Source organism: Amblyomma americanum, chromosome 1, assembly GCF_052857255.1.
Source record: "Amblyomma americanum isolate KBUSLIRL-KWMA chromosome 1, ASM5285725v1, whole genome shotgun sequence".
NCBI classification, from domain to species: domain Eukaryota; kingdom Metazoa; phylum Arthropoda; class Arachnida; order Ixodida; family Ixodidae; genus Amblyomma; species Amblyomma americanum.
In genome coordinates, this window is record NC_135497.1 from 425,282,536 (window position 1) to 425,354,624 (window position 72,089).

The 72,089-nt window shown below is 48.3% G+C and overlaps 1 protein-coding gene across 1 annotated transcript; it reads right to left on the reverse strand.

Moving 5' to 3' along the window:
- Positions 1-8,808: 8,808 nt before the first annotated feature.
- Positions 8,809-54,800, reverse strand: LOC144124782 (cytoglobin-1-like). Its single transcript, XM_077657661.1, has 2 exons — positions 54,272-54,800; positions 8,809-9,183 (listed from the first exon to the last, which is right to left on the reverse strand). The coding sequence occupies exons 1-2, from the start codon at positions 54,731-54,733 to the stop codon at positions 8,809-8,811; spliced, it is 837 nt and encodes a 278-aa protein (XP_077513787.1). The 5' UTR covers positions 54,734-54,800.
- Positions 54,801-72,089: the final 17,289 nt, after the last annotated feature.

Here is a 72,089-nt window from a genome sequence, read left to right on the forward strand (position 1 = left end):
GATTCGTAGTCGGTTCACCATGCACGGGGCTATTCAGCTGGATGTCTCGACGGAAGAGCAGGTTGACAAGCTCCTGCAGAGCTCTCATATTTTTGGCATCAATGTTAACGTGTGGTTGCCCCAGTCCTGCGTGAAGAAAAGATGTGTATTTAGGGTGTACCAAAGTGGTATTCAGAATGCGACCTACTTGATTATCTGAAACCACAAGGTGTACTGCACGTGAAACGACTTGTGCATCGTGTGGAGTCTCCAGGAACAGAATGGACTGCGAAACCTACCAACTCTATCTTGTTGACATTCGCTCCCAACTCAGAGCATTCCGAAAAAATTGATCTGTGATTCACAAAACACGCAGTCGCAGATTTCATTGAAGCTTCTCCACGGTGTTTTAGATGCCAACGGTTTGGGCACGTGGCCCAAGTTTGCACAAATGATCGACGCTGTTAGCGGTGCGGAGGCGATCACGACTTTAAAACCTGCAAGGCCGATTTCGCTTGCGCCAATTGCGGTGGTGATCATCCAGCGAGTTTCGGAGGCTGCCCCTTCCGTGTGAGCGCTATGCACCGTCGAATATCCTTTATTGCTGGTCCCAAAACCGAACCGACAGAGACGCCTGTACCAGGATTAGACGAGTTCCCAGTGTAGGAGTCTAATGTTGCTGCGTTACCCAACAACGTCCCTAAGAGACCTGAGTCCAGCAAGACGCCAAGGTCCAGTGCGCGCAAGTCGGTTGTTCAACCTGCAGCAAAAAGTTCCCATGTTCCTGAGCGGCCGCATCACAGCCAGACTCGATGGCAAGGGGGACTCTCATATGCACAAATGACAAAAAACCAGATACTGCGGCCAAGAGTGTCACCCCGTCGGCATCTTTTGTCGATGTTGTAAGTGAGTGCGTTGCACAAAATAAGGAGTTCAAAAATCAAGGTATGTCTGACCTTCTTCATGTTTTGTTTGGGCCCTGCGTTCAAATGTTCCAGCCATGGCTCCTGGTAACCTGAAGAACTTCCAACAGCTAGTGCTTTCTTTTGAGTTCCTAATTAGCACCTTCGCAGCGAACTTCCTTGCGATCTAATATGAAGAAGGTTAAACCTCGTGGTTCTCATATGCTCCGAAAAGTGCCGTTTATATTGCAGTGGAACTGCGCTGGGATTTTAAGTCGATTAGCTGAAATAAAACTATTCTTGAAAGAGACTTGTGTTCCAGTATTGGCCCTGTCAGAAGCTCGCCTGCCAAGCGGGAGATGTTTGACCGGATATGTCGCCCATAAAAACTGCAGCATGAAGACATTTCCTGCAGGAAGTGCCGCGCCTTACATAAGAAGTGAAATTCCACATGTTTCTCTAAAGGTTGCCGATCTTTGCACGGATGACATTGATGTAGCGGCTGTGAGAATACAGCTCGGCTCTCAAATCCTTACTCTTGCATCCGTGTACATGTCCCCGCGGAAAAAGGTAGCATTGGATTTGTTTCTACAGCAGCTCTGCGACCGCTGCCCAGCTCCTCGAATCATCTGCGGTGATTTCAACGCCCATCATGCCTTCTGGGGCGACAGGAACACGGATTCCCGTGGACGCAAACTCGTAGACGTTATTGACAGTTTGGACCTGTGTGTTGCCAATGATGGAAGCCCCACTTTCTTCCGGCCTCCAGCCTCAGTGACAGCTATAGACCTGAAATTGAATTCACCTGAGGTCCACGTGAGGTGGTCAACAGCGCCTGGCCGCATGGGAAGTGATCACCATCCGATTTTTTTGTTTGTTGCCGACTTTCGTATGCATTGTCCTAAAATTAGCAATGTGGTCAACTCGGACAAGTACAGAGAGCACTTAGAACGTGTTTCTTGTAATGTTGACAAAATGATTTCTAGTACGCTAGCAGAAACTACGGCGGTGAAGTTACCTGATCATTTTCCGGCCCCTGATTTAAAACTCGGGAACGTTTGCGCAACGAGAAGGGCGGAGCGCCAACTCTTGCGGAAGAAGGACGACAGGCAACTGAAGACGACCTTCAATAGGCTGAATTCTGCTATTAGACGGCCCACGAACAAGCTGTACAGGTCGCAATGGGCCTCATTCTGCGCTTGTTTGACTGTGTTCTCCCCGATGACGAGAATATGGCGAGTTATTGGTAGCCTTGCTGGAGAATCTCGCCCTTCGAAGCCTTTTGAAGCTCTTGCAATACGCAAGGAAAATTTTATTGCGTGCTTGGCAGAGGATTTTGCAGACGCACTCGTACGCGGTGATTCTGGAATAGATATATATACATCAGCTGCTTCCTCCATGTCTATCATGAACGTCCCGTTCAGGCTTCGTGAGATTCAGACTGCGCTAAGTGGCCTGCGGCGCCGGTGTGCACCAGGTCCCGACGGCATCACCAATCAAATGCTGAACAATCTGCCCTTGCAACTCAGAAAGGAGCTCCTCAACTTCATCAATCGAGTTTGGGAGACTGGCGATGATCCTTCGTCATGAAAGGTGGAACATGTGGCTCCAGTACTGAAGCCTGGCAAAGACATGACAGACCCTGCCTCGTATCGCCCTGTTTCATTGACCTCTTGTGTAGCTAAGTTGATAGAGAAGCTGGTAAATGAACGCTTATCGTGGTGTCTTGAGGACATCAAGGCCCTGCCATCTTGTATGACAGGATTCCGCCGAGGTCTTAGTGTCGAAGATAGCGTCTTATATTTCGTGATTCACATTGAATACTAGAGAGCTGTATTTGGATTACTGGCTACCAACACAAGCGATTAGACCTGATAGCTCGACAGGCTCTACTTTCGGCACAAGCCTACCTTCAAGGCGTGGAATTGTGTCTGTCAGTGGAAAAATCCGGCTTTGTTCTGTTTCCATTTGTAGGAAGACGTCAAGCGCGGTTGAAGATAGACTTCGGTCACTCTTGCATCCGTCAACTCAACCACACGCGTTTCCTGGGCGTCAATCTTCACTCCCGTCTACAGTGGCGAAAAGCTGTAGACGCGAGTGTTTCATCTATGTCTTCGCGTCTTAATGTGATCCGTAGAATTGCATGTGAGCAATGGGGAAACCATCCTTCTTCAATGGTCAAACTTCATGAAGCGCTGGTGGTCAGTCGCATAATGTATCAATTACCTTTAATTTCCCCCTCGGCATCACAACTTGAACTTCTCGAAGTTGTCCACAGCCTAAGAAGAGCCATTGGAATTCCTCAGGCGGCTGCGAATAAGGCAGTACTTCATGAGTCTCTATCGAAACCTCTTAGCCTTATAGCTTCTCAGAGACTACTAATGCATCTTGGCCGCCTAGGAGAGACGGTAGCTGTGCGATCCCTTTTCCAGCGGCTCTGCAAGAGATATGAGTCGAAGGCTTACATGGCACTCAATACTCTTAATTCTTTAGGCCTGAATGTCCGAACACAAAGGAAACAGTTGCAACCTCCCTGGTCTCTTCCGACCCTCGACAGTGAGGTAACAAACTCCCATGTGAGCGCAAAGCACAGCTCTCCTTTGGCAGCAACGCGTTCGATTGTACTTGAACACTTGGAAACAGAGTATGCCCACCATCTTCAAATTTTCACGGATGGTTCTGTGGACAAGATCAAACAAGTTAGCGCAGCGGCTTTTTACAATCCTCCTTGGACTGTAAGTGTCCCGTACGCTTTACTGCTGTTGTATCCTCCACAATGGCTGAAAGTGTTGCTATTGAGGCGGCTTTACGGAAGTTAGGGTCTTGTCCGGCTCAACCTGTTGCCATCCTGACTCAAAATCTGCCCTTCAGTGGTTAGAGCGCGGATTCCCTACTGACGCCTTGTCTATAAACTCTCTGCGCTTGGTGCAGAATCTGCACAGCAGAGGCTTTACTCTTCATTTCCAATGGGTGCCCTCTCACATAGGCGTCAATGGTAATGAGGTGGCAGGCAATCTCGCCCATAAAGCTCTCTCAAGGATTCCATCAAAAAAGTACCTCAAGATAGAAAACGTCTCTACAGGAAAACGATACTCGCTCATTTCAGTACCCTGTGGATTGCGCCTCACAAGCCGTGTGTGACCAAGGGACAAAGAAGATACCAGGAGACCCTGCTACATCGAATTCGCACGGCCTCTGCTCGCACTCCTGCCTGGATGCATAAGACGGGCATAGCATAGTCTCCTCTCTGTTATTTATGTGGTGTGTGCGGCGATATCGAACATAATATTATGTGCTGCCCAGAGTACAACGCGGAAAGGTATGTTATGTTCGCTTCCTTCAAGAACACAAAACAGGAACCCGTTACAGTACAATTCAGGACATTGTGCACCCGATTGGAAACCAGACATGCAGAAGGGAGGCTGCATGCCTTCTTTTAACATTTCTGCAGGACACGGATCTTGTTTCTAAATGATGACAGCAGGAACGAACTATGTCCTACTGTGATATAATGTGTGGGTAGACGGTGTCTTCCGGAGCGGGCTACTTATACTGTGAGTGAATGTGTGTTTGGATTGTGGCACTGCAATGGCCTATGTTCTACTGCGACTGAACATGCGCATATATATAGATCGTGACTTCTGGAGTAGACTGTGATGTGGACTGTGTGGATTGATAGCGTGCATATATGGGAGATAATTGTGGGCATAGACTGCGGGGGAGAATGTGTGCTATTATAAGAGACTGCACATAGCGGGGTAGATGCGACAGGCTTTAGAACATTGTTAATATAAAAGGGACGCTACGGTGGAGCAACTGCCGGCAGACAAAGCAACGTTAACCCCACCTGTAGCATTCAACACCTCAACTCATCTCAATAGATTTATGGGCCAACGCCGATGCACGAAGAGAACCTAGGTGATGGTCTATTGCTGGGGAAAAGGCGTCTCTGCCCGTATGTTCTGCGACGTACAGAAGATTGCAAAGGGAGCGCTTGCATATTTGTTACTTACAACCAAGTAACAAGCCATGGTCTGTGGAGGTGCCTTTCCGCCGTCAAGAATTGGATTTGAAGTTGCTGCTTCGCTCTTGAACTGACATACAGTATATATGGCAGGCATTTCACCATTCTAAATCTGAGCAAGCAGTCGCTCGCCGACCTCATACACGCTTACGCTTGCTTCAGCAGAGGCGCCTTCTATCTTGATAACCAAAATTATGATGCGCGCTTGTTCAACGAGTGCTTCACAGTATCAATAATTTAGCGGTTATTAAGGCTTAAATTCAAGGAACCGTAACGTGCTCAGCAGTGTGGAGCGAAAAGGCCCGAAAACGAGGAATTTGCGCAGGAGTGCGAGCTGTGCACATTCGAACGCCTTCTTCAGCGCGAGAGAAATCCTGCGCGCCTGTCAGCGCCTATCAACAAGGGCAATGGCTGGTTCTCATGCGCGCTATCATGCACTGCATCAAGGCCGTGGACTGTGCTTCTACACAAATATTTTTACTGCCTTCAGCGTGAAGGAACAAAGCGTCACTACCAGAGTCAAGCATGTTTCGGACGCCTGGAATAACTCAGCGACGCACTGTAGCGTATAAACCTGGCCAATTCTTTTGCAGTATCGAGCAACCAAAGACCTACGGGCTTGTCAGCGCCTTACCTAGGCGTAGAAAGGCAAAACAAGCAAGAGTAACCTCATGCGTTGCAGATTCACCTCATCTCTCTCGTTTCGCCGCTCTGCGCCGTGATAAGGCACTGACAAGCCGGTAAGCCGATGGTCGCGCTGCTAAAGAATTGGCTATGTGTACATATTAAATAGACAGTAGCAAGCGCCCCCACATGCATTCGAAGAACTAGGGAGAGATGGCCTATTGCTATAGGGTAAGTCGTCATTCTGTACGACGCCAAAGCAGCTGTCAGTTTGACTTTGTAGTGAAAAATATAGCTTTTGTGGTGCATATAGTGTATACAAGCTATATTGCCCGTTTTATTTCTTCTCGCTAGAAAGCTTCAACTAATCAGTGATATTTCTCAGTGGGAGTTGGCAACATTGCGAATAAAGGACATTGACTACAATACCAAAATATGTGTGGGGGAAAAATTCTATAACCATGATAATGACACAAGCATATTGTGAATGTTTCGTGAAAAAGAGGGAAAATTTTTATAGAGCTTAATGGCAGTTTAGGTATCACGGATAGAGTAGCCCTTGAGCAATAGTAGTGAAAGGAGGTTTACTTCTACTCTTCTGAGCGGAATATACGCTGATTTTTGTTGCGTTGCAGAGCATAATCTGGTTGAAAAATTTGCCCAGCAAGCTTAGCTCCGCTTTTGCCATAGACTTGTCCTCATCGACGCATTGCAATTTGCTTCACTTTCCATTGAAAGATTTCGTAAGAAATTGTTTCAGCTAGCGCACTAAAGAGAAATTGTTAAATGTGTACTTTTATTCCTGCAATAGCACGTCTTCCACCAGCCCATTTCTGATAAGTGAAAAAAAGACGGCTGCTGGATCCTTATCTTCGACGCATAATGAAAGTTTTGCTTTTCGGAAGCGGGTGTTAGCTGCACGGGCATTGCTTGCGTCTGCTCAGTGTTATAGTAACGTGGTATCGTAACGTGTCTCGTGCAGCCAGCGGCCCAGGTTTGCCTCAGTGTCTGCACTGCGCCGCACGGATCTCTACCTGCGCCATGGTGGTCCCGCCGCAAGCACCATTTTCTCAGGCAACGACAACGTGCACCTCAAAGCTGGAGGTGCACTGGCATTGAGGACGTTGGGACGCCGCACGCGCAGCTTCGCCAGGGGATTGCGGCTGTGCTGATGCTCCGCAAACCCCGCTGCGCCCTTTCGGAGGCAAACCCAGTTTCGAACACTCAGCCTGCAAAGGAGGTTTGTGTTTCACTCCCAAGTTAAGAGTCCGACTCACAACTCGTACGCTCTAACCACCGTCAAGTTCAAAACTAAGCGATCCTTCGTCACAAGCATTTCAGAGTAGCACTGCGGTCCTGGGCAAATCCGGTTTTTCCGGCTGTCCGACTTTGTGAGAGAAATAGATTTCGTGACAAAAAGGGAAAACACGGAGTAGCTCTTGCGTGATTCCGTTCCCCCGAAGGGACAGCACAATGGATGCGTGCTCTAAAAAGCATCCTAGTTGAAACGGGATGATTACAACAGACTGAACATCTTTTCGTTTCTTTTGAACACTTTTCCCCAGCCTTAAGGTGCAGGTCGCTGCGTGTTTTAAGGCACCCTGATCATCTTTCATTGAATAGGGCACTTCCTAGAATTTCCTAGATCTCTTCCTGGCTCTAGTCCTTCCCAATTCTATGGCCGCTCAAGTGCAATCTATTTCCAATTGAATGTGTTCACTTGGTACTCCCTTTCTTTTAGACACAAGGTTTAAACTTCTTAAGCCGCCTCGGTGCCTCAGTGGCTATGGCGGTCGGCTGCTGACCTGAAAGACACCGGTTCGATCCCGATCGCGGCGGCCAAATTTTGATGGAGGCCAATTCCGGAGGCCAGTGTTCTGTGTGATGTCAGTGCAGGTTAAGGAACTCCAGGTGGTCGATATTTATAGGAGCCGTTCACTATGGCATCCCTCAACCTGAGTCGCATTTTGACGTTAAAACCCCATAAACTATAAAAAATAAACTTCTTGAACATCTTTTCCTAGTTTCTTGCCGACTTCTTGGTAAGAGTTCATTCTTTTCCTGCTCTCTGGTTCAGGGCACTCCTGTTTAGCAGTCCACCGGGTTTAACCTCTCTTCCTCAGCCTTTAGTCAGTAAGTGAGTCAGTCAGTCCGTCACGCTGCCCGGACTGCCCGGCCTGCCCCCGGCCTGCCCCCGGCCTGCCTGGCCTGGCTGGCCTGCCTGGCTGACTGACTGAAGCCTGCTTTCTGGTAGGCTGTCCACCTGCTCACCGGGCTTTGGGCGACATGCCCAGGTGTGTAGAAAAATATGCACACCTGCTCATTATTATAACGCACAGCAGAGGTTCCTTTTGGGCAATGCGATATGGAGAGCTGACGTTTTTACAAATTAAAAGACGGTGCAGGTACTCTATAAAAAGGCAGGATACCGAGTTCAGCCGACTCTGCTATCGGGACTTTGGCAAGCTGGCGGTTTACCAGGATAGATAATACAAGTGTCATTTCGCTCTCAATCATTTCAGGTGATCGGCTTACGTGACTAACCTTCATAAATACTTTTTCGTCAATCCCACGTCCAGTAAACGTTTCATGCCTGTGGTAAGGACTCAGGTATTTAGTCGAGGTCTACTGATTCACGGCTGGAATCCGGACATCGCATGAAGCAGTACCATATAATATCTACGAGGTACCTCTGCGCGTGCTGTTCCTGCCAAGAAGGCAGCCGCAAAATTTATGCTCATATCCTCCTTGATATATAGTCTAAGTGTGCCACTGAACATAACTGCGAGATTTAATAACGCTTCATATGGTGCATCTTGAGCAGCTCTGAATTCTGAGCGCCACCAGTCTGGTAGCGGGAGCACCAAATATCCAAGAGATTTTAGCATGCGCAAGAAAGGTTAGCAATTCTCTTTTATAATCCATTCAGGATATCGGGAACTGTTACTAAGTGCACTGCAAAGATTTAAGAAGTCCAAACGCTATATGCGCGTAATATTTATTGCAAACAACAGATGCGCCTATGCTTTTGCGAAAATAGTTCGAGGAAAAGAACAAGTACACAATCACGGTATCAAGGCGCAGCATAAAACAGAACATGCTCACTACAGCATTTGCAAACAATTTTTGCGTAAAGACCCAAAGCACGAACCTACAATGCTACCGAATAGCGTTAGCAGGGAGATATCAATGTATATTGTAGTTAAGCGCCAAAGGTCTATCGGCGCCGCAGTGGTGATAATCACACTCATATCATGCGCTGAAGCCCCATGCCCTTTTTCAAGGCTTGTGTTTCCTAAGGATGCCCTTCTCCTTGCGCGGGGCTTTCTCTCTGGTGCCTTTGTTGTCATAGGCTGCGCTTCTCTCCTGCATTAACACAGCGTCGGCGTCCACACCTCGCTCCTCGGTTCCCGACATGTCCCTGATAGGGCCAGCGCTTAGCTTGCGGATAATGCGCGGAGGTCTCTTCCGGCTGTCGGCCGCAGGCCTGCTGCCGTCTGCCACTGGCTTTGTCGATGACGTCAGCATCGCCTCGTCCAACATAGTCGTGGTGCGGCTGTGATATTCGGATGCCGACGTAGAGGAACTCGAGGACTTTTCGGCGCGCTCCGCGGCAGCCTTGTCGTACACGTCGTTGATGATGGCCACCATGCACTGCACTCAAGTCGGCGTAAGAAAAGAAGGCATGAGCAGGTGCAAAATGGTAGGGTATGTGTGGTTTCTTTCGTAAACCTGACACCGGCTATAAGAGACGTTGTACTGGAGCGCTCAAGATTAACTTATGACATTTGCAGGTATTTAAGAAGCACTGACACCACACAGGCCGCGGACTACCGTTGTTTATAGCCTCCATCAAAACGTTGATGCCGCGGCCAGGATTTATCCGCGCGATGTTAGGAGCAGCATCCCAACACTCTCCCACTCAGCCGCCGCGTCGGGTGCAGCTTTGCGAAGTATACAAAAAGTAGAGATGCCCTGTGGATTGCTTCTAAATAATAGAGTAGGGTCCTTGAAGCATCCTTATAATACCCACGTTTTGGAGCAACGAGGGGAAAAATTCACCCCCGCGCTGAAGAGATTTAGAAAGCTAGCAGTGCATAAGAAGCCACATTGCATGAACAAGAACAAAACTGATTGTCCTCTATAATTTTCACAAAAAGTGTAGATTGACACTGAAGTTGATTCAGTCTCTAACTGTACCACTTAAAGACTACACAGGGTATAGCGGACTATTTAAAGCAGTTAATCAAAAAGCTAGGCCATTGAAAAAGCTTTTGTAGCCGTAACTATGCGAAATGTGAACAGCCGGCTAGCTCATAAAAACCTCGTCTAGTTTGCAAAAGACCAACATGAGAACTTTACACTGCGGCAGAAAAGGATGACCATAGGATGACCACATACACATTTCATCAGGATTCTCAACAGGTTGTACCTTGCACCCCATAGGCATCCCCTGGTCCCTCACACAGCGCGGCTTTTAACTCTGTATCTTTCCTTGACACTAACATAAAAAGCCTTCTTCCTAAACGCGATGCTCTCACCAGTCTCATTGATACCACTCAATGCAATGTCGTTTTCCAAACTGAAACTTTGCTTATTGAACTAATAGATTACAAAGAATGGCAGATCATATTCCCGGCTTCAATATTTCTCGGCGCGATCGCGGAGGCAAACGAGGCGGCGGCGTGCTGATAGGCATCCGCCGTAACATTCAATGCTTCGATTTAACAATTGACTCACCTCTTGAAATATTGTTCTGCTCCACCGCCTCTTTTCCGCCGATTTTAATCTGCAGTGTTTACCGTGCTCCAGGCAGCGACGCTTCGTTCGTTCCACTATTACATGAGGCTATTAAAAGTGTAACTTCGAAAATTCCGCATGCTACTGTCTTAGTATAAGTCAATTTTAACTTCCCTGCGATATACTGGTCTTGCCCTTCTGAGATCGCATCAAATTTCATCAGTATGCCTTTTTATGACACATGTCAAACATTTGCTTTAACCCAACTACTCTCTTCCCCAACAAGTGAAAATGCACAATCATCTAGCATACTTGATCTGATACTAATCTCTTATCCAGAGAACCTGTTATCTCTTTCATATCTTTCAGGGTTGAGTGATCATTTTATATTCCTCGCCAGGTTTCTCAGCCACATAACAAAACCAAAAAAAGCAACCAAAACACTCCCTTTATATGATAAAAGCGATTACAGCAGCATAAACCGTGAACTTGAGAATTACTTTGCTTAATTTCTTATTGATTTTGAGCAAAGATCTACTGAGACTACCGGCTTCTCTTTAAAAATAAAATGAGTTACCTCATCCAGCGGCAAATTCCTACAATTACTGTGAGTGAGCGTGTTTCCACACATCGGTTCATTAATACACTAAAACGCCTCAATAACAAGAAGGAAAGGCTTTTTCGGGCTGCCAGAAGAAATAATAGCCTTATCACGTGGAAGAAATATTACGAAGCCGAAAAGGTTTATAACGCCCAAGTTTTTAAATCGAAGCAATCAATTTTTAACACCACGCTTTCTGGAATGTTGCGCACAAACCCTCGTCAATTTTGTAAATGCATTATTCCTTACCATAGCAACACATTAACACTTCGCCCGATCATAACAGTGCAGTTGCCGAGCAGGATGGTGCCGAAGTGTTTAACCAAGCCTTTAGTTCTGTAGTTACTCGCGAACCAGACGGGGATCTACCTGATTTTCCATCTTTTGGATTCACTGTGATGCCCGATATATCACTCGAACCTCATGGTATTGTTAAAACAAATCGATTCTTTGAAACTAACCTCATCAGCAGGTATTGATGACATTTGTGTTAAAGTACTAAAAAACACAAACCATATCCCAAGTGTCCTCTTCACTCATATCTTTCAGCAATCCCTTTCGGCAGGCATTGTACCGCCCGACTGGAAAGTGGGTAAAGTCATTCCAGTACCGAAAAAGGGCCTTCATCTTCTCGTCACAATTACAGTCCGATATCTATTACTAGCGTTCCATCAAAACTAATGGTGCATGCAATCTTCTCTGACATCATAAAATTTCTATTCTCTCTTAAGTTCTTTCACGCGAACGAGCACGGATTCATAAAGGGTCTCTCTTGTGACACTCAATTAGCTCTTTTTATAATGACCTAAGCGCTAAACTTGATCTCAACATTCTAGTGGACAACCTGTTTATAGACTTTGAAAAAGCCTTTGACAAGGTTCCACACAAGCGGCTTTTTTTTGAAACTCTCACAAGATAATCCCAATTCCCATATTTTTGCCTGGATTGTAAGGCTAAAGAAGAAGATGCGTCGGATGATTTGAAAAGACGAAGACGAGGTGACAGTGTTCTCGAGAGTTTTTGCCAGCGCTACGCTTGTGTGTCTTTTGCCGATCTGATCCCAGACTGCTGCCGTTGCCGTTCCCGTCGCCCCAGTACCTCGTAACAAACCCCCCGTTACATTTGGTGGAGGTGCTGGGTCTTGCCATCATCCGTCAGCCGCTAACCTCATTGAAATTTCCGTCGACGGCGTTTCTGTCATGGCGCTTGTCGACACTGGTGCTGCCGTTTCCGTCATGGACGCAAAGCTGTGTAGTTCTTTAAGAAAAGTAAGGACGCCAATTGCTGGACTCTCACTGCGCACCGCCAGCGCTCAGAACATCCAGCCGTCAGCAGCGTGTACCGCTCGCGTTGTAATCCAGGGGACCATTTATGCCGTCGAATTCGTCGTACTGCCCTGCTGTTCTCATGCTGTTATCCTGGGCTGGGATTTCCTATCGCGCCATGCTGCTATCATCGATTGTGCTCGAGCTGAAGTCGAGTTCTCTCACCTGCCCGAAGCTGTCTTGGACACTGCCCCTCCTGGTGCCTGTGTTAAGGCCCTACTTGCCGAAGACATTGACCTGCCTCCCTGCTCTTCAGTCCTCGTACCCCTCTCTTGCGGCCCTCTTCGCGACGACACTGTCCTCTTCACTCCGTCCCCTATCTTTCTGCACCGCAAGTGTCTGCCTCTGCCATACGCTGTACTGACTATGTCCGCTGGCCTCTCCGTACTGTTCGTGTCTAACCCATTCTCGTTCCCCAACGCCTTGCGCCTAGGTGAATGTCTCGGCACGGTACAACCATTCGCGTCTCTGCTCATCCGCGAAGAGACGGACGACGCGCCGCACCTCTCCATAGCCGCACTCAGCCCACCTATTGCTGCGCCCGATCCCTCCTCAACCGAAGCATTCCTTCGCTCCATCGACGACAACCTTCCAGCGCCGCAAAGGGCACAGCTTCTCACTTTACTTAATCAGTTTCGCTCATCATTTGACTCACATCAAAGTTCCTTGGGCCAAACTTCCACTGTCACCCATGCCATCGACACAGGTGACCACGCACCGCTGCGACAACGTCCCTATCGTGTGTCTGTCGCCGAGCGCCAAGTTATTGAAGACCAAGTCGACAAGATGCTCCAGAGCGGCGTCATTCAGCCCTCAAGCAGCCCATGGGCGTCGCCTGTGGTGCTCGTCAAAAAGAAGGATGGCTCCATACGCTTCTGTGTAGATTACCGCCGCCTTAATAAGATTACGCGCAAAGATGTCTATCCCCTCCCGCGCATAGACGACGCTCTGGACTCTTTGCAAGGGGCCGAACTCTTTTCATCTCTTGATTTGCGTTCCGGGTACTGGCAAGTTCCGATGAAAGAAGCCGATCGCCCCAAAACCGCCTTTGTGACACCGGATGGCTTGTATGAATTTACGGTGATGCCCTTCGGGCTTTGTAACGCCCCTGCGACTTTTGAGAGGATGATGGACACCATTTTGCGCGGACTTAAGTGGAAGACATGCCTTTGCTACCTCGACGACATTGTGGTCTTTTCCCCGGACTTTGACACCCACCTCTCCCGTTTGAAGCACGTCTTGACCTGCCTCTCTGACGCCGGCCTGCAGCTGAACTTAAAAAAATGCCGTTTTGCCGCTCGTCAATTAACCATCTTAGGTCATGTTGTCTCTAAGCAGGGCGTCAGTCCCGACCCAGCGAAACTTCGTGCTGTGGTTGACTTTCCCAAACCTACCTCCATCAAAGACCTGCGCAGCTTCCTGGGTTTGTGCTCATATTTCCGCCGGTTTATTCGCAACTTTGCGTCCATTGCTGCGCCTTTGACTCAACTGCTGTCTGGAAGTGCGGATTTATCACTGTGGTCTCCAGCGTGCGACGACGCATACACCACCTTGCGCCGTCTCCTCACGGCGCCGCCCATTCTGCGCCATTTCGACTCGGCCGCTCCTACCGAAGTGCACACGAACGCCAGCGGTGTTGGCCTCGGCGCTGTCCTCGCCCAACGAAAACCTGGCTTTGACGAATACGTCGTTGCTTATGCTAGCCGCACACTCACACCAGCAGAACGCAACTACTCCGTAACTGAAAAAGAGTGTTTGGCGATTGTATGGGCCCTCGCGAAGTTTCGACCGTACATTTATGGGCGCCCTTTTGACGTTGTGACCGACCACCATGCGCTCTGTTGGCTTTGCAACCTGAAAGACCCCTCCGGCCGCCTCGCTAGGTGGGCCCTTCGCTTGCAAGAATATGATATCCGCGTCGTGTATCGCACCGGCCGCAAGCATCAAGACGCCGATGCACTGTCACGCTGCCCCCTTCCAGCCGAGATCGCCAGCCTTTCCACCTCCGACGCTTCTCTGCCCTTGCTTCGCCTCAGCGACATGCCTTCAGCGCAACGCATGGATCCCTGGATCGCTTCCCTTCTCGACTTTCTCGCCAACCCGACGGCTGCTTCACCGTCACGTGCGCTCCGCCGCCAAGCTGCCCATTTTGCGATCCGTGACACCCTACTTTATCGCCGTAACTACAACTCCGAAGGTCGCAAGTGGCTGCTCGTTATTCCACGTCACTTACGCTCGGAGATATGCGCATACTTCCATGCTGCCCCCCACAGCGGTCACGCGGGCGTTTTCAAGACCTACACCCGCATACGGCTGCGCTACTACTGGCGCGGAATGTACACCTTTATCATGAAGTACGTGCGCGCATGCATTCCCTGCCAACGTCGCAAGACACCTCCCCATCGTTCTGCTGCTGAGCTGCAGCCGTTACCATGCCCTCCACGCCCGTTCGACCGCGTTGGCATTGATTTATACGGTCCGCTTCCATACACTGCAGACGGCAACCGTTGGGCTATAGTAGCGGTCGATCACCTTACACGATATGCCGAAACTGCTGCCCTTCCGGCTGCCACAGCGACGGACGTCGCCTCCTTCATTTTGCACCGATTCATCCTTCGCCACGGTGCACCTCGTGAACTGCTCAGTGACCGAGGCCGCGTGTTCTTATCTGAGGTGGTGAAGGCGCTTCTCAAAGAGTGCAACACGATTCACCGAACTACCACCGCCTATCATCCGCAGACCAATGGCCTCACTGAGCGATTTAACCGCACACTCGGAGACATGCTCTCCAAGTACGTCGCTTCTGACCACACGAATTGGGATCTCGTCCTTCCGTACGTTACTTATGCGTACAATACCGCTACGCAGTCTACCACCGGATTCTCTCCTTTCTTCCTACTTTACGGCCGCCAACCCTCTGCTACTATCGACACTATCCTCCCTTACCGCCCTGATGAATCCGAATATGGGCCTGTTTCCGACGCCGCGCAACACGCCGAAGCCTGCCGCCAAATTGCCCGGTCACTCACCACTGACACCCAGCATCGCCAGCGCTCCCGCCTCGACCAAGACCAAACCCCACCGAACTACACTTCTGGTGCACTTGTGTGGCTCTGGATCCCTTCAGGAACTCCCGGTCTCTCCTCCAAATTTCTTGCGAAGTACCATGGTCCCTACCGTGTGCTGGAGCGCACCTCTCCGGTTAATTATATCGTGGAACCCCTCACGCCGTCTCCTGATCTCCGCCGCCGAGGACGGGAGACCGTTCATGTCCAGCGCCTCAAGCCCTACTACGACCCCGCCGTCTGGCCATCATCCTAAGTCGCCAGGATGGCTCCTCTTGTCCCCGGGGTGATTGTAAGGCTAAAGAAGAAGATGCGTCGGATGATTTGAAAAGACGAAGACGAGATGACAGTGTTCTCGAGAGTTTTTGCCAGCGCTACGCTTGTGTGTCTTTTGCCGATCTGATCCCAGACTGCTGCCGTTGCCGTTCCCGTCGCCCCAGTACCTCGTAACAAACCCCCCGTTACAGGATTCGTAACTTTCTAACTAACCGGCAACAGTTTGTTTTTGCTAATAAATATTTTTTCTCCCGCTCCTCTGTTATTTCTGGAGTACACTAAGGCATGGTGCTTGGGCCCATCTTTTTCTTATTAATATAAACAACCTACCAAATGACATATGCTCTAACATACGCTTGTTCGCTTATGACTGCGTTGTTTACCGTCCTATACTCACTAACAATGATCACCAACTCCTTCAATCCGACATAGATTGCGTATTATCTTAGTGTCATAATTGGATAATGTCGTTTAACGTGAAAAACTTATCTCCTTTCCTTCTACAGACGTAACTCTGACCCATCTTCAAAGTACTTTATTGCTAACTCAGAAATCACCGCTGTAAAAGCTTACAAATACTTAGGTCTTCATTTGACACGTGATATTAGGTGGTCATACCATGACACACAATTCTGAAAGGAAGCTGATCGCGTCCTCGGGTATTTTCGGCGAAGGATACGTCCAGCACCATGATCGTTGAAATCACTAGCCTATCTAACAATTGCACGGACTAAATTTGAGTATGCATGCGCTATCTGGGACATAGATCAAAATAATCTTCTAATACGCTAGAAGCGATTAAAACGGCGCCTCTAGGTTCATCTTCTCTGCTTATTATCATGAAAGTGTCACCAAGTTAAAATGCAATGCTCATCAATTTTAACTAGCCCACGTCACATCGCAAGATTATGTCTGTATCACAAGTTCTATTATCATGTTCCCAAACGAGTCTGTTATCATCTCAGCCTACCGCATCTCAAGCCGAACTAACCATGAAAAGACCACCTGTCCTCCGCCTGCCCGCACGCACATCTGCTCGGCTGTCCTCATTTTTTGAACGCACCGGGAAGGACTGGAATGACTTACCCGGCCTTAGTGATGGATCAAACTGATTCATCACTATTCAAGTCATTTAGCCGCCACAGTGGCTGAATGGTCATGGCGCTCGGCTGCTGGCCCGAAAAACGCGGGTTCGATCCCGGCCGTGGCGGTCCAATTTCAATGGAGGCGAAATTTTAGAGGCCCGCGTACTGTGCGATGTCAGTGCAAGTTAAAGAACCCCAGGTGGTCGAAATTCCTGGAGCCCTTCACTACGGCATCTCTCATAGTCTGAGTCACTTTGGGACATTAAACCCCCATAAACCAAACTATTCAAGTCATCAGTTGAAGCAATATTATGCCCTGTTACCCAATCCCTCATGTAATACCCCTTCAATGGGGCCTCTGAAGAAGTTATAAATAAATAACTAAACAATACTGCCGCGTGAGTAAACGCCACAGAGGGAGTGCCCATACCGTGCCAATAACAGAAAACTCCGGAGTTCAAAGGCTCCCGACTTATTTAATTATCTACGCCACACATGCGACACAGGACACACCAAAGAACATAGCTTTAGAATAAAATAGAACATTGTTGCTTGAGCATATATAATAGATGCCTTGTTAAATACCACCCACATATAAATACTATCCTATTGTTGGCCTACGCAGCAGCAACCATATTTGGAATAGCTTAAGAGCATGCTTTGAGGCAGGGAATTCAATGCAAAGGGGCGCAAATATCAAACCTTACTTTAAAGTTGGGGATTTACTTAGGAATCATGTGCTGGTCAGGTAACATCAAATCTGTTCAAGGACATAGGTGAGATTGAGCTAAGAAACTACCCACTCTGTATACGCAAGGACTTAAGATACCGAGCGTACCATACGCTTGAAAGAACGCTAATATTATATTATTTAATAAGAAAGCACACGTCAAGGACTTGAAAAATTACCACCAAGCAGCTTACTGTCAGTTGCCTGCATAGTATTTACTAATGTAATCGCTAATAAGAGTCAGATAACCTTACACTTAAATCACCCACATCATCAGGCAGGCTTTCGTAAAAAATATTCCACAATGGATTATATTCACACTACCAATAATGGGACAGAGGAACGTGCAGACTATAACCAACCAATATATATAGCCCTCATTGATTACGCGAAAGCATTTGACTCGGTGGAAAACTGAGCAGTTATACAGGCATTGCGGAATCAGGGTGTAGAACAGACTTCTGAGAAAATGCTCGAAGATATCTATAACAAACCCACAGCTACCATAGTCCCTCACAATGTCAGCAATAAAAAATCCCATAAGAGAGTCAGGCAGGGCGACACACTCTCGCCAATGATATTCACCGCCTGTTTACAGGATGCATTCAGAGGCCTGGATTGGGAACTGTTAGGAATAAGAGTTAATGGAGAATACCTAAGTAATCTGCGAATAGCTAGTGACATTTGCTTGCTGAGTCACTCAGGAGATGAACTGTAAATCATGACCAATGATTTAGACAGGCAGAGCAGAACGACTGGTCTAAAGAATAACACAGAGAAAACTAAAGTGATGTTGAACTGTGTAGCAAAAGAACAGCAGTTTCCAATTTACAGCAAGGTGCCGGAAGTGGTAACTGAATGCGGCTACTTGGGCCAGGTAGTGACAGCTCATCGGGATCATGAGAGGGAAATAACTAGAAGAATAAGAATTGGGTAGAGCGCATATGGCAGACATCCTCAGGCCATGAATGGCAGTATACCAACATCCCTGAAGAGAATATAGAACAGCATTACCTTATCACTACTCACCTACAGGGCGGAAACGTGGAGGCGAACGAAAAGAGTTGAGCTTAGGTTGAGGGCAGCGCAGCGAGCTATGGAAAGAAAAATGATAGCTATAACGCTAAGAGAGTGAAAGCGGACAGAGTGGGTGAGGAAACAAACGCGGGTTAATGACATCCTGGTCGAAATCGAGTAAGAAACGGGCTTGGGCAAGGCATGTAAGGCGATGGCAAGACAACCACTGGTCGCTATGGGTAACCGAGTGGATTGTAAGAGGTGAGCGTGGTAGGGGGTGGCAGAGGGTTACCTGGGTGAACGAGATTAAGGAGTTTGCAGGTATTGGGTGGGCGCAGCTGGGAAAGGAAAGGGTTAATTGGAAAGACATGTGAGAGGCATTTGCCCTGCAGTGGGCGTAATCAGGCTGATGATGATGATGATGAATTCCTGAGTATTTCTTGTGCAGCTGGCGGCAACGTCGCTGCTCGGAAAGCATTAACGGCGCGATTTGCCTAACAGGTGAAAAATCCTGAGTGGGATTCGGTGAGAGTTGTGCGGCATTCCAAAACATGCTTGCAAGAGCGGTGTCGCAAAGTGGAGTCACGTTCGAACCGTCGTGGGAAGCAGACCACAACAGTCGGCATTTCTCAAAACAGGTCTGTGGTCTTCCTAACGGCGGGCGAGTGGTTGCTCCAGCCATCTTGGCCTACATCTCTTCTCGCGTCATCTATGACATCTGACTTCGTGATACAACATTGTCCCGTGAATCTTGAGATGCCCTGAGCTGTTTTCGTGAATCTGCACGCGGCGACCGCTTCAGTGGACTGTCTCCCTGCCAAGGCGCTGCTACCAAACTGAGGAGGCCACAACGAATGCCTCGCGCTCGGCAGCCTTCGCGCTCCGCTACTTAGTTCGGGTGCGAACATCTGTTTGCGCGTTGCGCCACGACCGGCATCACTTCTCCTGCCTTGCTTCTTGGCCCTCGGGAGGACCGTTGGATTCGTGCGCCATCTGTTAGACACGCTCCTCAGGACGCCGGTGATGCTAAATACCGTCAAATAGCTCCTTGTTGCGTTCAGAGAACAGTTATGCGCTCTGCGGCTTTAGGTGCTTGTGGTGGTTGGTGTATTCAGGAATAGCCGCAGGGAATGCTTTCAGTTCCTGGTTGGGAAGTTACTGATGTGTGCGGCCAGGGCGGCAGTCTATGCCGTTGCATTCACCGGCCCGGCACCTCGAATGCCGGTGACTGCTGTTGCTACCACTATATCCATATGGATAATACCTCTGCCTCTTGTGCCGTGAATATTTATCGCCGCGTCACTCTGGGCCCAGCGTGCGGTGTCCTTTGCCAACATACCTCGGTGCATTTTTTCATCTATATGCTGTCTTAATTCTTCCTTCATTCCTATGCCTCTCAGCATCGTAAATGTGTTACTGCAATGTGCGCTGTTGTTAAGTTAAACGGCTTCATGAGCACTGCAACAATATTTATGTATAATACCACTTCCACTGTTCCACAAAGCCTCCAAAACTGCAACAAGGTTCAAACGAATCTCCCGTGAAGCAGAGGAACTTACTGAAATTGAAAGGGAGCGTTCAGCACAGCTTTAAGGCAATGGCGCAATAGGGCATGAAGCATACAGCACGGCACAAGTAGACATGGCGGCAACGCCAAGATGAACAGCTTAAACCCATATGGGACACAACCTGGACCAGAGGGCGCTGCGGACGCCAGTGAACAGCGCCCTCTCCGAGCGATTCCTTCTAATTGATCGGACAGGACGACGAGCTTCGCCACTGACTTGTGTGCGTTGCCTAGCCCGCACGTGAAGAAACGAGTTTCGCGCGCGCGCACTCGTTCTTTCTGGCTCGCGCTTCGGCGCCCTTGAGAGAGGAGCTTGCTTCGCGCTATGCTCTCTCTGCTCGTGCATGGACCCCGTTGTGAGAGAAGAGCGCGCCCGCTCGAGGGTTTTCCGCACACTTTGACACTGCTACGAAAATTTTGCGCCCGCTTTCGTGGTTTAGAGAGGGAGCAGCTCGTGTGCGCGGCGTCAAGCAAACAGTCCAAAAGGGCGCTGTTTTCGTCACGCCCTAGCTTTGTGCCCAGAACGCGTAACCACGTGGTGTACGAAGTGAAAACTGAAGTTTAGCCTGCTTTCCAACGATGCTGCGGCACGAATGCGTTTCGCGTTTTTTTTCTTCGTGTCTTCAAATAGTGCTAGCTCGTCTCGATCTGCTTGCTTCCGCCGTGCGTGCTGGTGACATGTTTCTGCTACCTTTTTCTTTTCCCTTTGCGCGGTGTTTCAATGGATTTGGCGCTATGCTGCTCACCCCAGTGTCACAGATCAAATCGCGCCGAGTTTAGATTTGTGCGAAATACGAAAGCGTATTTCGCAATATAGGTGCGCATTAATGAATCCCATTCTGTTGAGCTTTGAGAGTGTTAGCATGGGTGTGCGGCTGATGCGACCAATATGGTAACGCATTGCCGTTCCTACCGGTGTCGCGCTTGCTTAGCCGCTTCTGCCACATGGTCGTATTTACAGCATATGGCTTATTTACCATACGGATATCTAAAAATCATACCTGTTATTACGTAGCTCTTCAGAAACGGCTTTGCGCACAATGTACGTACAGAATTAGGACGTTAAAACTCACAAACCGCTGGCACAACTCAGTTTTGATGCGCATCGACGGGGCACATAACACTATTGCGCGGCCGCCCGAGGTCAAGCTCAGTGTTGTTAGCGTTACCGAAAAAAAGTAACTAAATACGTTACTGGTTACGTTAAAGAAAGGAGCGCGTTACCGCCCTACGTTACCTACAAAAAATATAGCGCGTAATCGTTACCGTTACCGAAAAAAGTACCGTACATTACTTTGCCGTTACTTCATGGCCATAAATGTTAAGTTTTCGTCACCTTAAGAAATTACGATAACAATTTTATAAAGCTCACATTTCCCAAATAACAACAAGCCTAAACAACGGTTTTAGGCAATATCCGGATTTAACGAGAATATTTTGCACAAATGTGCAGTAGCTTAGCGATGTTATAGTAGCCTAAAGATGCCTGTAGAGTTACATGTGTTCGATTCTAACTGTGTATTACATGATGAAGCCATCTTATGAATGTGGCATTAAACACAAAATGACACTCCATCATCGATTCTAACTTCACGAAGTAAACATCGCTGAACTCTCAACAAACTTAGAGTAATTCTGAAAAATGTGATGTTCCAAAATGATCGGAATGCTTCCACTCTGTAGAAAGTTGTGTGTGTGTGAGTGGTTTGGGAAGGGGAGGTAGGTGAAGGCAAGTGTGTGAATGCGTGTTCGTGCAGGTGTTTTGTGCTTTATGGCTATTCCGTCTTTTTTTAGAAGAGTGCTTTGTCAAGGCCTGCTGTTTTCTGGCATGCATGCAAACCCCAACACGGGTTGTCGGGAGCACCTGTGCATTTTGTTTATTTACATCACTTTAGGTGCTCTGCGCTTTTTTTTCTAGAAAATGGGGCGGAGTGGGTCACAGCTGGAATAAAAAGTAACTAGTAACGTGGCACCTCCAATTACCGAAAAATGTTAACGTAAGTACGTTACCCGTTACAGTTCCGAATTGGTAACGACTACTTTACTAATTTGCCGAAAAACGTAGTGCGTTACCGGTAATGCCGTTACTTGTAACGCGTTACGCACAACAATGGTCTAGCTACAGTGTAATTTGCAGAGCCACACTGCTACTCGTGTGTACGACAAAGACACAAGGTTAGTTCACATGTGGAATCGTGTCTGCCATCTTCGCCTTCGCAGTTGTATGCGCTACCACTTTACATGGTGTCGGCCGAGTAAGTGCACATATATTAAGTGCCCGCCAGCGCTCTCTCCTGTCGCCGCCAGTGATGGATAAGTAGTACTATTTTTAATCAATACTGCAGCGCGCGATAATGCACCGGTACTTCGCATTGAACGATTCCTGCCATCTGGGTAATATCTGTTGACAGCACACACGTCAGTAAGCAAATGCGTCATTCCATAGAAGCCCACAAGTCAAGCAAGGCGCTTCCCCACTTTTATGCAACCACGGTGCCGCGTGCCACTTCGATTACCGCGTAAAAACTGCCCAGCGATGGACATAAACGGCGAACTGTGCAGTAGTCGTCAGGCTGTGCTCGCATCCGCAGCGTCCGCGAGGAGACGGGCACGAGGAGCATGCGGAGGGAGAAAGCGCGCGCAGCACGCGAACACGGCCAGTCAGAGCGCCCCGGCGCCGTCGTGCCCTATCGACGCTTCAGAATTCCGCCGCTACGGGAGGAGAACGGCGCTGTCGTCGCACGGCAAACTGTAGGTTGGGGTCCCTATTCCTCTTGTTTGTCCAGGCTCTGCTCGGCTTGCGGCCCAAGGTGACAGCGCTTGCTACGGAATGCCACGCACACAAGTCTTCTTGGCCTCCAGCGCACCGACTCTGGCATCAGCGACGCAGTGGCCCCTACTCGTTCTGGCAGATAACTATATTAACGGAAGCCCAAAGATGCCACTAACGGAACCGGCAAGCCAAGTGACATCGATACCATCGGCAAAAAAGACGCATCCTGGGGATCGGCTGGCAGTGGGCACGGCGGCAACGCCAAGATGAAGGGCTCCAACTCGTTCCTCTTGTTTTTCCCAGGGGCCCTATTCCGATATTCACATTCGCCTTCGGCGCCATGTTGCCTCTGAGTGGCTCTCAGAAGTGCCAGTCAGCGACAAGGCAGTGCAATGTGGGCGCCAATCATCGTCTTTTGCAGACGCACTTTTCGCGCTTACGTCAACTTGACGTGGCATTGAAAAAACATTTCAGCTGCGCTATTCTTGGTGCCTGGCTGGTAAATATATGTGATTGTGAACGGCAAAAAAGGTACATGTGGTACGTTTGAGAACACATGCGCTCGACATGCCAATTTGGAGAAAATAGATGCATACTGAGAATGGCCGCTTCCTGAAATCTGATTGGATGGAACAATGTCACGTGTAACACGTGATACGCAGCATTATGAAATGATGCCAAATCGACGTTTCATCATTTTTACAATGTGCCGCCATTGCTGAAAACGGCTGCAATTCGCCGCAATAAGTTCGTCCAGCCAAAGGCACCGAATTATCTAAATGAATGAATGCAGCGGTGATTTGCAGTTGCAGCGGTCGCCGCAGTTGAACAAGTATGTATTTGAAGCTAAAATTAAGCTTATAAAAGTATTGTTTTGTTTGCACAATGCAATGAAACGGCGTCGTAAGGGTGCATGTGAAATAAGCAAGGGATCACAGCGTTATTAGCGAGAGCTTAAATATACAGCCGCATAGGGGCGCTAACTGCTCTCCCGTTGGAAACCCTTCGCTTCCAGTGAGAAATCATCGGTCCATGCGGTTAATGTAGCCTGGTAATGGTTGCGTGGGCGGTGCGTTTTTATGGTTTTGATGAGCTTTGCTGATTGTTTCATTTATTCGTCGTTTGCGCAACCCTAAAACTGCGAGAGGAGAGCTTGTTTCGATAGCACCACTACGCTTTCGAGTTGTCTCTGAGTAGACAGCTCTTCAGTGCAATCATGTGACGAGGTTTATGATGTGGTGGCTATGCCAGGATATACTGCGGTGAGAGGCAGGGCCGTACTGCTGAGCTCTGAGGTGCGATAGCTAGCAGTGCACGTCGTGGAACGAATTACCTTTGCGCGCGTGATGAGTGGATGAAGATGTGTGTTCGCGCGGCCGAGCACCAAACTCCAGCAATGTGTCGGGCTTCTCGACACAACATCCGTATGCACTGGCGTACTATGAATCAAAGCGGTGTAAGCAAGACAGCGTAAATTTCTGTCGATAAACGTAAAACGTGACGCCTCCAGCATCATTGAGGTAAGGAAAATAAGAGCTTTAGCGGCGACTGAGTAGCATCATTCTCATTCCTTTTGCATGCAGGCTGAAAATGACTTTAAAGCAAGCAAATGATTATGTGCAGCAATCAGTCGTATCCTTAAGTGTGCAAAAAATTCCGTGAAAGCTTAAAAGAATAAGATAACCGGGCTTAAGCATTACAAATGAAGAACATAAAGGGGATTTCGCCACTCAAGCTGAAATTTTCATAGCAGTGTTACAGCATCAGTTACACAGCAGTCACGTGGAGATGACCGCAGGAGGGCGAAAAAATTTTTTTGCAATTATTTCTGTAAGGGCACGCGGAAAACAAAAATATATGATTCGTGTACAATTTTTTTTACAAGGTGTGCTTTTCCTGCCGGTGAAGTTACCAGCATGCAAGAATTGTGTGTGGGATCCATCCATAACCCATTTGTGTGGATTATCCCTTCATTCTCCTGTACAGCCAGCATAGAAATCATCAAACTGGTGAGCACGTGCTTATTGTGTTGTGACAGGCATGTAGAGTTAACGTGTTTACCTGGAGTATGAATGCATACAGCTAATATATCTGATTGCATTTATACATAGTTTATTGAGAAAGGAAGGACTGTTAACAGAACTGCATATCAAAATAATGTAAATGAATCACGACCATAGTTTTCGGATGCCTGCAGAGATAGGTGTGGGTGACACGCAGTGCTCTTCTGTGGCTTTGGATTTCTCTTAGTGACCACAATGCCACAGTGCAGCCTCATTTTGATCGGTGCAAAATGCAAAAGCATGCATATACTAAACAACTTAAAGTATTCATAAAAAATGAACTTGTACCCTTCCCTGCAACCTGTTTTGTAGTGGTTTCTTTTACTGACAATAAAAATGCTGTAATATGAAATTATTCGTGGCCATCAGTTTTCAAAATCTGCAATCAATTACCTGTACCTATTGTGGAAACAGTACATTTTGGCACTAAAGATTGGTTTTGCACTGAGCATAGTTTACTATCACACAAGAAACTAGACTGCAGTTGAACTTGCAGCTTCAACAATTTCACTATTTGGAAACCCAATGTCTAGCTTGTTCGAAGATTTAAGTGTACAACATTAACTTGCCGGTGATGGTGTGCGTCAAATGCAGATGTGGCGGACAACTCTGACCGTGTTCACGTCTCGGCTGGACTAGTTACCTAGCTGGGTGGACATACCAGGCTCCTCAATGATCACATGAGCTGTCTGCAAGATGTCAAGTACTGCATGGCATGGTCAAGAGTTCGCTTCGAAGATCAGCACAGCTTCCGTTGTGTAACAGAGTGCATTCATCCACACTGAGCTGCAGGATCATAAGACCACCGGCGAACAGTGATAATAGCAGGAGCATCAACATCTACGACACGGAGGAGGACACAGCACCATTTTGGTTCTGCGTGAAAGGAAGTGTATGATCAGCTGAGTATGGGACTCGCACTCACTACCAGGGTTTTCACATGTAGCTATGCCAGAAGCAATCAATGTGCATTTTCTCTTTTCAAATTTGACAGCATACTGCTAAGAAGCTGATGAAGTCTTCTTCATTTGGTGCTCTTCTATAAGCATGATCATATTTTTGCTTTCAATTTATTAGCGGTATGCATGACAACAGAGCTTAATTTCAAGGCGAAAGCCTTTATATGCTCATGACCCGCCAGCAGGGGTGTTCGTAGAAAAGTGTCACAGTATAGCTATCGATCAAAGATTGTCGAGGTTTCCACTGAAATTTCTAGTTGTGAGAACCACTTCGTCCTATACTCAAAAACCTTACTTTTCCTCAAAACACATGCTTTCACATTCCTCCACGTAGGCAGACAAGTCTCCTCGCAGTTAAATAGTAATTAGTCCATTAGCAATATTAGTGCTTATTACCTGTGCTTGGGCCTATTGCGCATGCGTGTGACGTCATTGACTGGCGCCACCACCGTTCGAGAGGAGCGCTTCCCAGGCAATCTTGCCAGACGCCTCATGAATGCCGATCTGGAAGGATGCCGCCTGAACGCCCTCCTGTGTCTCCAGCAACCAAGCGTGCGCGTGCGATTGCGAAAGTGTTGTGAAGCGAACAGTTGTGGAGACTTTAATAAACATCTCCACACATCAGCGACACAAGTAGCAACACTGCGCGAATGGCTTTCGCCTCACCACACTTTAGGTACACAAAGTGCCCCCCGCCCCCCCTGAATATTCCTCTGGTGCTGCAGTTTTTCGTGAGTTACGAAATGTCCCAAGTGCTTTCCGCCTACCTGTGCATGTAAAACATGCCTTACACAGGCAAGTTGCAACACCTAAAAGGCATAGCAACTTGTCTCGCGCCCCATTATAGTAGGAGGACACCTTTTTTTTTTAAAGCGAAATTTATTGCCCCTGGGCATCAATGATGGGTGAAGGTGTGAGGAATGATCTAAATGAATGGAAAAAGGTTAGTTGATTTGACGAAGTCCAGTAGAGAACGATGGTACGGTCCCTGCGTCCAGGCAATGTATGAAGAAGGTTTGTTTGGTGAAAGACCTGCTACCATCAGGTGTCGGATCCTTGTAGGCTTGAGAGCTGGGGAGTCCCACAGTAAGTGATGAATGTCGGCCTCAATGTCCTCGTGTTTACATACCGGACACCCTGGCCGAGGAAACAATTTCGGTACTGAGGCCACTTCCGAGTAATGGCTGGTGTGAGGGCAACCCCGACCCGGATCCTCCTAAGCGCAAACTCCTCTGCACGGGTGGGTCCGCGGGGGAGGGTTACCGCACACGGAGGTATGAGAGCACGTGTGCGGCGCCGGAGGAGTTCCTTTCTTGATGAAAGGAGGGTAAAATTGTCCAAATGAAGGAGCCGAGGCGGTGATGAGTTTGGATTCGCAAGGCGGGTCGCTAAATCTGCCTGCCTTTGATAGGTCAGCAGATCCCGTGGGACCCACTCAATAGGTACAATAGGTACTGGCTGCGGGATGCGTGCCGCGAGCCGGTGGATGTCCTGAAATATCGTGGGACAGCGGCTAACACGTCGTAGCAACCGGACAACTTGAAGGGCGTCAGTGCGGATGACAACGCGGGCCGCAAGGAGCATAGTTAGGTCGGCCACAGAGCAGAGTGCTTCTTGAACTGCAACGAGTTCAGCACAAAAGGACGAAGGGGGTTCCGTAAGCTGAAACCAAGAGGTTTGATTCAGGGCAGGTATGCACGGGCAGTAGATAGCTGTTGTTGCTTTGCAGTTTTACAATTGATCCTTCAGGCAGGCAAGCATATTGTTCCTCAAATTTCTGGCGAAGCAATGATGCTGAATAAGCACACACTTAATCTCAGCATTTGACGGCATTACGCGACAGTGTTAATAGTTCCCTGCAGTGGTTTCTCTTCACACATACAGTCACTGTTGTTCATTTATGTTCTCACGTGTATCACAATTATCTCAACAAAGTTCTACATTCTTGTTTTTGAACACTCGCACATTGAAGTTCACTTGCATTATATTACTGTAGACTGAGTGGCAAATGTCTAGTTCACTGCAGTAATTACATTTTAGGCTTCAAATCAAGCCTGCAGCACACACACATCATCCCCGCTTTGTATCTCAGTAGAGTCAATCTTTCCTCCATGGACTACAACATTTGTCCGTAAAGTTTCGAGGCTGATTTATTTTCTTCTCTAGGGATGACTCCCCAAAACAAATGTTGGTGCGTATGTGAAGCGCCATGTTTTCCGGCTATCCTGAGCTTCTTACATTAGTTGCTGCGGCAGCCGCTAGATGGCACTACATGTAGAAATATACGTTTTCCCTAGTTGTCTGCTCATTCTACTGTGAGAGATTCTGGAGAGATGGACGTCCACCTCGAACAGCGTGTAAACATAAAATTCTGTGTGAAGCTTAGCAAGACAGCAACACAGACGTATGAGCTCCTTCAACCTCACGGAAAGTAAACAGCGTGGCTCAAGCTGGAAAATCTTACAGCAAGACCGCATCATTACAGTCCGCAACCTTTCAGATGCTCTCGACGTTAGAAAGACAACATGCCAACAAATTTTTTGTGAGAACTTGGGGAAACGAAAGCTAAATGCCAGACTTGTGCAGCACTCTCTCACACAGGGCCAGAAGAACACGCGGGAATCAGTGAGCACTGATTTGCTCTCCGAGGCAGAGAAGGATGCAGTATTCGTCGACAGCATCATTGCTTAAGACGAAACAAGGAGCTTTCTATACGATCCTCAAACAATGAGTCAGAGCGCGGAAAGGCGGTCCACAAGCTCTCCAGCGCCGAGAAAGGTGCGGTGACAGAAGACGAAAACAAAGACGATGCTATTTTTTTTCGATGATGCAGACGTCGTCCCAAAAGGGTAGATGGTGAATCTGGAATTTTATATCCGCGCGCTCCAACACAAGCGTGACGCACTGCGACGCCATCGCCCTGCCATATGAACATCTGGACAATTGAGCCTTCTGCACGATAATGCAAAGCCGCACACTGCTCTCAGCATGACAAAATTTCTCCCGAAGAACAACATTACTGTACTTTCCCATCCGCCATACTCGCCTGACCTCTCCCTATGGGATTTTTTCTTGTTTCCTTATGTGAAGAGAGCCCTAAAAGGTCGCTTGAAAGGGAGCGTGGAGGCTATTCAAGACGCCACGAGAAAGGAGCTGACAGCCCTGCCAAAAGAAGCGTTTTCCAACTCTTTCCAAGACCTCAAGAAGCGTTAGAAACTGTGCATAGACTGCAAGGGGGACTATTTCGAAGGGGTGCTGCACAAATTATTTCAATGCTAAAAGCATTTTTTAAGGACTCAGTCTCAGAACTTTAGGGACAAAGGTTGTAGTTGGTAGGATGTGCCTGGCTGGTGACTCAAGGGTTTTTGAAGCCAGACTGAAATTTAATCGCATTTTTTGTAGGTGAAAAGTTCGATTCATGCGCTGACTTTTGATTTAAATTGCAAATTCTATTTTTAGTAACTTTTATTTCAGACATGCACGCTTGGCCCGGTTTCTTGACATAATCCCGGCTGGATAATGCTGCGTTTTCTGCTTAATGGCAGCCTTAATGATGCCCTGTTATAAACCACTACTTGACAGTGGCGTGTGCAGGCTTTCCATACCTTTCTTTTCTGGTTGCACATACCACCCAATAACATCTTAACACTAATTGCAAAGTCATCACATGCCACACAGCAATAAAAATATTATCTGGTAGTAATCACAGAGAAAAAAATTCTGACAGTCCAAAACAAAATATCAGCCTATTTCCACTTGAATTGTTTGATTTCATTCTCCTGCTTGAACTTGAAGAGAAAATAGCCAGCAAAGCTGCACACGAACGTAATCTTTCAGGAAGCCTAAATTTATGCACAAGCACTTTCATTGACTTCAATTTCCTCATTTTGCAACGTGTTCTACCATTTTATTCAGGATCAATAATTTCTGTTCATGCCTCTTGGAAACTAACACACCGACTTACTTGCCATGTTTCAAGCTGCTTTAATCGTGCTACAAAACATAGTTTACCTTCCATGAGCACACACCACTGTGCATCTGAAGGGTTCCATTTTTTTTCTTTCACGTAGTCAAGGACTGTAATAGCCTTCTTGCCAATGTAGTTCACAACGGTAATCTTGCGCACTTCAAGTGCTTGTTTGAACAAATAATCTATAAGCTGTACACAAGCTTCGTTCCTATTACAAGCAGGCCCTTTCTTATTAGAATGTGTTAATCTATTGTTAGAGAGCAACTTCGGTTTGTCCTCACTCTTCCTTCAAACTTTTGCTGACATTGCAATGCCCTCTTGTAGTATGGTGGCCTTCATTGAACTGTAGACGTCATGTTTTTAGTGCGCATAGAGAGTTTCGGTTGTTTTTTTTTAATGTACAGTAATGAAAGCTACATTGAAAGTGAATGCAATTCATTGAACATTTTCTCCTGCAGTGCGCATTAGTGCCATCACAGCGTATCAATTGAAGCAGTATATGGTGTATATTGCTTAACTGCATTGTTATACACCGCTTGAAAAGAACCAACAATGGCCTTAATATGTATGTTTTGAAGAGTGTACAGAAAGTGGTCATACACTTGTAGGTCAGGCAACAAACATTGCTGAAGCTTGTTGTAGATTCCCCGTGGAGTGCACAGGGCTTGCCAAAACCAATACACACATAGTGCCATTATGCAGCATTAATGAAGCATTTGCCATAATACCACTGCCTATGCGTTATGCTGCCTCCCTGAAATATTGTGCTGAGGGCCACCTTAGCCTTGCATATCTTGCCTTCTTTGTGTGTTATCTTGCTGCTCTCATCATTGTGTGTTTCTTGTCGCGTTGCTGTTATTCCTTCTTAATTGCGGTGCCTGCAAATTCACAGTTGCTTTTATTCTCCTTTTGTTCCTTCGCCTCACCCTCAGACATGCTCATGCATAATGTGCCACGTGCACTAGATAATGCGTGTGTATGTGCACATTAAGATAAATTGCATGAAGCGAACAATGCAATTGTCTTCCACACTGCATGAAGCTGTTTTTAATGTGGCAGCTACGTCCACCTTCACTCTGCACTTGTGTATTCGTCCCGTTCCCCAAGGTTGAGTAGCCTATGTGAAGACACTTTTTCCATGTGACCTGTTCACCTTTCCAGACATTAAGCCTTTCTCAATTACTAGGAATGTTGCTGCATTAAAAGGAGCTGCCTGTTGCTGCTGCAGGTGCATAACTGTTGTCTTATAGCAAATGTATCGCTGGGCTCTGCGTGACGAATTTTGTTGGACCTTCTGCATTGTGATATGAACTTCCATCAGACGACCAGTCGTCACCATCAACATCAACCTCACTGCGCCCACTGCAAGGCAAAGGCCTCTCTCATGTGTCTCCAATTAAACCTGTCTTTTGCCAGCTGCACCCACAGCGTCCGCCTTTCCTCGGCCGATATACTATCATCGGGCGCGCGGGCCAACGCGCGGTAATTCTGCATAAAATTGAGCGGAGTTTCCTGTTGAATAGAGCCGCAGCGTGGTGCCGCTATCAGCTTTACTGCTTCCCTTTGCAGAATCCATTTTAATTCTGGCGTGATTGCGTGCTTCGTAGAACTCTTCTCCCTATGTTACTAGCGAACGTTCGTGAATGGACAAAGGTACAAATTTTTCGTTTGAGTTGTTTTCATTATTACACTTTTTTTCAGGCGACGAAGATAAGTTTTAAAGGAGCAGATTTTTAGTATATCATCTGCTTTTGCCTTCACTGCATGAGCGTGCGAAGACTCTCCCCCTTAACTCCGCATGTGCCAACGAAGCGACTGTCAGGGACCGCCAAATATTTCTCAGTCATAGTGTTTTTCACGCTCTGCCACCAAGTTTCGTCGCTCCTTGCGGGTATAGCAGCGGCAGCGTCGCGAAAAACATTGCTTCAAGCAGTTACCGCTGAACTGTATTCACTATTCTTGCGACCATTCGCGTCGCGTTAAGAACCAACGCCAGAGCCATATATTCCTTTGCTGGTCAACGCATATGTTTTGACTGATACGCTGAGACCGCAACCCATTGCCCTTTTTCGCCCAGCGACTGTAATGCGCGACGTGTACGCAGCTACCGCAGATGCTCGGATTCAGGCACGCTTTAGGGCATGCTTTAGGGCATGGGTGATTTTTTAACTTGGCGCGAAGTAGCAGACGACAGTATCTATTGTCATACTTTTTCCTTTCTTTTTCAATTTCATCATCCCATTCTGTGTTAAAGTACATTGGCACCGTCCCGATGTACGCGTCACGGGTACGCCCCGCTCTGGGCGGATCGGTGAATATCGAAGATAGGGCCCCAGGTGAGAAAATACTGCGGAAATTAATACCGCTGTAACAACATTTGCTGCCGTCCCCTCAATCCCTTCAATCATTGTGTAAAATTCTTGCTAACATTAGTGCCTATGTGCGCTCATTAATTCTGCTTGGCGGTGATATCGAGACGAATTCCGGTCCATCTGTGACAGAACATTTGAAGTTGATAGCCGCGGACATCCAGGAAATAAGAAATGACAAGGCTGAAACTAATCACAAGTCGGACGCAATCGACAATAAGTTTGAACTGATCAGCAGGCTGGTAAAGCAGGTTTCCGACTGTCTGAAAAGAATAAGTGGCCTTGAACGCGACCTTGCATTCACGCGCAAGACACTCGACGAGCTCGACGAAAGCACGACGAAAACAGAAGTCGACGGTCAAATCTTATCATTTATGGGCGAAAGGAAGAAAAAGATGAAACTTGAAAATATCTGCACCAAACAGTTTCGAAGTAAGTTTTCGGGAAAGTTCTGGACTTTGAAACCACGGTCATTGAAAGAACCACGGTCATTGAAAGCCGGTTGACGATGACGACATGAGTAGGATCGTTATTCTGAAACCAGTTGACTACCGCGACAAAGTCGCTATATTGAAGCGGTGCTATAAGCTAAAAGGGTCCGGCTATTCAATTAGTGAAGATTTTTTTTGACCTCTCTGTGAAATAAGAAAGAAGCTTTGGAAAAGAACTAAAGCGAACCGCGACCGCAAAGGAAAGGTATTCCTAGCCTGCGACAAAGGTGACATTGATGGCCGTCTTGTCGCTTGGGACAACAATTCTAACGATATCGTATAATGTGAAAAAGCCAACAAACCAGCATGCGGACGCACAGCACTCGAAACAGCAGTCAGCAACAATCCTAAACATAAACTCGCACAGCCTCGTCAACAAATTTCACGAACTAGAAGCTGTTCTCCTCGCTTAGCAGCCTGAGAGCGCCGTCACTACAGAGACATGGCTACACCCCAACATTTTAAACCAAGAAATTGTGCCACCAGAATATGGGATTGTGCGCGAGGACAGGGAAACCAGAAGTGGGGGCGTTGCCTTCGTATTTAGACGAAGAATATATTTCAGTGTCATGCCTGAGGCTGCGGTCATCGACATCGACGCAGTTTGCTGTATCATTCGCCTAAAAGATGATGTCATTCATATCGCTGCAGCTTACCGACCACCAATGCGGAGGCACGGTGTCTGGAACTGCTCTCAAAATACGTGAAAAAACATACCTTGTGGCAGCAAAAATAATAATGGCGGGTGACTTAAGATGTCTGTCATAAAAGTGAACTGAATGATTCCGAGAAATGCTACGAATGACATCACATCAGATATCCTGCTCACATATAACCTTACGAAGATTGTCAATTTCTCAACCATAATTGCCGCTTGGTCCAGTTTCGTTTTGGACGTTGTATTCAATAGCGACCATTTTCCTGAACACACTGCTCATGACGACCATTTTGAAGGCTTATCCGGTTATAAGATAATCTTCTGGTCTTTACAACTTTCAAGTACGGTACGAACATGCGGCCCTACAAAGCACGTGCTCTCGTTCAAAAAAGCAGATGACGCTACTATCATGACATATCTTGTTTTCAATAATGCAACTTTTAAAATCTCATTACCGATGAGCATTCACCTATAGACGCGGTGTGGTCCAAGGTCAAATTCATCGTGAAGCACTGTATATACACCTTCGTTCCACAAGCAAAAAAATAGCTAGAAAACACAGTCCTTGGATATGTCCTAGTGAAGCGTAAAATTAATAGAGTGCAGAAAAATAGAAAATCGCGTATATGTAGCAAAACTGAATCAGAAATAACAGTTAACAAGGTCAATAAAAAGTGAACTATGCATTGCCAAAAAAATACTTTCCTTCAATTTTCATTGCGTAGATTCATTAAGAAGTTGCCTTAAAATTCTGGCGCTGCTTAATTGCCAAGCGTCCTAACGAACCTCCCTTGCCTACTCAGGAAGACAACGAGAAAGCTTACTCTTTGATAAGTTCTTCCAATTCATTTTCACCGTCGATAACGGTTTTTTGAACTATTATCTACCTAGCCACAACCATAACGGTGTTCTAGGCACCCGAAGAATATCACAAGATGGCACAATATGGGTGAAAAGTGTGGTTCAGATCAAATCTCGAACACGTTTTGAAGAGGTACGCAGAACCTCTGAGCAGACTCCTGTATTTAATTTTCTCAAAATCGATCAGCGAAAGCCGCCTTCCAGCTGAATAAGACGGTTCGAAAAATACTTCCCATACCTAAAATAGGCGACTCTACTTGTTTGTCTAATTACTGGTTCATTTCTCTAACATGTACGTGTTGCAAAATACTCTAACTTGTAATTTTGAAACACTTAACGCAATATACCGAATCAAACAATCTTCTTCATCCAAATCAGCATGGTATTCGAAACGTTGTATCAACAGTCACCCAACTCGTGGAAACCCTTCATGGCTTAACTCAAATTATTTATCATCAACTTCAGGTTCACATAATTTTTATGCACTTTTATAAAGCATTCTACCATGTTTCTCACGTTAAATTGCTTCACAAGCTTAACCACCTACTTGGGGGCGGTCCTCTCGTTCATAGAATCAGTCATTTTCTGTCAAACCGCTCCCAGTACGTGGAATTCAATGATCAGATTTCTGATACTGTTCCTGTTGTGTCCGATGTACCACAGGGCTCGGTTCTGGCCCCACTCCTGTTCCTGTTGTACATAGATGATACAACAAACCAAGTCGACGTTACCATTCACCTCTTTGCAGACGACGTCATGGTTTACCATACTGTAAAAAACCGCGAAGACCAAATTAAACTTAACAGTTCTCTTATTAAACAAAGTAGTGCGGTGGTGTGCGGATTGGAAAATTGTGATTAACTGGGACAGAGCTGTTTGTATGTCGGTAACAAAAAAAAAATCAAATCTGCACTTCCTGTACGGCTTTAACGGCACTTGTTTACAAAACGTCACTGAGTAAAAATACTTAGGCCTGATCATTTCATCCGATCTCAGCTGGAATGCGCACGTAGAACACGTAGCTAAAAAAGCCCTGTAAAAACTGTCCTACATCAAAGGCACCTTATTGCACTCAACCAGCCATACAAGACAGCTTGCTTACGTCAGCCTTATCAGACCGGCTCTTGAACATGCAAACCTCGTATGGTTCCTACATACCAAAAGCTACATTCACACGCTTGAAGGAATGCAAAGTAAAGCTGTCCACTTTAACTAAAACCGTTACAAGCGCAGAGATTCACCAACCGAACTCCTTTCTCGCGCCGGCCTAGCATATGACGAAATCTGAGCAAAGGGTCAGCGCTTAAAGTTCTCACACTTAATCTTACACAGTGCGATAAAGCTCAACCGTGCCGCATACGTGAAGTACCAAAGCACCAGACCGACACGACAAAAGCATACCTTTACGCTAGAAGAGTTTTTTTGCAGGAACAATACTTTTAGCTTCTCTTTTTTTCCCCAAGCTGTGCGAAAATGGAGCTTTTTAAACCTTTTATTACTACCTAGCCTACAGTAGAAAAAATCACAAATTTCGTAGAATAGACACTCGTAGCCGAAAGTTAATATTTGCTTGGCGTGAACATTTGTGAAGAAAAACTTTGGTGATCAATATATTATTCAATGTACTGTTAGTGCCCGTGTTATATTATTTTTGGTTCTTGAATGCAATGTGGCTCTCATTGTAGCTGTTTTCTTTTTGCCCACTCCTTTAAGAATCGCAATCGTTATTGACAGTCTTCTGAAGTAAATAAATAAATAGGTCAATAAATAAATAAATAAATGGAGATATCAGTAATTCGTCATCCTCGACTTTACTATCATAGATGCCTTGTAGTCCTTATACTATTCTTGGCGCAAAAGTGCTGAGGTTACGCGATGCGCCGCTGCCCTGCGATGCAAGGTGCTGTCACCAGTGGGTGATGTGATGTGATGGGTAATGAGGCAACAAGGTCACTTGGCCTAGGTGGCCCACCAAGATTGATTCTCTGAGAATTTATTGCTCACAACGCTCACGACTCCGGATTTTGCGTAGGACAAGAGCCTTAACGCTGTCGCGTTAAAATATGCTGTACAAAGTAAAATTAAACCCCGTAATTTCCGCATTAAAGCCTATATGGTTGTACATATATTTCCCAGAGGCTGTTTAGGAAGCCCCGAGCGAGTACGAAATCATTTTCTCAATACTAGGTGCCAATTTCTTGATGGAAGTAATGTGTATTCGCACTGCGCCCGGAAAGAAACCTCCTTGATCGGGAATAAACTATTTAATGCTTTTTGACCGAATAAAGTCGATTCCCAACTAGGAATCCTACAGAGGACTCAGGAGTTTACACCAGACTGGGCATCTTTTTGGTGGATTCATGTTTAGTGTGCTCTCTCATCGCGGCAGACACCTGAGATGTGTAAGCGTAGGCATACGCACCCGATAACTTCTTGCATCGAGTAGTACCGCATCTCATAACGACAGCGGAGAGAGCTGTGAAAACGAAACTCATATTTAAAAAGTTAAGAAACATAAAGAGAGCAAAATTAGTCAGGAAAGAAACCAGAGAAATGATATTGTTGTTGATATCAAGCTGACGAAATGAGCACGGACGGAATGTAATGCAAAGTAAAGATAACGAATGACTCCTTACGGTAACCGATTAGGTTTTCAAGAGAAAAGAAGAGTAGTAGTTAGCGTCAGAGTCCGCTGGGTGCATAAGTGTAGTTAGTTTGCGGGTAAATGCGAACTCAGCTGGCACAGACCATAGTTAATTAGGGGAACATGGAGAGGCCGTTCTACTTCAAAGCACGCATTTGGTGTGATCATGTCGATGATGAACGCAGCACATATCCTCTTCTGCCCAGTATCGTATAACACATCGCTCCCGCCACGTTAACTGTTACTGCTGCACACCACCTATGCATTGGTTAAGCACAAAGCCTAGATTTTTCCTTCGATCATTACTGAAACTCGAATATTTCTGGAGCTCCAATCAGCCGTTCCAGGAACCTCCGACACCTACACACTACATACGAATGTGCCAATATAGCAATTTGAATAGATAGATAGATAGATAGATAGATAGATAGATAGATAGATAGATAGATAGATAGATAGATAGATAGATAGATAGATAGATAGATAGATAGATAGATAGATAGATAGATAGATAGATAGATAGATAGATAGATAGATAGATAGATAGATAGATAGATAGATAGATAGATAGATAGATAGATAGATAGATAGATAGATAGATAGATAGATAGATAGATAGATAGATAGATAGATAGATAGATAGATAGATAGATAGATAGATAGATAGATAGATAGATAGATAGATAGATAGATAGATAGATAGATAGATAGATAGATAGATAGATAGATAGATAGATAGATAGATAGATAGATAGATAGATAGATAGATAGATAGATAGATAGATAGATAGATAGATAGATAGATAGATAGATATATAGATAGATAGATAGATAGATAGATAGATAGATAGATAGATAGATAGATAGATAGATAGATAGATAGATAGATAGATAGATAGATAGATAGATAGATAGATAGATAGATAGATAGATAGATAGATAGATAGATAGATAGACAGACAGACAGACAGACAGACAGACAGACAGACAGACAGACAGACAGACAGACAGACAGACAGACAGACAGACAGACAGACAGACAGACAGACAGACAGACAGACAGACAGACAGACAGACAGACGGATGGATGGATGGATGGATGGATGGATGGATGGATGGATGGATGGATAGATGGATAGATAGATAGATAGATAGATAGATAGATAGATAGATAGATAGATAGATAGATAGATAGATAGATAGATAGATAGATAGATAGATAGATAGATAGATAGATAGATAGATAGATAGATAGATAGATAGATAGATAGATAGATAGATAGATGGATGGATGGATGGATGGATGGATGGATGGATGGATGGATGGATGGATGGATGGATGGATGGATGGATGGATGGATGGATGGATGGATGGATGGATGGATGGATGGATGGATGGATGGATGGATGGATGGATGGATGGATGGATGGATGGATGGATGGATGGATGGATGGATAGATAGATAGATAGATAGATAGATAGATAGATAGATAGATAGATAGATAGATAGATAGATAGACAGACAGACAGACAGACAGACAGACAGACAGACAGACAGACAGACAGACAGACAGACAGACAGACAGACAGACAGATAGATAGATAGATAGATAGATAGATAGATAGATAGATAGATAGATAGATAGATAGATAGATAGATAGATAGATAGATAGATAGATAGATAGATAGATAGATAGATAGATAGATAGATAGATAGATAGATAGATAGATAGATAGATAGATAGATAGATAGATAGATAGATAGATAGATGGATGGATGGATGGATGGATGGATGGATGGATGGATGGATGGATGGATGGATGGATGGATGGATGGATGGATGGATGGATGGATGGATGGATGGATGGATGGATGGATGGATGGATGGATGGATGGATGGATGGATGGATGGATGGATGGATGGATGGATGGATGGATGGATGGATGGATGGATGGATGGATGGATGGATAGATGGATGGATGGATAGATAGATAGATAGATAGATAGATAGATAGATAGATAGATAGATAGATAGATAGATAGATAGATAGATAGATAGATAGATAGATAGATAGATAGATAGATAGATAGATAGATAGATAGATAGATAGATAGATAGATAGATAGATAGATAGATAGATAGATAGATAGATAGATAGATAGATAGATAGATAGATAGATAGATAGATAGATAGATAGATAGATAGATAGATAGATAGATAGATAGATAGATAGATAGATAGATAGATAGATAGATAGATAGATAGATAGATAGATAGATAGATAGATAGATAGATAGATAGATAGATAGATAGATAGATAGATAGATAGATAGATAGATAGATAGATAGATAGATAGATAGATAGATAGATAGATAGATAGATAGATAGATAGATAGATAGATAGATAGATAGATAGATAGATAGATAGATAGATAGATAGATAGATAGATAGATAGATAGATAGATAGATAGATAGATAGATAGATAGATAGATAGATAGATAGATAGATAGATAGATAGATAGATAAAGAGGAGGAAGGAAAGGCAGGGATGTTAATTTGAATGTGAACTTGAATAGGTGTTCTAATTGAACTACCTCGGTTAAAATATGAACTCCCTTTCATAGGACTATATATGGAACATGCTGTCACCGAATCTTCCGCGGTATGTGAACAGGCACAAAAGCTACATCGCCTGGTTTCATTCTCTTTTGAATCCAGTATAAATTGTTTCTCAGTCATAATGTGTACTTGACACTGAGGCCACGGAGTATAGGTAAACCACGTGACTCGCCAAGCAGAGGCGAACCTGAGCTCGCTCGCCCGTTCTGCTGCTGCGATACCACGTGATTAGGAGAGGGCAGGCTGGGAGAGCCGTAGCTGCGCGTGCTAGCCCACTTCACCGCTGTGATACCACGTGACTAGGAGTACATGGAAGAGAGAGGTTGGTGAGATGGTTCTTGATAATCGCAAAGTTAACAAGGGAGATAAAAATTAAGGGTGCTTGCGAACTTTTCGATAAGAGTACTTGTCATCGCCTGGGCGAAGCGTTCATCACTGGTGGGGTTTAAATAAGGTCATCTCTCCGAGCAGGAGGGTCTTGTGAGGGGCAGGAGGGTGTGAAGTGGGAATGGCGTTATGATGGGGAGAGAAAATCCAGTCCAGCATGATGGCTGCTAAAGATAATTAACCGGTTAACCTTTAAAACTGCGAAAAGAAAAATTAGCTCTGGTTTAACTAATTTTGAACCTTGTTGGAGAGCAAAATCTGTGGTGTATCGGGCAAGCACACGCGGCTTGGCATCTGTAACGTTGAGTACGATGCACACACTGGGTAGGCAGCGCGCCCACCCTGGCAGGTGGCAGTTAATGGCTGACCGCGAGAGGGTCACCAACGAGTGCTGCGGCCTATTGCTGCAGTGCCATGTGTCTGGCAAAACGTTCTCAATGGTAATGCATGCAGCCCAATCTCTTTCTCACCACCACCACGTACCTCAAAGCACGATTGAGGCGTCCACTGACCCAGGGAGCCAGTTATCCGCCCTTCCTTTCCTGAAAATCATCGGAGCCTAGAACGTTGTCAACGCCAACGCCAGTGAGCACAATGAACGCTGACGGCCTATAGAAAACAATGCCAGCGCTTGGCATTGGCGGCGGCGGCATAGTGACGTTATCGCTGTAAGGTGGTTTCTCCTCTGTTCAAGGTCAAACTCGCGCATACGGCGAAGAAGCTATAGAGGGGAGTAGTAATGCTTTTGCATCAAAAAGGACAGCTCAGCCGAAAAGAATCCGGGGGTGGGGAGCGCGGAGAGATAGCGAGCCTGGGCGTGAAAGGCTGTGTCCAGCTGCGACAGGTGACTTTGTTTGCCTGGCTGCTTTGACCGGAAAAACTCAGATAAGGAATAATCCCTTACTGCTTTCAGCTGAGCTCGCCTTTTTCTTTTCTCAGTTTTTCAGGGCAACCAGTGAATCAACATTACAAGCCATCATGCATGGACAAGATTCCCCCTCCCCATAATAACATCATAACCACTTCAGACTGTCCGACCAATCACAGGACCTTCCTCCTCGAAGAGATGACCCTAATTAACCCCGCTAATGATGAACGCTTTGCCCAGACGAAGGCAAGTCCTCTTGTCGAAATATTGGCAAGCACGCTGAGGTTTTTTCTCCCTTTTTCACATATTGATTCTCATGACTAGAATGTGTAACAGTTGCTACGTTGGTGGTATCTCCTTCAGCATCGCCATGAGTTAGGCGCGTGCCGGAGCGAGTGTGGCAACTGTCCGGCGTCACTGTCAGGCCGCGTCCGATCATCCAGTCGTTATAGCTCTCCGAGAATGTGTACCGCAGGGAACGCGAGCTAAATTAGCCGCTGAATCCGAAGAGCAACGAGAAGCTAGACTTGCGAAGCAAAAGATTTAAGATCAGAAGAAAAACCAAATTGTTACCGGTGGAGGCTGCCGCTGCTGGGTCTTCGACGACGGCTTCGTCGGTTATCTGGACTAAAAACATATGAATCTGACTCTAACCGGCGTTTGATCGACCACACCATTTATTTTGAGGAAAATTCATCTTCGTCGGTTACCTGGACTAAAAACATATGAATCTGACTCTAACCGGCGTTTGATCGACCACACCATTTATTTTGAGGAAACTTCATCGTCGGGAATCAAGTTTCACGTGGCTGGATCAAAAATGTGATGATGGCATAGCCCTGATAGGCCAGGATATACGCAGCGTAAGCGCGGACACATCTGATTCGGAAGAGTTAATATATTAAAGGCGCGCACTCACTCATCATCATCACCATCAGACTGGCTACACCTACTTCAGGGCTAAGACCTCTCCAATGTCTCTCTAATTAATTCTCTCCTGTCCCAGCTGCACCCAACCTATGCCTGCAAACTTCGTAATCTAATCCGCCCACCTAACTTTCTGCCGCCCCCGGCTACGCTTACCTTCTCTTGCAATCCACTCCGTTACCCTTATGCATCAGCGGTTCTCTTGCCTTCGCAGTACATGCCCTGTCCTAGCCCATTTCTTCCTCTTGATTTCGCCCAGGATGTCATTAACACACGTTTGTTCCCTCACCCAATCAGCCCGCTTCCGATCTCTTAACGTTACACGTATCATATTCCTTTCCATGGCATTCTGTGCTGTCCTTATCTTAAGTTGAACCCTTTTCGTTAGCCTCCACGTTTCTGCCCCGTAGGTGAGTACCGCTAAGATACAGCTGTTGTGCGCTTCTCTCTTGAGGGATATTGGAAACATGGTATTCATGATCTGAGAGAACGTGCCATATGCGCTCCATCCCATTCTTATCCTTCTAGTAATATCCCTCTCATGATCCGGATCAGCTGTCACTACCTGCCCTAATTAGACGTATTTTATTATTTCCATCATCTCGCTGCCAATTCTGAACTGCTGTTCACTTGCTAGACTGTAGAACATTACTTTGGTTCTCTTCATGTTAATTTATAGACCCACCGTACTGCTCTGTCTGTCTAACACACTGATCTTGATTTGCAGTTCATCCCCTGTGGAGTAAAACAAGTGAATGTCATCAGTGAATCGCAGATTATTTGGGTATTCTCTATTAACTATTATCCCTAACTGTTCCCAATTCACGCCTCGGAATACTTCCTGTAAAGAACCGGTGAATAGCATTGGCGAGATCGTGTCTCCTTGCCTGACGCCCTTCCTTATTGGAATTTTATTGCTGACTTCATGGACGACTATGGTAGCTGCACAGTTCCTGTATATATCTTCCAGTATTTTGACATAAGGCTCATATACACCCTGATTCTGCAATACCTGTATGACTGCTGATGTTTCCACTGAGTGAAATGCTTTATCATAATCAATGAAGGCTATATATAGGGGTTGGTTATATTCTGCACATTTATCTATCATCTGACAGATATTGTGAATATGATGTATTGTGGACTATCCTTTACGAAAGCCTGCCTGATCATTTGGTTGATTAAAGTCTAAGGTTGCCCTGATTCTCTTAGCGATTACCTTAGTAAATATCTTGTAGGCAACGGACAGCAAGCTGATCGGTCTGTAAATTTTCAAGTTCTTGGCGTGTCCTTTCTTGTGAATTCAGATTCTATTTACGTTCTTCCAAGCTTCTGGTACGGTCGAGGTCATAAGGCATTCCGTATACAGGGCGGCTAGTTTTTCTAGCAGAATCTCGCCTCCGTCTCTCAACAGATCTGTTGTTACCTGGTTCTCACCAGCTGTGTTTCCCCTTTGGATTGCCTCTAACGCTTTCTTTATTTCCTCTTTAGTTACTGGCGGGATGACGCATTGCTGTGCGCTGCGATCTCTATCATTAACGTTCTGATTACATTGGTTACTGTATAGACTTGTGCAGAACTCTTCGGCTACTTTAACTGTCTTATACATATTGATGATGACGTTGCCCTCCTTCTCTCTTAACTCATACATATGGTTTTTCCCTATGCCCAGTTTCCTATTCACCGCTTTTAGGCTACATCCGTTCTTTAGGCATGCTCGATTCTCCCCATATTAAACTTCATTATGTCGGATACCTTGCGCTTATTTATTTTGCGCCTTTATTCATGGTTAATCCTTGAGCTTTCGTGGTGAAGTGGTAGCGTCTCCGCCTGAAACGCCAAAGGCCCTGGTTTCATTCGCGGGGTTCGTTGTGCCGTAAATGTCTAGGAAGCTGTCAGTGGAGAAGGCCTCGGCCCTCTTATTAGACTGCCCTCAAAGTTTAACGGAGCCAGCTACAGCGAGTGTCCTCGACCACTATCTCATCCCGTTCGCGTTGGACGGGCCGTTTGAAGATGGAGTATTCCTCCTGCTGCAGGACTATAGCCCAAGTCCACACTGCGCGAGTTGTGAAGGCCTTGCTTGAAGAACGGGCTGCGCAGCTAATGAAGTGGACTCTAAAAGGCGCCGATATGACCATCATTGAGAGCGTTTGTGCAACTTTGAAAAGTAACCTGTCTCGTATCAATCACAGCGCGCGTCCAGATGACCTCTGGGAGGCTGTCAAGACGGAGTGGGACAACCTCCGAGAGCAACCCGGATACGTGACCTCTTTATATGAGTCCCTTCTTCGCTTCCTCGGTGTATTGTCGATGTCATTAACGTGAGCGTGAGTTTCCCCCGTTAATAAACTTTGAGTCTGCATAAAAAGTGCTTCTGGAAGTTTTTTTTTAATCGACTCCGCCCTTCTGTTATTTTCTCCTTGCATGTTTGCAAAATATAGCCGATCGTGGACGACTAAATGAGAGACAACCTGGTGTTCTGTTTCTTTTTTTCCTCCAGTGTATGAAAGCAGATTTATGTCGAGGAAAAAGATCCTTAGTTAGCTCACTTGCTATAACGTTGAGCCCTTATCTTGATAATGAGGACAACACATGCATGCTATTCTTTTTTTCAAGCGCTTCTTTGAGCCAAGAAAAAGTTGACCAAAGTTACCAAAGCGATGGGCTTGCGTTCGTACTCTACAGCTCACACACAAACTCCCAAAATACATCGTGATCTTGTTTGTTGTTCATCACAGTGAAAGCAGCACGAGCTTCGCGAAGGACGCAGAAAGGGAAGACGATCAATTATTAGCCACCGCGGTGGCTGAGTGGTTATGGTGCTCGGCTGCCGGCCCGAAAGATGCGGGTTCGATCCCGGCCGCGGTGGTCGAATTTCGATGGAGGCGAAATTCTAGAGGCCCGTGTTCTGTGCGATGTCAGTGCACGTAAAAAAACCCCAGGTGGTCGAAATTTCCGGAGCCCTTCACTACGGCGTCCCTCATAGCCTGAGTCGCTTTGGGACGTTAAAACCCCATAAACCAAACCAAACGATCAATTGTTAGATCAGCCCTTGTGTCTCGTCTTCCTGTCCTGCTTCCTTCCTGCCGTTTGCTCTGTTTTCATTGTCAGAAACCCGCCGCGAAGAGAAGAGCGAACCACGGCGCTCACGCAGGCTGAAAATTTTGGCAATCCTGAAAAAGCAAAAAGCACAAGCTGCCGAACGTGAACTTTCTACACAGCGCGGGCAAACAACAAATCCTTGCATGATGTATCGAAATACACATAAATACGTTTCTATACGCACGCGAGCCAACCTCTGCTGACGCTCCTGAAGCTGGAAGTAGGAGACAACGAGCGCATCTCAAAGCGACCGCAGCACCACCGCCTAGGCGGCAGCCGTTTCGGGTCCGTTCTACTCCCTGGTGCGCTGCCGCAGTTTTCCAACTGCCCTTATCTAAAACCTTGCCTTTTGCCGCGCATTTTTTTAATACAGCGCGCTGGCATGTAGTATTTTCTAGTTCAGCCACAGCTCAGGTGCTCCGTATGACTTTTGGGGCACCTGTGTGTGTTGTATTGTGATGGGTTTTATGGAACAGAGGCAGCTAAGGCCATCATGCGCCAAGCCGAAGGTATAGAATTGGTTTTCTGTAGAATGTTTTGGAATATGAAACATCGTCGATGGTGTGATTTGGGCACCTGTACATCCGCGTGCCTATGCTTAGGACGTGGAAGCCTTTTTGGACGGCTGCGTGGGTAACCTTGTCGAAAACTTTTGTTAGGTCAACACCGAGGATAGATTTGATGTCCCGGGGGGGGGGGGGGTGTCAAATATGTGATGTTTGGTTTGTGGAAACGAAGGGTGAATTGTTGGGCGAGTTGGTACATGTTCAAGAGAAACAAACCAGCGAAAAAAGATGCAGGACTAGGAGAAGACACACACAGATTGTCGCCGGGAAAGACGTCCTGGGTGAATAAGCTCGAGCGGAAAACAAACATGCACGAATGTATCAGCTTGTTCTGCAGATACAGGCTGAGCTAGGTTTGGAAAACGTGCTCAATGAGCTTGGTCACGCACGACATGAGGGAGACGGGACGGATGTTAGCAGAGAGAACGAGTTTACTGCCGGATTTGGGAATTAATGCTACCTTGGCGTCTTTCGGCTGAAGGGGGGGGGGAGAGCGCTGTGCAGCCAGGATTGGTTCAAGTAGTTGATTAGGGCTTTGTAGGACGGGAATCGAGGTTGCGGAGTGCCTTGTGCACTCCGTCGGGGCCGGGAGCTGAGGACGTGTTGAGGCGCTGAAGTTCTGCCCTGACTTCTGCACCGGTGATCGGTTGGTGGAGGAGGTCGTTGGCGGAGCCTGTGTAGCCAGAGTGGTCTGCGGAGAGATATGCGGAGAAGTAGTGATCACGAAGCTCCTCCACAAGGGGTTCCTGAGGGGAGGCCTCGGATGTGTGTATGACTATACGAGGTTTCGTTTCTAGTGGTCCATGAGTGAGTCAAATCAATTAGATGGAGAAATAGGTTCCAGGTCTAGAGTAAGTTCCTGTTGCCGTCGAGCCTGTTACAGAGGGATTCCAAATTTTGACGAGATAGCAGCTTGTTACAGAGGTATTTCCAATTTTTGACGAGATAGTCACAGCATGCATCTCAATATCCTTGGTGCGCCGGTCTAGCAGGCGTCTGAGTGCCCTATTCCCGTGCTGACGCTGCCACCTCCGCTCGAGACCCGCCTTGGCCTCCCATATATGCAGCAGATAGGAACACACCACGACTTAAGGCAAATCCTCTGGGAGGAAGCGAGTGACGGTGCGGACGTCACGCTGGAGTTCGTCGGTCCAAGTAGCCCTGTCTGAAATGCTTTCTAGAGTACGGGCTGCTTGAGAGGTGCTAACTAGTCCCCCATCCTGATGGTAGCACCACGAGGGAAGCTGTGTGTTGGGCCTGATGTAGGAGAATCTCGACAATGCAGTGATCACTACCCAGCTTCTCCTGGGTGTTATACAACGGAGCGTGAGGGAGGCGGTGGCTGAAGATTATGTCGGAAGTATTGTCTGCGCAGACGCTGTTTCCGGTGCGAGTAGATGTGGTGGGATCTGCTAGAAGTGAGAGGCCGGCCTGCTGAGCTGCGAGCCATACCCTGCGCCCCTTTAGGTTGGTGGCTGTGTAGCCCCAGGCTGGGTGCGAGGCGTTGGAATTCCTTACAATTAGAAGGGGGCATTTGTGTGCAGCGCGCTTGGAAAGCGTGAATAGTCGGTTGAACTCGTGCCGCAGGCACTTCGGGTGACTTTGTACGTTGAGGATGAAGATTCTGGGCCTCGTCCTTCACTCCAATGGCACGGACGGCGACACCATCCAAACTCTCTATCCCAAAAACAGCAAGCCGCCCGTCTAATCCGGCTGCGTGGCGAACCGGCGTGCAGGTCTGCGAGAGCGGAACACTGCCCGCCTCACCCAAACTTATATCACGGTGCGCACGGCGTGCTCATTCCCCTACCTCCCCCTAATGCAAAAGGAGCGGAACGCATCAACGCGCTCTTAAGGAGCTGATCGAAGGTTGCCCCCCGCCTACGCCCAAGCACCTCTACTGCCCATCTTCTCAACCTCGGTGCCCACGACACGTTTGAGATTCTGGCAGAAGCCACTCTAACAGCACAGCTGACTCGTATGTCGGGTACCGCGGCGGGCCGCACTCTACTCCATTAGCTAGGCATCGCCTTGATCACACATTTTACCGAGGAGTTCCCCCTACCTCCACACCTACGCTCACATCTAATCATCCTTCCCATCCCTAAAAATATGCATCCCGAGCACGACGGAGAACGCAGGGCAACCCGCGCCAAAGCTGCGCACAAGCTGTACGGTGACAAATCCGAGGTAGCCTACGTGGACGTGGCACCGTACTCGTCGGGCTCGCGCATGGTCCTCGCCGTCACTAACAATCAGGCCCGATTACTCCCATCAGGCTCCATAATTAAACAGGAAGCGGCCGTTGCGATCGCTCTCATCTTAACCTCTGTCACTAAAATTCTCCCAGACTCAAAATCCGCCCTATGCAATTTCTCCAATGGTCTGATATTCCGCACTGCGGCTCGCCTTCTAGGCTTCTTGCGCTCCACTTGCCCCGCAATCCTTATCTGGACCCCCGCCCGCACACATATGCCTCCAGGGTAACGACAAGGTACACTACCTCGCCCGAGGTCTCACTTTCCAGGCCAGAGTTGCAGCGCCTCCCCCATCTCAGGAGCGTCTGCTTACCTTCAGAGATATCCTTACTCACTACTGAGATACCTGGCACATTTGCGCACCGTCGGCTCCCTCGGTAACCCAAACCTAGGACTCCCACTGGCACCGACTTCAGACCCGTACTGCTCCCTACTATTCTCGTTCATGCCCGCTACCCCGATCACTCCCCCCCTTCTTGTAAGCTCTGCAGGAAGCGGAAGACTTTGTTCATGTCCTCCTCACATGCCCTACTTTCCCACATCCTCCATCCCCAATCACGGTGAAGTCAAACCGGGGAGGCTCATGTGACCATCTTCGCTGCTGCTCACCAGCGGCGGGTAGCCCTGAAGCGGGTAGCCCTCCAAGGGCTATCCTTTGCCCTGTAAGGACAGCCCCCTAAGGGTTGCCTCATGCTATATAAGGGGCTGGAAGGGGGGGGGGGCTGTTGCTCCACCTACAATACTTGGCAATAAATATTCTCTCCACCCACCACGAAATTCTTCGTTCAGTGGCTACTCGTCACGCCTATCTTCCTGAAGTTGCTTCCATACTGCCTGCGAGTAGGTGTGAAAAGACCGCGAAAGCGCTTAACTAACCAAATACTTATCTCTACGCTCATTTAAACAGCTTAGAGCGCTTATCACAGCCTTGACAACCTATCTCATGCGCCGGCCGTTGCATTACCACGCCACTCCATCCGAACCACAAAATCGCCTGAAGATCTCGCAAACCACCTGGTCTGAATTGACTGGTGCCCTCATTCGAATCAGAACACATTTGCATTTGCCGGAACCCTACCTGGCAAGCAAACTGCTTCATTTTCTCAGCGCGAACCACGTACTCAGCATTGTTCTGGTATCGCCGCGGTTCGTAAAACCTGCCATATCGTTTGTTTACATCACTCTGATGACGGCTTGACTTCCTGCCTTGACCTGAATTGAAAACGTGGTGTCTGAAACAATCAAATTATCCTTCCAATGTCAAACCTGCCGTTTACACCAGGCTCCTACGCAGAATACAAACCTCAAATATCCTGAGCTAGTAAATTTCTTTATTTTTAAATTTTCATCTACAACTTTGAAAAGACGCGGCGCCGCTTCCGCGGCTTTCTCCCTATCGCCTCGGGGAGGCCAGTATGGCTGCTTGCAAGTGTGGGCGGAGCTATTTCTTCGGCAGTTCTCGATTGCACCTTTTGGTGTGGCGATGTGAAATGCGGATTTGTTTAGATTATAATGACACCGGTGGAGCCGCGTACTTGTGTGAAGCGCATTGTATGACGTGAAGGAAACCGTTTTGATAAGTCGCATAACAACCACTCTACGCGTATTGCTTGGGAAGGAGGGGGCAACGTCGCTGCTTGGAACACATTAACATCGCGATTTGCTTAAAACGAAAGAAATGTGTGTATGACTCGATCAGACTGTGCTCCGTTCGGAAGCATGTTTGCAAGAGTAGTGCCACAAGGGAGAATTCCGCTCGAACCGCCATGCGGCGAACACCAAGAAAAACGGCATTTCTTCCCACAAGGTCATCGTTTTCCTATCTACGGGCGGACGGTAGCATCAGCCATCTTGATATATACTCGTCCCCTCTGGTCGCACCAGCTGCGACGCACGCTCTTGTGGAACCCGATCGTATACCGCGCAGCTTCACCTCTGCTCAGCTGTTTTCGTGGCCGACCGTCCTTGGATATAGGCTTACATCACCGGGGCCCGGCGCGCAACAGTTTCCTCAGCGGCCCTTTTTACTGCGCTAATTCCCAATACCTCGGCGTCCACGATGAGTGCCTCGCGCTCGGCTTCCTTCCCTCGGCTCTGTGCCCGCTACGCTGCAGCCTGCATCGCTCATCCTGCCATGCTAGCTGCACCTGCGAAGGACGGCTGGGTGCGTACACCTCGCTCTGTTCATGCGGAACCTGTGGCGCTCCTGTTGTGCATTACTGGACTTCCTCGAACAGCTTCTCGGACCATTCAGCCTTTGCGGCGGCGGCAGTCGGTGCTTCTGGCGGTTGGTGCAATGAGGTAAAGCTACAGAAATGGCCTTTGGCTTCAGGGCGGAAAGTGACCTCAGTGCGTGCTGAGACGGCTGTGTGTGCAGACGTGTTCACCGGCCCGCCACCGCGGATTTCCCAGGATACTCTTGCTACTCCTTCAGTCCAATAGAATATACTTGCGCCTTGACTCTCTCTCTCTCTCTCTCTCTCTGTCTATATATATATATATATATATATATATATATATATATATATATATATATATATATATATATATATATATATATATATATATATCTTCAATTTGAGATTCCGTTGAAGCAATTTTTTTCTCGATGCAAAATTGTTTCACGAGAGATATCATCTCTAGTTCTTGTCAACTTAGTTGTAAAGCTATGAAATCCTCCATTTCCTGCAGCGGAGGATTAATCAGCGGGAGCATAAGAAGCCTGTCGAGGGTGTTTTCCAGTCTTTGAGCATTGTTGTATCGATGTCACTCTCGGTCTGTGTTGGGTGTGTTTGTATAGAAATCAAAGCATATATGGTCCCATACGCATGCCACCCGAATTATGGTCGTTTATGATCATGTCATGACATGATCGTCATGACATGAGTGATCACGTTATTTTCTGCTGGTGCATGTCACCCCTGCCGTGCTAGCTGCTCCTGCGAAGGACGGCTGGGTGCGTACACCTCGCTCTGTTCACGCGGAACCTGTGGCGCTCCTGTTGTGCATTACTGGACTTCCTCGAACAGCTTCTCGGACCATTCAGCCTTTCCGGCGGCGGCAATCGGTGCTTCTGGCGGTTGGTGCAATGAGGTACAGCTACAGAAATGGCCTTTGGCTTCAGGGCGGAAAGTGACCTCAGTGCGTGCTGAGACGGCTGTGTGTGCAGACGTGTTCACCGGCCCGCCACCACGGATTTCCCAGGATACTCTTGCTACTCCTTCAGTCCAATAGAATATACTTGCGCCTCGACTCTCTCTCTCTCTCTCTCTCTCTATATATATATATATATATATATATATATATATATATATATATATATATATATATATATCTTCAATTTGAGATTCCGTTGAAGCAATTTTTTCTCGATGCAAAAGTGTTTCACGGGAGATATCATCTCTAGTTCTTGTCAACTTTGTTGTAAAGCTATGAAATCCTCCATTTCCTGCAGCGGAGGATTAATCAGCGGAAGCATAAGAAGCCTGTCGAGGGTGTTTTCCAGTCTTTGAGCATTGTTGTATCGATGTCACTCTCGGTCTGTGCTGGGTGTGTTTGTATAGAAATCAAAGCATATATAGTCCCATACGCATGCCACCCGAATTATGGTCGTTTATGATCATGTCATGACATGATCGTCATGACATGAGTGATCACGTTATTTTCTGCTGGTGCATGTCACCCCTTTGTGCGCGTATATCATGATGAGGAGTTCTAAGCATGACACATGTGTGATCATGACAAGCATGCGATCTCATGACTCATGAAAGAGAGAGCGTGACATCACATACACGTGCAAAAAGCCGGAAGCAACATTACCAAACAGGAAGAGGTGCCCGTAAGTTCCGCCTTTAAACCAGAAATAGCTACAAGAACTTACGTTACCCACCGGAAGTGCCTACAAACACTGATTGGCGCAGGGAAGTTACGCCATCGAACCAGAAGTGGTGTCACTGAACCTGAAGTGTTGCGACAACAGCTCTACAAGTTTCTTGTGGTATCGAAACTAAGCCTGTGCACTACGTGGTGTCCACTAAATTCAACGCGATAGCACAACGAACCCTGCTAGGTGTAGCCGGAAGAATTCTGGTACGGTGACGTCAGTTCCGGTCACACATAGATTAGTCAGGTCACTTTCAGTTTAGTGACGCCACTTTTGATTCGGTGACATAACCTGGTATGAGACCTCATGCTTGCTCAGCATTTATCGTTATGGCATGCTTCACACGACCATGCATCACGTGCCATGTTTAGTACATCGTTAAATACACACATCATCTTTGTTACAAACTACAGTGGCTCCGTACACACCAATGAACCGCAATAAACTCATCATGATGAATCATGCGACTATATAACCGTTAACAACATGTGTTACCTGGTGTGCGGAATCATACACCTTAATGTAACCATATATACATTGGTTTCCCCTGCAAACAGACACCTCACCAACTAAGGGCCGCGTGTGACAAACAACGATCAAAGCCTGGGGAACGCGTCCACTGGCTGCTTACGCTTTCGCTGAACAGGCCTGCTGCAGCAACGAAAAGTTTTCATAGCTTTAGAGCAGAAATTGGACGACGTCTAGAGATGCCTCTCCTGCTGTGGAAAAATTACTTCGAAAGGGTAAAAATTAAAGAAGTATACATTGCTGAAATATTCCTTACATCTTTATTAGGTGGCTGCTAGAGTCATCTGCTTTTCATTTTTAGGTATAACTAATGATTCATAATAGAATCATAAGAGTGGGGGGAAGAGTTAGCAGAACGACAACAGGCCCTCGGACCGCTTTAGATGGCCGAGCACTTTTGTGCTTTGCTACCTCTCGGGCCAACCCACAGCCCGAGGCTGTAGCTGCAGCTGCGACCTGCTCAGAGCAGCCTTCCATCGCTCTTGATGCTCTGACCCTTGCTACGGCGGGGCTTGTTAGAACAATTAAGAAATTTTTTTAGTACACACTTCGCATTCCAGGCTTTCTGCCTCCGCAATCCAAGCGACAGGAGAGCACAGTATTCGACGTCGCGAGACTTACTGCACCGTCCGCACTCACGGCGAATGCACCTTGTGTCGCCGATTCTCGCATTTGTAGAAGCGGGCGCTTCGCAGATTGCTGTGGCCACACTGCGGGATGCTCCCTTTAACAGTGGGCCATAGTGTACAATGCATTATGTGCACTAATATAAAACTTTTTCATGGAATCACTTCGACTCTTGCTGGCTGAAAGGCTCCACTCTGAAGCAGGTTCAACAAAAGCTCCAATGTGATGAGAGCACCCAAAAATATACGCTCCGGAGTAAAAAAAATTGTAAAGAAATCGATAATTTAGTTAAAATTAAATATATGTTTGTAAATGTACTTCCGTGAGGCTACCATAAAAACACCCCTATGCACGCATAATCATTTTTTCAGCGCCCTGTACCAATTCCTTGACGGTATTATTAAATATTCCCATTGAGCCAGGAAACGCCTTCCTGAGCTGGCATAAAATACTTATGCCGTTTTGAAGGAATAATGTGAATTCCCAAAGCGTAATGCGCTAAAAGACAAGGGAGTTTATGCTGATCGCAGGGCATATGTTCGGTAGGTTCGTGGTTAGCGTGTACTTGTTTGTTATCTGCCTTAAGCAGATAATCTCGCGGATCTTGCTTAGTGCCAGCTTGAGTATTATATAGCTAGGCTAGAGAGTTCGCGCTCTTAGTAATGCGCGATGCGTATTCATGCACTCAAAGCTGGTCAGGCATGCTAAGGCTACCATTGGGACGCCTCTGACCCAGACGTCTGTATAGTGCTCATTTTTTTTGCAGTGTATATGCCATATATGCAGTTGCATGTAGAAAGCCACGTACAGATTACAAGATCAGAAACATCGCGTCTAGGATAACGAGAAAATTGGGCTCGGCCTTGGCTTCGCCTCTCTCATAGAAGGTGCTAGGTACGTCGCCAGATCTGGGACATGATTTGGGGGGTAGGGGGCTGAAGGGGATGTCCCGGCCGTTTCTTTAATGATTCGCAGATGCACAAATCTCGCAGGGTTTTCCTCCACAGAAAAAAATCGATTTGGTATTGGGCAATGAGGCACACCGTAGAGAAGTGTTAAGAAAATTTCCACCACCTAGGATTTATTAGCGCGCACTGATATTGCACAGCACACGGGCCTCTGGCATTTCGCCGCCATAAAAATTCGCCCGTGGCGGCCAGTATCGAACCCGCACTTTCCAGGCCAGCAGCCGAGCGCGAAAACCACTCAGCCACCGCGGCGGCGAAAATCTATTCTATACAGCGCAAATCATCACGTTTTTTTATGAAAGTTATGATGCAAATTCGTCCTTTATACGCGTTTCTCGCAGAAGCATGTAAGCGAATTCTTCTGAATGAATTGTTGAAACTATAAACGACTTCGATACTTTGTGAAATATTTGAAATCTGCGCCATCAAAGAGCGGCATGGGAAACTGAATTAAGTTTGCGCTGTAAAGCGCGGTGGCATCATTCTTTGCAACCTCGAGTTAAAGTTCAAAGAGGTTGGGTGGACCTATGGTCGTGATATTTCCAGGGCTCAGGAAACAGTTAGTATTAAATAAACAAAGCAGCAAATTTTTTTAACTTGCAAGTATAGTTTGAATGGCTAGAACAACACCATTTACAAATGGTACGGCTCCTCTCTGGTATTGCTTTGCTGGTCGGCACTTCTAGTTCTGCTGCCTTGTTTTACTACTCTATGCTAAGCGTGGTCGCGTCAGAATTGCCCAGCTCCACATAGCAATGTCGGATGCGCAGGCTGGCAGTGTAAATAGAGTCGAATAGATTGCTCACCGTGAGGAACTTTCCCCAGGCCTCGACGGCAGCTGGCGTCATGTGCCGTTCATCTGTGGCCTGCAGCGTATCCACGATACACTGGCCCATCACCTCAAAGTGCAGCGGCTTGACCCCCTTACGGCGCAGGTGCTCGGTGGCGTTGCGCCTCACCAGTATCTCGAAGGTGGCTGGGTCGTGCAAGCTTTCCACCATGGAGGTGATGTGGTATCCGATGGAGCACCCGTGAGCCCTGAACGTTGGGTCTTCCTTGAGCACCGCGACTGACTTTCCGCGGAACGGCTTGAACAGCTGAATGTACTCGGGGTGCTTGAGGAACATGGCAAGGAAAAGGAGCACGCCGTACTCAGGGTTCTCGCTGCTGAATTTTCGCCATGTCTGCTGGACGAGCTTCACCTCGTTTTCCGTCAAGCCCGTGAGCTCATCCGGCAACTCGCCTGTCTTGCGTTGAATGTTGCCCATGGCCTCCTCAAAGCCTTTACACGAAGAAAATACAAAGTCGCTGGGCCGGCTGGCATGGACTGCACGGTGCGACAAGAAGGACGCGGTTGAGACGCCTTCTTCTTCTCCATAGTAAGCATGGCACATACCCACGCAGGGAGATTGGCCAAGGTTCAGTAGATAATTCCAATGAGGTATTTGCGCGGGGAAAAATAGGCGTGAGAAGACGAACTCAAAGATAAAAATAGGAAAACTCAAATGAATTTAACAAGTATGAATTGACACGCCTAATACGGCTTCTTCTTCTTCAAAAAGAGCACCGCTAGGGTTTCATGCCGGCACCAAAAAGGTTGAAGATTCTTTGGCCTGCTTCAAAAAGAATGCACAGGGGACTGCTGTTCAGTGAAGTAGGTATAGCGTCCTTCTTTGGTTAGTGTTTGAATCAAACATTAGGCAGCCTGACAGCACGTTCAGCAGGAGTTATAGTGAAATGAAATTGAGTACATCCTTTTTAGCAATGGCCAAAATCGAGAAACTGAAGCTAGGTCAAATTACTCTGTAATGGCAAGTAAATTAGATATTTATCATTTCCCAAGACAAATTCAAGCTTTTAGTACCTGACCCTGTAGAAGTGCTTTTAACTGCATCAAAGAGCAGCTAATTATATAACAACAGCTTTGTGATGACCCCCCACAATGCGCAGGTCCACACGGGACGGAGAGGCAAAGAGACACCGTATGGCTCAGTTTAAACAAACAGATATATTCAATAATTATACATGATTATGATTATACATCAGAGGCTGGGGTGTCCGAGCTTACGTGCCGACGACTTCATGGGGACGATGGAGGGGCTCCGGAGTTGAGCTCGAACGGTTGCTGGCAGAAGCTGCACGCCGTCGGGCTTCGGCGCTGAAAGCCCCCTTGGCGAACGATGTCGTCCTGAGCGTTCTTTCTTCCGTACTCCTTGTCGATTTTTATATCCTTCTTATTCCCCACATTCCGTAGGTTGAGGACGCCCACGCCGGAGTGGGCGGGGCCTAGGGCTTTCACTTGGGCGCACAAACACACCACCGCACTTATGGTCTCGCCCCCTTCACGTGTTGAGTCCGAGGGAAAGAAGGATGTCGTCGAGGTAGCCTCGGCTGTGGTAGACGGGCTCTGGCCCGCTGACGGTTCCCGCGGGTCACCGACCTCCGTTCTCCATCAAATGACACTCGCCACTCAAGGCCGGAACGCGAGGTCACTAAAAGGCCGGCAAAGTGGTCCCTTGTCCTAGGATGTGCTCGGGAGTGTTGGTGATGATGCCCGCCGTCTTGTCACGGGGCCAGGCCCGCCGAAACGAGGCCCTTTGTCCCCGGCACGGTCACGGCAACTGGGGAAGATAACGGCCGTCTCCCCGCGGCGGCGGCGGCGGCGGCGTTCGACACGTGCCGACACTATGGAAAGGGGGTCCGGTTGTGCTTAAACCCCTTCGTTTTGGTCGTTCACTCTCAACGAGTATGGCTCGGTAATTGGACGCAGCTGGCACCTGGGTCTTCTCCGTGTGGTCCATGGCGGCAGGCCCGAAAGCAATCCCACTCAAGTTGCTTGCAGCCATATACAGTAGAAACATGTGTGCTGGCTGCTTCAGAAACGAGACCGGCTGTCGCCGATCTCCTCTCTTCCAGCTGAATTGCTTTCCCTTGAGTGCTTTTGCCGCCACTGGGGGCTCCGTCTACGCCGCGCCGTCGAACGCGGACCCTCGTAGCACACACAAGGAACGTCACACTCGCTCACCCTCCAGAAGAATGTTCTCCGAACATTGAGTCCATGCAGCTCCTCTTCCCTTTCTGAATCGCCTCGCACAGTGCGTTCGACAAAACACTTTTCGCTGCACTCAACACCACTGCACAACACCATATGCCTCAGCCGTCATAACTGGCGTCTCCAGAGGCAGCACTGATCTTCTTTTACAGATAAACTTGAAACTCAGCACCCAAGCCTCTCCTTTCTAGTCCAAACTGGACGAAATAAATTTACCACAGTTACAAAGGAGCTCCCACTTCTAGCATGATCACGGCACAGACAAAAATATAGACAACGAAAGGAAGTAGGGCAGGTTCTGCATGCGCTCCGCATGCTCTCCTGTGAAGGTGTTACTTAATGACAGAAAGGTTTAACTACCAACTCCGATATCTTAACACATAAGCACATAGCAATGTTATGAGCTGCGGCATTACACAATTCTAACCAGTTCACAACTCCGCTCTGTTTACGCCATTAGTCTGACTTAGCTTTCCGATTTCGCAGCGGATATCGGCCTTCATGAGTCATACCAAGTAAGTCTGTGACCCTTTGTATGCTTGGAGACTCGTGAGGGCTCGTGGCACGAGCCTCTCCTGGCGTTATCTGCGCAACAACCTCGCGCGCTTCTTCTTCTTCTAGCAATGCATGAAGTAAATCCGGTGGCATTCCGGCCGTCACCTCTGGCGCCTGCCGAACAAATGCAGGAGAGGGCGTTTCTTGCGAACTATCTGCGCGCTCCGCTTCACTTCTGTCCCCATCAAAATCCGCGCTTTCCCTTTCCTCATTTCGTGAATACTGAACCGGTGCCGACTTGAGGCGATTTGCGTGTATCCTTATCAAGCGCCGGTTCACGTCTCGGACTCTGAAGTTTACACTAGAAAGCTTCTCGACAACCTCGCACGGTCCTCTCCACTTCGTCTGGAACATACGAGCTAGCCCAATCTGCCTTTGGCAGTTTTCAATGTACACGCTGTCCCCCACATCAAACGGCGCGTCTCTAGCACTGCGATCGTGCACCTCCCTCCTGCGCTTCGCCGCTTTCTTTAAGGCCTCCTTTGCGATGTCCCTCGCCACTTGCAAGCGCGATTCTAGCTCAACCTTATAGTCGTCCAGTGAAGCGTATGGGACACGACGGGGGCCCTCTGGCACTTCACTAGGCTGGTCCGGGTCTCGGCCTTAGAGAAGAAAAAATGGCGATTCGCCCGTGCTCTTGTGTGCTGCGGAATTGTAGGCAAACATTGCATACGGGAGCAGCAAGTCCCAGTCCCGCTGGTCGCGCGAAACAAAATGCGACAGGAACCCGGCCACGGTTTGGTTCAGTCGCTCCACCGCGCCGTTGCAAGCCGGATGGTACGGTGTTGTCTGCTTCTTAGCGATCTTAAGCAGCTCGCAAACTCTCCTCATTAGCAGCGACACGAAGTTCGTTCCCTGATCTGTCAAGAGTTGCCTCGGGGGTCCATGTCGGAGCACGATCTGTTCGACAAATGCTCTTGCAACCGTGTCTGCCTTCTGATCTGGGAGTGCTACCGCTTCCGCGTATTTTGAAAGGTGATCGACAAATACTAAAATGTACCTGTTTCCGGAAGTGCTCGTGGGCAATGGGCCCATTATCTCCATACCTGTCCGCTCGAAGGGAGCCGAAACCTCAGGGAACGGCTGAATTGGAGCTGGTCTTCGTCCCTTGGGTGTTTTTCTTTCGAGACAGGAATGACACTTCGCACAGTAGTCTCTAACATCCTGTCGCATGCCACTCCAAAAGTACAAACGCTCCACACGCCTGCGTGTCTTCGCTACGCCAAAATGACCGGCGCATGGCGCATCGTGAAACGCGCGAAGAACCCTTTCTGTCCACGACCGAGGTATGACGACTCTCTCCCAAGCGGTTTTCTCTGGTCTCCCTTTCCTGGTTGGCCTCGTGCGCCGACACAGGGTGCCGTCTTTGCCAATGAAATAACCTAGCTGTTCGGTGTGAGACGGTGCGCCCTCTAAGCTTTCGATTATTCGCTTCAGGTCAGGATCTTTGCACTGCTCTGTGCGTAATTCGGCGGTATCGACTACGGGGACAAACTCATCTATAGCTGCCACGGCAGCTGTGCGGCTGAGTGCATCAGCATTCAGAGGTGTCTTTCCTGACTTGTGCTCCACTTCAAAGCAGTATTCCTGCAGGTGTAGATTCCATCTAGCGAGTCGCGAGCTAGGGTCCCTGACACTCATCACCCATTTCAGAGGATGGCAGTCTTTGACTAGCTTGAATTTGCGGCCGTAAAGGTAGCATCTGAAGTGATTTACTACCCAGACAACGGCGAGGCACTCCCTTTCCGTAGCTCCGTACTTTTGCTCTGTGGGGCTCAGCTGTCGGCTAGCAAAAGCAACGGGATGTTCTTTGCCCTCGATAACCTGAGATAGCACGGCACCAACTGCGAACTTTGACGCATCTGTGGCCATAACGAAGGGCAAATTAAAATCCGGGTGGCGCAACAGCGGTGCACTCATTAGCTTTCTTTTCAGAGCCCCAAAAGCATCCTCCGCGTTTTCGTCCCAGCGAAAGGCGACATTTTTGGCTGTTAAGGCGGTGAGCGGCTTAGCGAGCTTGGCGAACTCCTCTATGTGCCTTCGGTAGTAACCGATCAGGCCGAGAAACTGCCGGACCTGGCGGACGCTAGTCGGAGATGGAAAATCCGAGACACACCTTAGTTTCTCAGGGTCCGGTCGCACGCCGTCAGCTGAAACAACGTGCCCGAGGTATTTCACCTCGTTTTTGAGGAATTGGCACTTAGAGGGCTTCAGCTTGAGACCCGCTCCTCTCAGTCGCACCAAAACCTGCTCAATATCGCGCAAATGGTTCTCAAAACTGTCACTGTATATGATTATGTCATCCATATACACGAAGCACAGCCTCTCCAGAAGACCTGCCAGGATAACATCAGCGGTTCTCTGCCAGGCAGCAGGGCTGTTGGCCAGACCAGTCGGCATTCTTTTCTATTCATAGTGTCCTGAGGGCGTGTTGAATGCCGTTTTCTCGGCATCTGCCGGATCCATTGGTATCTGCCAGAATCCCGCCGCCATGTCCACTGCCGTGTAGTACCTGGCAGAGCCCAGCTGAGAAAGCGTCTCCTGTATATTGGGGATAGGGTATGGATCGATGCGAGTTACGGCACTTAGTTTGCGGTAGTCCACTACCAATCGATACGAGCCATCTGGCTTTTCCACCAATAGTGCAGGTGCTCCCCAGGGTGACTTTGAGTGTTCGACAATGCCAAGATCAATCAGGTCCTGCACCTGCCGCTCCATCTCCTCACGTTGGGAGTAAGGAATCCTGTACGCACGCTGGTAAACGGGCGATGAAGTGTCGGTTTCTATCCTGTGCTTTATAACGCCACAGCAGCCCAAATACAGGTTGGACGCGGCGAATACCTCCGAGTAGTCGTTCAGCAAACCAGCCAGAGCCTCCCTCTCCCTGGATTTTACGTGAGAAAGATCGAACGACGCCTTTGGAGCAGCCGAAGGAGTAGCATGCTCTACAGTTGCGAGTACCGTATCGGTGGGCTCACGGTTCTCTATCGCAGAGGTGAAGAAAGCCAATGTTTTGTTCTTGGGAAGGCTCAGTGGCTGCTGGCTACAGTTAACCACCCGTAGGGGCACTCTGTGGGCGTCATTAACTGTCACGAGGCACGCGGCTGCCTTCAGGCCATTGCTGAGAGAGTCGACCGGCTCAAACACTCCCACGGCGCCGCTCTCTACATCTGAAGGCACACACGCGTACAAAATGTGCTCCGACCAAGGAAGGACGACCGCCTCATCGACCAGCCTGACGGCAACCCGCGAATATACCTTCTCCAATGATCCCACTGTTTGACGGGTGCCAATATCGGTAATGCGAATCTCAGCCCCTCTCCTGTTCAAAACCGGAACTTTTGAGCCGCCCGCATTATCCTCTTCCTCAGAGAATGAGACTACTACCTTCTCTTTTCTCAAAAAATCCTGCCCTAATATACCTGACACTCCATTTGGCAGAGACACCGTGTCCGGGCATACGTAGCAGGGGTGCTCCAATGCAATTCCGCCGAGAGAGAGGTGTAACCGGTAGAGTCCACTTATGCCAAGAGGATCCCCCGTTATGCCTACAAATTTGGTTGCCATACCACCAGACGCTTCAACACCTCGCGGTCCCCCTTCCTTCGAAGCGTGTTAAAACTGCTCTCCTTAAGCAATGTCACCTTTGACCCCGTATCTATCAACAATTCCATGCAACAACCATTTAACTTGCAACGCACAACAGGGCATGCCTCGTCTGCCACACAAACCACCACCACCTCATCATCCACTGCTCCCTCCCCACGCTCCTCAGGATGGGGAGGACTCTAGTTTTTTGTCTCGGTATCTGGAGCCCCGCTGTAGGCTTGCTTAGGGCGTGTCTCGCCTGCTTCTCTTTGTGGCTCCCCACGGTGCACGTTTTGGCAGAACCTGGCGATGTGTCCGCGACCCTGGCAAGCGAAGCATACGATTTCTTCAAAATCTCGCATACCGCTCCTGTAGCTTTGTGGCGGTCTCCGGTTTCCAGCGAATGGGCGCTGGTGAGCTCGCGCTTCAACCTGGCGTTCCACCTGCTGAGATAGGAGCTGTTCTAAGCGATCTAACCGCTCTGTCAAGAGAGCAACCTCAGGGTTGAGCACCGCTCTCTATGACGCGTACTCTCGCTGCGGCTGTCGTTAACGCCTCATTTCGTTCCTCATCCAATGGGGCAGCCACGGCTTGGTCGAAATTGCTCGGCTTGCGCGAGAGCATGAACCGGCGCACGGGGTCTTGCAGACCAGCCACGAACAAAGCGGTCATTTCCTCTTTAAGTAGATCCTCCGCGTATTTCTTCCTTAGCTGGTCCCCTTCCTCCTCCCTGCTTAACGTATCGCGTGCTAGGCGCTGAAGCCGCGACGCAAACGTTCGCGCGTCCTCCCCTACCATCTGTCCGGCGTCACGGAACCTCTGTACCCGCACGTGACGTGGTTCAGTGTCGAAATGCTCAAACGCGAGCTTCTTAAATTCCGCAAATGATGTTGTGGATTTTACTTTTTCGTCTCGCCATGCAAAATCATGAGCAGCTCCTGCCATCTTACACCTCGCCATTCCCAGCATTTGAGCATCGGACCATCCCCCCATTTTCCCAATCTCTTCTAGCATGGAAAAGAAATCGCAGATTGGAACCCCTGTCTTATCTCCCGTAAACGTCGGAATGACGCCTCCTAATGCCAGCATGCTTGCTCCGAGCGACGGCTGTGGAGTGGGAGCTCCCTCAGATACAGACATTTTTTTTTCGCTCAAGCCCTCCGGTGCCTCAAGCCTCTCAAATGGGGGGAAAAGTCCCACAATCAGTCCCGTGATTCCCTTTTGATTACAATTTTGAAGTCATGAATGTCGCTGCATTCAGAGGACATTTGCTATTGAGACCCCACTTCTGACACCAGTGTGACGACCCCCCATAATGCGCAGGTCCACACGGGACGGAGAGGCAAAGAGACACCGTATGGCTCAGTTTAAACAAACAGATATATTGCCACGTGCCGAACGCGCCGCGCGGCCTCCACGCTTAGTCAAAGACGACGACGAAGTGTTGGTTGGCTCCCGAGGCGCTCTGGTTCTGTGCTTTGGACCCTGGCTGTCTGATTAAAGCGCCTAGCCTTCTGTTCCTCCCGACGTCTACCTGCACGGCTCCTCAGGTCGTGACACTGGTGGAGGTGCGACCGATGATCCCTTCTCCTGCGGAAGACTCGACGCGCCCGCCTCTTGTGACCACCCCTGTCCATCGTGCCAGCCGGAGGATCCGAGGCCTATCCCCCGAGGTAGTGACGACGAACCCTCGTGCCGCTCGTGAAGGCGAACCCTCAACTTTCACTCCCCTCATGGCGACGCCACTGCCCGCCGTGACGATGACTGTACCTTCGACCAGCCCCACCTATCTGACCCTTCAGACCCCACGAACACCAAAGCCCTTTCACGGTGGCCAGTTCGGGGATGCCGAGGACTTGTTGGCACACTATGAACGGGTTGCGACCTTTAACGGCTGGGACGACACGAACAAGCTGCGTAACGTGAATTTCAGCCTCGAAGACTCTGCCCGCACGTGGTTTGAGAACCGTGAGGCTATCTTGTCTACGTGGCCGGACTTCCGACGTCAGCTCCTGACTACGTACGCCAACAGTGACCGCCGGGAGAGCGCGGAGCGCGCCCTGACGTCTCGAATTCAACTTCCAGGCGAGAGTGTTGCAATGTACGTAGAGGATGTGACGCGTCTTTGCCATCGCGCCGATCCAGCCATGACTGAGGAAAAAAAGCTGCGGCACCAGATGCGAAGCGTAAAAGACCAGCTCTTTTCCGGTCTCCTACGGAACCCGCCCAACACCGTCGCGGAGTTTCTGGCCGACGCCGCCCACATGGAGAAATTGCTGCAGCAGAGGGCCAATCAGTACGCCCGGCAACTGCCTCCAGTGCCGTCGCTGTCCACGTTGGACCGGTTCGACCACGATCCCGGGATGAACCCGAGCTCCCTTCGCGAACTCATTCGTTCCGTGGTCCGCGAGGAGCTGCAGCACCTTCATGGAACATTTGCCCCTCGCATCGATTCCGTCACCAGCGTCATCCGCGAGGAAGTTCAGCAGACGCTCAGGGCACAAACCGCTGCGGTCGTGCCGGCGCCGCAACCGGCCCCATCCGTTCCCGCGCCGTACCCGGCCCCTGTTCAGCCAGTCACGTACGCGGACGTCGTGCGCCACCCAGCCCCATTTCCTGAGCCTTCCCCTTACTCCCCTCCAGTGGACGCGGTGCACGCTGCTCAACCGCTCCCTTACTGGGCTGATCGGCGCCAACCACCGCGGAAGACTGATCTCTGGCGCACTCCGGATCAACGCCCGCTGTGCGACCACTGTGGTGAAGCCGGCCATCTCTACCGGCGGTGCCCGTATCGCGAAATCGGTCTGCGCGGATTTGCTCTTGACAGTCCCCGTCCACGACCCGGCGAGCACCCTCAGGACATCGCCGAGTATGTCAACCGCCAGCATAGTTCCCTGCCTTTTCCCCGCCGCCCGTCTCCGCGCCGCGAGTCGCGCTCGCCTTCTGGGTCCCGTTATGCCTCAGAACAACGTGGTTCCTCGATCCCACATCGGGAAAACTAGCTCCGGCGACCCTTGGAGGCGAGGCCGCCGAACGCCGATCCGACGCAAAGCTTCATCCGCCGCACCGACCGACTCGCCCCGACGTAGAACGCCGCATCGCCGCACAGTTTTCCCCGACTCTCCACCCGAATCGCCCCGACGTCGCAACCCCAGTCGTCGACCAGCTTCCGCCGCCGCACCGACTGAGTCCCTTCCCACAACCATCGACAGGCCGCGCTGAAGGCCGGATCTCCTTGGACATCCCTGTTCTCGTCGACACTAAGGAGGTCAGCGCGTTGGTTGATACGGGCGCAGATTACTCCATCCTTAGCGGACGGCTTGCGACGACCCTGGAAAAAGTGACGACACCGTGGGAAGGCCCCGACATACGTACGGCGGGGGGACATGTCGCACCACTCGGTATGTGTGCAACCCGTGTTACGGTTCGCGGCTGCACCTTCGTCGCCACTTTTCTTCTTCTGCGCGAATGTTCTCGCGATGTCATCCTTGGCATCGACTTTCTTCGTGAGCACGGTGCTATAATAGACCTCCCGAATCGCTTGGTGACGTTTTCCACCAAATTGGCCACAGCAGAGCCGGCGCACCAGGGTTCTCAGTCCGCCCTGCGAGTCGCCGAGGATAACCTTACGGTGCCTCCACGTGCCAGCATTCTCGCTAGAGTTACCTGTGATGAACCACAGCGGGGACTCCGGGTTGTCGAGCCTAATGTCTCTCTCGTACTCACTAAGGGGATTGCGGTGGCACGAGGCCTTAGCTGCCTGCATGACGGTTGGACAGAGGTCCTTATTACCAACTTTTGCAATGAGCATCGACATCTATTCCGTGGCACAGCCATCGCTTACGTCGACCATGTCCAGGAAGTGGCCGAATGTTTTGCTTGCGAGGAGGACACCACTGGAGGTGACGCAGAAGCGCTCGACAATGTCAACATAAATCCGGGCCTTTCATCCTCTGAAAAGGGGCAACTCCAGGACCTCTTGCGGGAGTTTCGTGCGTGTTTCACGTCGTTGTCTAAGGTGCGACAAACGTCGATAGTTAAACACCGCATCATCACGCCTGAAGGAGCTCGACCCATCCATCAGCAGCCCTATCGTGTGTCCCCTCGGGAGCGAGATGCTATACAAACACAGGTCAAAGAGATGCTCACGGACGGTGTCATCCAACCGTCAAGCAGCCCGTGGTCGTCTCCTGTCGTCCTGGTGAAGAAGAAAGACGGAACACTGCGATTCTGCGTCGACTATAGGAAACTTAACAGTGTGACAAAGAAAGACGTGTATCCGCTGCCCCGTATCGATGACTCCCTCGACCGTCTTCGCCAAGCCAAGTACTTCTCTTCGGTAGACCTCAGGAGCGGTTATTGGCACATAGAAGTCGATGAGAGGGACCGTGAGAAAACCGCCTTCATCACTCCGGACGGGCTCTACGAATTTCGAGTCCTCCCCTTCGGGCTCTGCTCCGCTCCTGCCACATTCCAAAGAATGATTGACACCGTCCTCACAGGTCTGAAGTGGCAGACATGTCTTGTTTATCTTGACGATGTCATTATTTTTTCCGCAACGTTCACGGAACATCTGCACCGTCTCAGAACTGTCCTCGAAGCCGTTCGTTCCGCCAACCTCTCCCTCAAACCACAAAAATGTCACTTTGGTTTCACCGAATTGAAGTTTCTCGGGCACGTCATTAGTGCTGATGGAATCCGAGCTGACCCAGAGAAGCTTGCTGCCGTTGCTGCCTTTCCGGTCCCCGTTCACAAAAAAGCAGTCCGACGTTTCTTGGGCCTGTGCTCCTATTATCGTCGCTTCATTAGAAACTTCGCCCAGCTTGCCAGCCCTCTGACGCTCCTAACCCGGGATGATACATCATTTTCCTGGGGCAGCGAACAGCAGACTGCCTTCAACGAATTACGACGCCGACTCCAATCGCCGCCAATCCTAGCACATTTCAACGAAGATGCCGACACGGCGGTACATACGGATGCGAGCAACGTCGGTCTTGGCGCCGTTCTCGTCCAGCGGCAAGACGGTGTCGACAAAGTAATTGCCTACGCCAGCCGGGCACTGTCGCGCGCTGAGTTGAACTACACTACCACCGAAAAAGAATGCTTAGCCGTAGTCTGGCCAGCAGCTAAGTTCCGCCCATTTCTGTATGGCAGACCGTTTTGTGTCGTCACCGACCACCATTCGCTGTGCTGTGTTAAAAATTTAAAGGACCCTTGCGGCCGCCTCGCCCGTTGGGCATTACGCCTGCAGGAATTCGATTTCACCGTCACCTATAAGTCCGGCCGGAACCACACCGACGCTGACAGCCTGTCACGCGCTCCCGTCGAACCTCCTCCACAAGAAACCATCGACGACGACAGCTTCCTTGGAGCCGTCAGCACGTCTGAGCTCGTCTCCAGACAGCGTGCCGACGCCGAGCTGCGTCTGCTCATAGAACATCTCGAAGGTGGGCACCCTGAGATACCACGGTACCTAGCTCGTGGGATATCATCGTTTTGTCTCCGGAGCGGGGTGCTTTATAAAAAGAACTCTACTTCCAGTCCGACAACTTACCTGCTCGTCATACCGTCTGATTTACGGGATGAGGTTCTCCTAGCCTGCCATGATGAACCAACTTCCGGCCACCTTGGTTTTACCCGCACCTTGTCCCGAATCCTGCAGAACTATTACTGGCCCCAGCTCACGTCAAGCGTCAAGCGTTATGTCCGGACAAGCCGGCAATGTCAGCGGCGGAAGAAACCGACGCTCAAGCCTCCCGGGCTGCTTCAGTGCATCGAGCCGCCACAAAATCCATTCGACAAATTCGGCATGGACCTTTTGGGGCCATTTCCTCTTTCGTCGTCCGGCCACAAGTGGATCGTAGTCGCCACCGACTACTTGACCCGTTACGCTGAAACGAAGGCCCTTGCGCGAGGTACTGCCGCCGAAGTTGCTCACTTCTTTATGCACGAAATCGTGCTTGGACACGGCGCCCCATCGATCATCATTACTGACCGAGGCAAGGCGTTTCAAGCCCGGTCTTACGTGACGTCTTAACGCTTAGCCACACAGCTCATCGACCCACAACAGCGTACCATCCCCAAACCAATGGTCTAACGGAACAGCTCAACAAAACATTAGCGGACATGATCTCGATGTACGTTGACGTCGAACATAAAACGTGGGATGAGATCTTGCCGTACGTCACCTTCGCATATAATACAGCGACACAGGAAACCACCCAGTTTACCACGTTCCGTCTCGTCTATGGCAGGGAGGTCCGCATGATGTTGGATGCGATGCTCCCGTACGGCGATGAAGAGGTAACCCCTGAAGCAGGCAACTTCGTGGAAAACGCAGAGCAAGCCCGTCAGCTGGCCCGCTTGAACATCAAGGACCAGCAATCCGTCGATGCTCGACACTATAACCTTCGGCACAGGGACGTGCACTACGAGCCGGGTGACAAGGTATGGGTGTGGACACCCTTGCGCCGCAAGGGGTTGTGCGAAAAGCTTATCAATCGGTATTTTGGCCCGTACAAAGTCCTGCGCCGCCTGAACAGCCTCAACTACGAAGTTGTCCCCGATGGAACTGTGGTCGCCGGCCGTCAGCATCAACGGCCTGAAGTCGTCCATGTAGTGCGCCTAAAACCGTACTATTCGCGTGACTGAGCGCTGTGTGCACGCTGTGTGTCGCCCCTTTACCTCCTTACCCCACGTGTGAACTTGACTCTCCTCACCTGTCAACTAGCGCCGGATGTATAGTTAACCTCACCCCTTTTTTTCGTTTGTTTTTCCCCTTCTTCTCTCTCTGTGCATAACTCATTCCACACCGAGACGGTGTTTGCTTTCGCGGGGGGAATAATGCCACGTGCCGAACGCGCCGCGCGGCCTCCACGCTTAGTCAAAGACGACGACGAAGTGTTGGTTGGCTCCCGAGGCGCTCTGGTTCGGTGCTTTGGACCCTGGCTGTCTGTTTAAAGCGCCTAGCCTTCTGTTCCTCCCGACGTCTACCTGCACGGCTCCTCAGGTCGTGACAATATTCAATAATTATACATGATTATGATTATACATCAGAGGTTGGGGTGTCCGAGCTTACGTGCCGACGACTTCATGGGGACGATGGAGGGGCTCCGGAGTTGAGCTCGAACGGTTGCTGGCAGAAGCTGCACGCCGTCGGGCTTCGGCGCTGAAGGCCCCCTTCGCAAACGATGTCGTCCTGAGCGTTCTTTCTTCCGTACTCCTTGTCGATTTTTATATCCTTCTTATTCACCACATTCCCTAGGTTGAGGACGCCCACGCCGGAGTGGGCGGGGCCTAGGGCTTTCACTTGGGCGCACAAACACACCACCGCACTTATGGTCTCGCCCCGTCACGTGTTGAGTCCGAGGGAAACAAGGTTGTCGTCGAGGTAGCGTCGGCTGTGGTAGACGGTCTCTGGCCCGCTGACGGTTCCCGCGGGTCACCGACCTCCGTTCTCCATCAAATGACACTCGCCACTCAAGGCCGGAACGCGAGGTCACTAAAAGGCCGGGGAAGTGGTCCGTTGTCCTAGGATGTGCTCGGGAGTGTTGTTGATGATGCCCGACGTCTTGTCACGGGGCCAGGTCCGCCGAAACGAGGCCCTTTGTCGCCGGCACGGTCACGGCAATTGGGGAAGATAACGCCCGTCTCCCCGCGGCGGCGGCGGCGGCGGCGGCGTTCGACACGTGCCGACACTATGGAAAGGAGGTCCGGTTGTGCTTAAACCCCTTCGTTTTGGTCGTTCACGCTCAACGAGCATGGCTCGGTAATTGGACGCAGCTGTCACCTGGGTCTTCTCCGTGCGGTCCATGGCGGCAGGCCCGAAAGCAATCCCACTCAAGTTGCTTGCAGCCATATACAGTAGAAACATGTGTACTGGCTGCTTGAGAAACGAGACCGGCTGTCGCCGATCTCCTCTCTTCCAGCTGAATTGCTTTCCCTTGAGTGCTTTTGCCGCCACTGGGGGCTCCGTCTACGCCGCGCCGTCGAACGCGGACCCTCGTAGCACACACAAGGAACGTCACAGCCTGGATAGCACTACATTTTATGCGGATAAGAAACTTGCACTTTTTTTTCACTTCCTGTTGAGGTGTATTTGGATCATCTAGAAAAGAAACTGCTCAATCCTTTGTAATATTAACCGCAAAGTGGGTTGTAAGCGTCGTTTTGCGATTTATGATGTTGTTGCCTCTGAAGTGATGGCACGCACCCAGGGGGGGGGGGGGGGGATTATTCGCATAAAACCTGAGCAGAAGAAAAAAAAGAAGCACGCGACGCGATCGGCATCAAAACATGCTGTTAATTCCGGATAGTACTGCCCTGATAATTTTTATAGGATTTCGAACAATATTCTCTAACCGTCTTTTTTTTCAAAATATTTTTGCTCATTACAAGTTTCCAGAAATAAATTCATCACTTACTTTCAAATCAGTATGTTACATTTGTTTGGCGCTCAGCACAAAACACCAATGCACACCCCCTGGTTGTGTCCCATCACAGAAGAGGCCAAAAGGACGTGCTACTTCGGCTCTCTATGTGCAGTGGACAAGACGACTAGGGATTTGGCATGCACAGCCTTTTTTTCTTCCACCCAACAGGCTTCACAGGCATCGTGTTATATACAGCAAAGTCACGCGAGTCCCCGAATTATGTATTTTAGAAAGGTTCACATTCATTTACCGCAATCGGGCCCTATGTTTTCTGCTTGCTGCGAAGTTATCATATAATGAACGAAGAAGGATTTTCATGAAGACTACACTGTAAACCGCATTGCACCATTACGGGAGAATATCATCTATATATCTTTAAAACACAATTTTCAGGGTTTTCTCATAAGGTAACACCCAGTTTGTATCCTGCTTTAATATCTAGGGCGTGAAAATGGTAGTTTTTTTCCAAGAAGGTACACCTATGGAGATCGTTGAGGTGCAAGGGTGTGTTTAGTATATTGAAAAACAATAAATAATACAGTTGTTCACCCTCAGGGCGCGACCAGTGATCGGTTCGTGCAGTGACTGACAGAATTATGACGCCAAGCATCGCTTCTACTGTAAGTAACCTCCACCGCATGCACTAAACTGCCTCTGAACACAAATAGATGTGTGCACTGTGCACAGTGCGTGGTCTCGTTTGCGGCCTCTGAGTTTAATTCTCTTGACCAAGTTGGCCTTCGCTCGAAAGTGGAGACCAGGGTATGCAGGAAATGGCCCCGATCCGGCAGCTTAACCCTCGGGGTGGCTCAGTGGTTAGGGCGCTCGGCTACTGATCCGGAGTCCCCGGGTTCGAACCCAACCGCGGCGGCTGCGTTTTTATGGAGGCAGAGCGCTAAGGCGCCCGTGTGCTGTGCGATGTCAGTGCACATTAAATATCCCCAGGTGGTCGAACTTATTCCGGAGCCCTCCACTACGGCACCTCTTTCTTCTTTCACTCCCTCCTTTATCCCTTCCCTTACGGCGCGGCTCAGGTGTCCAACGATGTATGAGACAGATACTGCACCATTTCCTTTCCGTAAAAACCAATTATTATTATTATTATTATTATTATTGTCATTGCAATCTGACATATCCGCCTTCTCTGATTGGTGCTTGAAGAATGGGCTCACTCTCAATTCATCTAAAAACAAGGTTGTCTCATTTACGCGTAAAACGCACAGCCTTCTCTACTCTTATTCTGTGAATGGTAGGCCGCTGCCCAGGGTTGATGAAATTAATGACCTCGGCGTACTTTTCGACCGTAGCCTCAGCTTCTCCTCTCATACAAAACGCATTGCTCTACGGGCTATGCGTACACTCGGCTTCATCTGCAGGCTTTCGAGAGAGTTTCAATCCCCACTTCCTTTCTTAAAGCTCTACCTCTCCATATGCTTGCCGCTTTTGGAATATGCGTCTGTTGTTTGGAACGGCACTTGCCAGTCGAACTGTGAAAAAATCGACAGAGTTCAGCTAAAGTTTTTACGCATATTTCAACATCGGTTTTCTTGCAAAACTTCCAGCTCTCGTCCCAGACGGAGTAACTCACTGCAGCTTCCTTCTCTTAGCTGCCGTCGCGTGAGGGCAGATATAATTTTCTTGTATAAACTTCTTCATGGTCACATTCTATGCCCTCAGCTCCTAGCGCGTATCCTTTTGCGTGTACCGCGAAAGAGCATAAGGGAATTCAGACCATTCCAAGTTTCTGCGCTCCTGCACTCCATCTCCCCTCTGGACAGAATGCAAAAGTTGTTTAATTCTCTTTGTCCTCACCTAGATATATTCGAAAATTCTCTCCCTTCCTTTATATTGGATGTCTGTGACGTTCCACTTTGAGCACTCTTTTTCTCATACATAACTTCCCCTTTCATGCATTTTGTCTTTACTACACTTGTGCGTTTGCACCGGTATTATATTGTTTTTTCTCTCCTTAATTGTTCATCACGTGTACTTGTTTTCATTAATATTATTTCTTTAATACTGTATACTCACGCCTGATTGTCTGTAACGCGTTCACTAATTACGTTTCTTATTGTGTATGATTGTATTTCTAGCTTGTATTTCAGAGGTTTCATATTCGTTCATATTAGTATTGGCTTTATTCTTGTTTGTATTTTGCTATATGCTGTACTTGGCTGTTATCGGTCGTTCATTCTCTTTGTTTATTGTTTCATTAGTTATTTATATGTCTGTTGCCTGTTCTAGCTGTTTTCATTTACCGCTGTTCTCGCTGTTTTCTTGTTTTCGCTTTTTTGCTTCATGCTTGCTGTCACGCCTAGTTTATGTCTTTTTTTTCTATCGCCTTGACTGCTGCATTACCTCCCCTGAGTGTCTTCCTTTGTAGTGAAATAAATTTACATTTTGTGCGTGTGAATGGTGTACCAGCACCAAGACCTTTGGGTTGTTCCTGGGCACCGAAAATAAAGATTGATTGATTGATTGATTATTATTATTATTATTATTATTATTATTATTATTATTATTATTATTATTATTATTATTATTATTATTATTATTATTATTATTATTATTATTATTATTATTATTATTATTATTATTATTATTATTATTATTATCTGACAGCTCAGTAGATTTGTTGGATAGCGTGCCATTCTAGCAGCCGTAAGTCACTACTACAGATTTATTCTGCGGAAAAGGAATGCGACACGGAGTGCCAATTAAAAATTACTTCACAATTGCCTCTTGGGATTAGTTTCATAAAGACCAGTGCTGACTACATCTGACCAGAGCATGCGTGTGCGTCGACTCTGCAAATACGCCGGTCCCACACTGCATTGTCACCATCATCAACCTGACTACGCCCACTGCAGGGCAGGCCTCTCCCATATCTCCCCAGTTATGCCTGCCCTGTGCCAGCTGCGGCCATCCTATAACCGCAAACTTCACCCCCTGCTGGCCTTCATTGCAATTCATTCCGTTACTCTTAAGTACGATCGG

Coding starts and splice junctions, on each gene's coding strand:
- LOC144124782 (XM_077657661.1), bottom strand. CDS start 54,733: ATGGGCAACATTCAACGCAAGACAGGCGAGTTGCCGGATGAGCTCACG. Junction 9,184..54,271: donor CCTGGGGAAAGTTCCTCACG/GTGAGCAATCTA, acceptor ACTTGAGTGCAG/TGCATGGTGGCCATCATCAA.